Source organism: Pinus tabuliformis, chromosome 6 (assembly GCF_031772625.1).
Source record: "Pinus tabuliformis cultivar Carrire ecotype Pingquan chromosome 6, CPIR1, whole genome shotgun sequence".
Taxonomy (NCBI): domain Eukaryota; kingdom Viridiplantae; phylum Streptophyta; class Pinopsida; order Pinales; family Pinaceae; genus Pinus; species Pinus tabuliformis.
In genome coordinates, this window is record NC_142292.1 from 428,221,190 (window position 1) to 428,293,278 (window position 72,089).

The window sequence follows — 72,089 nt, forward strand, 5'->3', positions numbered from 1 at the left end:
TAGGTTAGATGTAAGATTTAAAATTTGGTCTTTTGAATTGTTTGGTTGAAATTACAGAGAAAGACCATTGGGCAAATGGAGTCAAAGGCCTTAGGGTGATTAGATGAAGAAATATCAAAACGTATGTAACAGGGAAAGGTAGGCAGGCTATTGGATCTTTGTAGCTTGATGGAGTGATAGAGAGGAAAAGCTTAAAGTTCAATTATAGAGCAGTTAAGAATCCTATATTTAATTTTTCTTTGAAAACATAAATGTTTCTTATAAGCAAAGACATAGTGTAATTAAACAAATTAAATCTTTCATTGTATTTAAATAATATAGATCAGAATAACATATGGAAAACAAAGATACAACATGTTTACAAAATGAAACACATCACCAGTTCACATGACACAAGAATCCTGGAACATATTTTTGTATTAAAGAAATGATCACTTTCAGCTAAGTGAACAACTTTACATTAATAAAATTCATTCTTCATCCGAGTTCCAACATTTGTACTTTAATTTGTCAAGTACTTATACAAAATTACCAAAACAATATCTTGAGTGAAAACCTCAAGATCTTTTACAAAATATCTTGAACTTCTTATAAAAATATAACAAAAATATAGATAACTTTAAATTGTTGAATCTGTTGGTCCTATATTCGAGGGTTTCTATTGATGAATGGGTCTAGAAAAGTATTTCTCTATTACTGAGGATAAAAATTATTTTTACTCTAAGAGTTGACACAGCTGGTCCCATATTTCTTCATCTAGAATGGGCATTTTAACCATCTTTCTACAAGTTTCATCTATCTCAATATATTTCTCGAAAGTTGGTTTGACCAAAAATAAATGCTTGATTTCAACTATGATAAGTAGATCGAATTCTAAAGCTTCCAAGAAAGCTTTTCCCATGATTGTGCCTTTGATAGTAGAAAACTTTGATTTGTCCCGAGTTATTAAGTACAATTTCTGCTGGTAATCTTTTAGTGGCACTAACTTGTGTCCAATCCCCTTTAGTACTAGTAGTCATTTTAAATGTAATACATTGAATTTCTTATGGAACTTCTGGACGTTGGTCTCCAAATGCTTGCACTTGTTTTCCAACTGTACTAGTAAATTCCTTTTAGTAAGGACTCTCCTGATTTCCAAAATAGTCTATGTTCTATCTACAATTTCAAATTCTGCTAACTCATCCTTGGTCTTTGAATTCAAAATTTTAATTAAAGTATTAGCTTCCCCTAGCCTCTGTCCCAAGTTGTTTCTAAATTCTTCAATCATCTCCTTCAATCTCTGTATTAAGTCCTCCTATCCAAAGATTATTTCGATTAAATGCCAGATTTCTGTGATGACCTCATTGATTTCAATCCATATACTTTCTTTGGCCCATGCCAGTGTTTGAGCCATTAAAAACTCATTTTCTAACTACTGAATCTTTTGTGGTAGCCTGTGATATTTTCGTAGCTCTGCTATATATGAATTATCTGTGTTCATTTTTTTCTCCTGTAAGGTTTTAAGTTGGGCCTTTAATTTTTCAATTTCCTGCCCTATGATGGACATGTATTCCAAATCTTTAGCCAACTCATTTTAGGAATTTGTGGTTTGTGCTTTTGTTGTTATCGATGTAGATTCTCTTGCTATCGCTACAACCAAAATAGGGGATACTGTCAGCAGAACTATTGCTATTTGTGAATTCTACTCCTTTTCCTTCAACAATCTTTCCATTTCAACCTCCATGTCCTTAATCTGACCATTTTGTTCAATTATAATTTTGAACATGTCGTCTTTTTCTTTCCCAAGATCCCCAATTTCCTTATTCTATGGGTCTTCTATAGAGGAAGCTTGAGCTGCTTCTTGAGTGCTACAATATCATCATTCTTCCTTTTGACAATCTCTTCTGCTACTTTCACATCACTGGGATCATACCCTAGTTTGATTACAAGGTCTTCTAATGATTTAATTTGTGTATATTTAGCGAGAGATGAAATATTTTCAAGTTTTAACTGAGATTGTATGTTTTTTACTAAGTCCTACAATTTGGATGTTGTCATACTAGTATTGGTCAGAGTAGAGTATAGTATTTCACCAATTTGTTTATGCATGTCTATTTGGTCAATGGGGTGAATTTCTAGGCATTAAAGGAAAATATAGACTTCTTGCAATTAGCTAGAGTTTTTTGAAATCAGACCTGCGCTTGAAGGAATGCAATTTGCATTTTCCCCTTTTCTTTGTTAAAGGCTAAAAGAAGCCTATGCTATGAAGAAGTTTTCTGCTTCCAGAATTGGGAGTATGTGGTGGCATTGAGTAGTTCATTTTTCTTCTTGATTTAGTTGAATTTGGAAAAAATGTTTGGTTCACCCTAATCCTGAACCAACTCTGTTGTTTGAGCTGTATCTGGGGGATCTTGGGAAGCTGAGGAAGATGGAGATCTTGTGAGTATATCTTATTTCCTTGTAGAATAATGAGGGCTTGTTAGGACTATGGTGGACTTCTCATCATCCTCATGCAGAAAAAATGGTGTAGGATTAGTCTTTTGTTTCTTCTTGTATATTTGAAACTCTTTGACTCCAATCTCTGTCACTGAAGGGGAAACATCTGCCCTTGGCCTCTTGTCTCGTTTCTCTTGAGGTATTGGAGTCTCTAAGGTATGTGTGGCTATCACCTTCTCTTCTGCCTCTTGTAGAGTATTCTCCTCCCACTGACTTTGATTCATAAATTTCTCTATCTCTGGTCTAGGAGTGTGAGTATAGGGAGTGGTTTTTCGTATAAGTATAAATACAATGATGAAAATTAATAATCAATAGTGGAATGAATTATTGAGAAATCATTTCCATTCATTATTGATTAGAAATCTGAATGTTCCACTCTCAGTTGGAAATGATTCCAAAGGGGTCATATGACCAGGTTAAACTCAAATTTAAATTCATTTGCTTAAGAAGAAAATATGCCTCCTTACCTGCTACGTTGGCATTACATATAAATGGTCCAACCTGCATCTTGATATTAAACTAAAAATTCTTCTTTGCTACAACTATTGAGGCTCAGTTTTTTCCAATTATGACACCCTTTCTAGACTTTGCCTCTCCCATTTTTGAACTATCCTTGACCCCTATTATGCTTATTTCAGTTATAACATCTAGGTTTTGGCTGAAAGGGTGCTATATGCTTGAGGTATGAAAATTAACATAAAAAAGTGTCTTATACCTTAATATTAAGCATTACATAAGCTAGATGTCTCCTTATTGAATTATCATGCTAACTAATCTAGAGACCTTGTGTAGATTTGTTTTGATTCAGAACAGTCCCGAATTTCCTGCAGAGAACTCGTGCGATCCTATTTCCTGTGGATGCTCTGAAATTCCTGCAGATGTGGATTTCCTGCAACCGCCCAGATTTCTTGCAGCGAAATCGGTGGTTAGATATGTTCCATTTGTTTCCAGATCAAACGAGAACATGGGTTTTTTGGGGAATCCATCCTACATGGATGTTGTCCTATGTGCTATTTTGAATCCACCAACAAAACCACTCAGATTACTAGACCTCTTCTCGTTGGCTGTATGAAGGAAAACTCCAGCTATGTAACGAATTTCGTCTAATCCATGCTTTCAGTCATGGATTAGAATTAGTATAGCTAATTTTGACAGTTTGTGCCAGTACTGTTAGCCAATGGATCATATTAGTAGTTTTCCTTATTTCGAGTCACATATGGGTTTTCGCACTTGTATAAATTCGACTCTATTTTATATTGTAAGGGGATGTTGCGTTGGCTTCATTGATAGTATATATTAGATTGTACTCAATTATTACATTTTCAGATTAATATAATATTATATGTTCTATCTATCTTACTAAGAAATCTCTTCTAATTTTGAAGGGGTTGTGAGTGAGGGAGGCCCCCCTTTGCTCACAACTCTAGTAGTGTAGTATGCGTGTATTTTAGTTCTGTTATGCAGTAATAATTTGTTTACAAAACTAATGTACTCTTTCTGATATATCAAAAATAAATGATTGAATGTTTCATGTTAATCTGTTGATTCCATTTAATCAAGATTGGATTTACATTGTTGAGTGATTCCTTTAATTGTTGTAAGTTTGATTTCTTATCTTTTCTAATCAACATAAAAAATACTAAGAGATGTAGAGGGATGTTTCCATCCACTCCATAGCCTTTGCTGCTAAATATTGATGCAGAAAAGAGGCATTAGTTCTATTTATGGTTGATTGGTTAACTTAATAAGCACTTATGGTATTAAGCCCGCATATATTTTGCACAACATCTCACAAGCTTACTTGCCCTGGGTTGATGATTTATGTTGACAAATTATAAGTCTATAATTTGACTCAACATTTTGGCGCCGTTTCTGGGGAGGTGCTAAGGGATAATACCAAAAGTGTTTTAGTATTATGTACATTATTTGAAATTTTCAGGACTGGGGGAGTCGAAGTGGTAAGATGAAGGGCAAAAGCCTACGCACATGTAGAGGTTAGAAATTCGCCAAAGTCGTGTCCTGATTGTTTGGTAAGTAGTTTTCTTTGAATTTTTTTGCATAGTAGATGGTAGGGTCCAATATTTACAAATGTCTTTTGTGGTGGTGTGAGCACCACTTCACTTACTAATACACTAGCAAGGAAAAAGAAGTTTGCAAGATACAAGGCAACAAGGGAAGAAGATTTTGGGCAAGAGGTTTGTGGTCCTTAGAAGAGTCCAAAACACATTCCTACTTCCATAGTAGAAACTTCTGCAAGAAAATCTTATGTTGTTGCACATTTCGAATTTCCCCTTACAAGGAAGACAACATCTCTATTCAGTGGTCAGCCTGAAAAGGAATTCCTCATTAATCCTATTCAAGAACCAGAATTTCAAAGCATTGATTCCGCAGAATCTGTAGTTTGCAAAGGTCTTACTTCTTTTTGGTCCAGAATGGCTCATGAGTAATGAACTGGAGATATAGATCAAGGATATGATGAGAAGGCATAGGAATTGGTCACATTTGAATTCCCTATCACAGAGGATGGTGGAGCAACTCAAATGAAGAAAATTCCTCTCTTAGCATACAAATTAATATCAATACAAGTCTTCGAAATACATGGTTCTTGCTAAAGATTGTACTCAAAATTGTTTTCTAGTTCCCTTGACTCTGATCCACTAAATGTCTTAACAACAATGTCTTCCTCCTCAAAAAAAAGAGAGAGAGAAGGAGAATTTTTCTAAAGCCTATAGAACAAAGAGAAGACAAGGAATCAATGGTTTTAACTGTAAGGGACTATCTAAAAGCTCAAGAGGATTGCAAACAAAAAGGTTAGGAGGAAAGTTTCCAACATAAGGTTACAAACCCAAACAACACCTACAAAAATAAAGTAAGTCAAGGCAATTCATTTCCTAGGGTGGGTAACAAAGTAAACGATCAAATGGGAACTGTACCGAGTTCTCATTTTTTTGAGGTAGCAAAAAATAATATGGTTTTGAAAAGTGTTGATTCAAAATACACTTTAATTTTTGGAGCATATTTTTCACACTTTAAATTTTCTTATGTATCAAGTATGAATATTTTTTCTAAAATGTTAGTAAATTTCATGCTAATTTTGAAAAACGTTAATACAAGATCAACCCCTTTTTTTAGAGGACTTATTTTAAATGTTGGTGATTTCACATGGATTCTGAAAACCATCAACCTTTTTTAAAACATATTTTTGCCACTTTAAATTTTCTTATGTCTTCAGAGTGCACATAACCCCACTACCCTGCAATGCATGAGGGGCTCGATCTTTGTTTTTAATAACTTTTAATTATTTTTATGTATGTTTTTTAATACTTTTATTTCTTAATTGTGATTTTATTGTTTTTGTTTTCAATTCAATTTTTTTTTTAAATTTAATTAAAAGAAAAGTTTTAATATTTTTATTATTATTTTTTTTAATGTTTTAAATTCTGTTTTAATGTATTATTTATTTATTTTAATGTTTTTCATTTTGTCTATTTTTGTTTTTCATTATTATTATCCACTTCGGTATTATCTATTTATTTTTATTCTTCTATTTTTGTGTCAATTAAAAAAAATCTTAAATTATGTTTTTTTGGAAATATTTTGTTGTTTATTTATTTATATTTTTGTTTTTTATATTTAATTTGTTGGTTTAAAATTTTATATTTTATAAGTTAATTTTGTTTTCTTTTTACTTTTTTATGTTTGATCTCTCTCTCTCTCTCTCTCTCTCTCTCTCTATATATATATATATATATATATTATTTTTTTGGTGTGTTTTATTTTTATGTTTTAAGATATATTTTTATCTACTTGTTACTAATTTTTTTTTAACTTTTTATGATTTTGGATTTTTTTTTTGTTTTCATTTGTATTTATTTATATACTTATTTATTATTATTATTATTTATTTATTTATATATTTTTTTTCTACAGGGTCCGTGTCGATCATCAACTAGTAACTTGATCTCATTATGTGTCAATTTGTATTTGATTTTAAATTTTTTGTTATAATGGATCGAGATCACCCCCATAATGTGTTAATTTCATGGTTGGTATTTAAGTTTCCATTACAATAGGTCATGTTTACCTACACTGCGTGTCAATTTCATGGTTGATTTTTAAATTTTTGTTACAATGTGTCAAGTTGTCTTAGGCTAAAATTAAAAAATGCTATATTTTTAACATTTAAAAAATAAATTACTCTTGGTATAATGACAATTTCATTCAGCTATTTATTTTAAAAAAAAATCAGTCATAAATTTTTTCCATAATGCCATGGTTGAAATATGTTGTAAACATAAGGTTTTTTTAGTCATGACCTTTGGTTTTAAATAAATGGTTGAAAGATAGCTAAAATTTTAAGGTTTTTCTAAGTCATGATATTTTATCTTTAATGCTACGGTCGAAAACAATTATAAGTATTTAGTCTTTAACACCATGGATGAAAATTGTTGGAATTTTAATCTTTTGTGAGACATTATATTTTATCTTTAATCCCATGCCTATAAATCATTGGAATTTTAAGGTTTTTAAGAGACGTGATATTTTATCATTAATGTCATATTTGAAACTTGTGGAATTTTAATGTTTTTCAGAGTCATTATATTTTATCTTTAACGTCATTATTAAAAAATGTTGAAAATGTACCCAAAAAATGGAGGTTATTCTAGCATCAACACTTTTCATTTTCACGGTGTTTTTTGCACAAAGAAATTGGTTTTCACTTCCATTGTTAAACAATGTTGAAAATTTACTTCGAAAAAAAAATGTTGATGCAACATCAATACTTTTCGTTTTTGGGATATTTTTTCATGTTTTCTTTGGGTTTTTTGGCTTAAGTTCTCATTTTGAGCTTACAATTCCCATTTGATAATTTATTTTATTGTGTATACCCATAGTAAGATATGGAAAATCATGGCCACCAAATCAAGTACATTATAGATTCATGAAATACATATAAAAGAGTAACAAACATGGCCACAGAAAGAATACACAGTGAGTGCATGTCAAATATCATAGCAACGAACACTACATAGTGGAGCCATGTCTCATTATATTAAGTATAAATATATCTAGAGCAATGGAATGAAAAAATTGATCCTCCCTAATGTAATAAAATCATGTGAGTAGGAATGAAGAAGTATTGTCTAAAAACTTAGATAATGACATAAAAGATGCTACTAAAATAAATAGCAACATAACAAAGAGGGTGCCACTAGTATAACCTAGTGATGCTTTAAATTGATAAAGATATTATCCCAAACCCAAGGTCTTCAGGCCAACCACTAAAGGTATAAATCTTCACCATGCGAATACATGAGTCAAACACACACATTAGAGAAATAATTTATTTATTGGTTAGTCATGTATATCATTAGAAAACATGAGATAATCCACCATTGATGATAATAGGAGTTGAGGTACCAAATGTATTCTAACAAGTGAAAATAAATAAGTTGAGTTTGAACACTTGTAGAATCCATCAATCAGTGGACACTAATGTATTCTTACTGTTAATAGTAAGGGAATCTACAATTGATGGCTAAAAATTCCAAGGTACTAAATGAGACTCTATACCTTATTCCTATCTCAAATGAGTTGAAGTTGATGGGAAAATATTTTATAGAGTGATGACATTGAGGTATCGCCTGTCAATGAAAAATGTTTAACTAGAAGTCCAATTATATGGAAGGACTCAGATGAATAATTATAAGGGCCAAAATTGATTATGTGTCTTGCATGCACTAAATGAAATGGAACACTCAAGATATCCTCTAAGAAATGACCAATAATGAAAAACATTAACAGAGATGAGGAATTCCACCAATTATGAAAAATGGAATTCAAGGTACTTCATGAGTCCTAATGTGTGAATAAGGGTGTTGATGGGAAACACAAGGGAAGCCACTCAATCAATAACCATGATAAATCTCATTGTTGAACACAAGGTCACCTATCAATCATGAAAATAGGGTTAGGGTGTTACTCTAGGTCAAACTCTCTGAGCAATTTATAATAGTCAATGAGTGAAGACCCATCAATAAGGAGTTAATGGGGAGTTGCCATATTAACACAAGTATATGGCAAAGATACTTCTTCATACTAAAATTGACTTGAAAGCTAGGAAGGATGACATATTGAGTCAAGAGACAACTGTAGAGTGGCCACAAAGTGGCCAACATAGAGTTAACTTCCCTTGCACATAAGCACACCATAATAATGACTCGGGTAGTGTATGCTAAAGAATGAACAACAATATAATCCTACGACATATGAGGCATCAATAGACTATCTATATGATTGGAAGACTAACTAACCAAAAGACTAAAAACTTAAAAACAAGGTTCAACTTCTTAAATTCAAACTAGGAAACAACTTAATGAGAAAAAAACTCATAGCTTGGTTCTTTTATCAAGGTTGACATGATGTTTGAGATTATTTATAATATAAAATTGAGAATTCACTCTCTTTGAACCCTCGTTTTTGTTTATCATATGTATTTTTTTTTTACATTTTTCATATTATAAAAAGCCTAAAAATGAAAAAAATAATGCTTTAATATAATTGAGGAAAAGATTTCTGCAAATAAGAAAAGCATTTCAAGTTCTTGGAACATGCCTATGTTGAATGCAAGGTAGGCATGTAGGATATGGGCACTCGAGGAATGTTTCTTACAATAATAAATGTTGTTGAGTCACAAAGGCAATAGATGTAAGGCTAGTAATTAAAGGGAATGCATGAGAAACTGGATATAATAGAGAAAGTTGAATCCGATATTAGGTTCAGAAGCATATGCTTGGTAATGTTATAATACAAATCAACATTGGGGGACCATTGCGATATTGCCAAAAAATATTTAAGAGGAAGTATGCAGATTCACTAAGAGTCATGAGGGCTGGACTTAGGAGGGCTTTTGAGCCTAGGAATTTTTAGTAGCATAGACACAAAATGGATAGCAAGGTACTAACTAGGGCTTCCATGTAAAGGTAGGATTTACAACCAAATTATGACACATAAAATTGTGAGTGAGGTTGGAGTCACAAAATAATGGGATTGATCTAATGGTAAAGAAGAAAATGGCATCAACACAGAATGTGAAGTGAGAGAATCGTTACCCTCTATGCAAGATATCAAGATCATTAGCTACCACATTGTATATGATGTAGATAATTTTTTAGAAAGGCATTAGAAAGAAACAAGTTCTTGTGTTATAGCTAAAAAATGAAAACACCACTTAAAAATACATTTTATTGAAGAGTAAATTAATTGAAAATATGAATGAAGGTCCTCAACTACATAAAAATGGGTCAAAAAAATTCACAGTATATGTAAAAATTCATTTCTTACATTTGGTTGGACTTTTTACCCAACCATAGTGCATTTTATATAAAAACCCCTTGATATTTGGCTGATGATTTCAGTAGATTTAGCTAACAAAATCACACACCAGATTGAGCTTGTACATACTCATCATTTTCTCTTTCATTTGATCATATTCATTTAGTTTTTAATGTAAATTTGAGGGTGATAAATTGATTTCAAAAGGGGGTATATGCATATGTGACTCACCTTATCAATTGTAGCATATGGATGGTGCTATATGATATTTTTCTTAAGGATAGTTATGTATATATGAAAATATCTATAGGAAAATTGTGTATGTGTACAACCTCTTTGTTAAATAAAGAATATTACTAAAAATTATTAATTAAATGTAGAATGGAAATCCTTTAGAGAGAGAGGTGTTGGTTGTGGTTTTCTACCTATTTTTTGTGCATTCTTTCCCAGTTTTGACCTTTCTGTCCTCCAGGCCTATGACTTTACATGATCAATTTCCCTGTTTTCTCACCTTTTTAACCTATTCTATTGTCATGTTACTTTGTTGTATTTTCCCGAATAATACGAGGCTTTATTCCTTTTTGTGGCTAACTGGGAGAGTATTGAAGAAGTATTTTGGGGAGCTCTTCTTCTTTTCAGGTGATGTCCTGTGAGAAAAAAGCTATGAAGCAGACATGTAGCGTAGATTAACTACAAAGAAGGGTATAATGGTTCGCTGTTACACCTTGGATATTGTTACAGGTTACTGTTACACATTGGATGCTGTTATAGGTTGCTGTTACACATTGGATGATGTTACATGATGCTATTACAATACGCGCTAATACAAGAGTTCGTTGTCACACCAAAAGTAATGTTGCTAGTGATGTCGTTACATCCCGAACCACCATTCAGTGAATGTTGTTGCGCCAAACCTGGAAAATGTGGGTACTATTCCATATAACAGTTATTGGTAGTAGAGATTGTTTATTTTGGAAGAAGCAAGACCCAAGAAGTTGCAATCCTAACTGATGTATATTTGTATTTAGAAATAGGTTGTAACTACTTTTATTTTTTATCAGCATGAGAATTGGGAGATTCCCATGATTGATCTATTTTCTAATTTCTGGTTGTAATAACTATAAAAGAACTCAGCTTTTCATGCACAAGAAAATGGAATATAGAAAAGTATTGTTACTCTGTTTCTGTAATTCTCATTTTATTTTTAATATTAATCAGCATGGTGATGTTGTTACTTATCTTCAACTAATTCGTTAATTACTTTTGAGTTATTCCTGCACCCTGCTGAGGAGGAAGGACCCTCCTTTTTGGTGGGGATTGTAGTGATAGAGGTAGTGTACATTCTAGTTTACTTAATTGATTTATGGTTTCTCGATGTTGCTGTACAAATAGTGGATTACATTCGTTGTTGTTTCAATTTATATTATGTTGTTACACTGAGTTAATCAATAGAATGGTAGTAACCAACTAGAGTAGATATTAGTTCCTGTGTGGCGTGCCTTTACTTTGATAGCTTCAAAGTGTGATTTAATTCTGCAGAGTGTTTTTATGTCTACATGCATGGTTTGATTCAACAATTTAAATCAAGGCCATATTTTACTATTTTCTAAATTTTCTTATTCTTGGCTAGAGTGTATCGGCACAGACAGTGCGAAATCCATTGAAACAGAAAGACCTACCATGGGTTGACAATTAAATGTTGCAGTCTTAGTCAATTAATATTGATTAAAACAACACCACATTTTGGCATCGTTTCCGAGTATGGTAGTTGACGATACAGTTAGCCAAGCTGTTTTTTTGATATAGAGTGTTCTTAGTCCACAGTTGTTGGGCGGTAAGGCGAGAGGTAAGAACCTACGCATCGCTCTAACATACCTAGGCAGGCTCACCATTGTGATTACTAGGGCACTTAGGGTATTCTAGTGTTTTGTTTAGCGTGTCTTCAGCTTTTCAGTTATTGGGTGGTAAGATGAGAAGTAAGAACCTGCACATCACTCTAACATACCTGGGTGGGCTCACCACTGTCGAAGACTGAGACACTTAGGGTGTGAGTTAATACACATAGGTTCCATGTGTTCAATTGTAGGAATTACAGAGATACTAAAATCAGCCCCCACTCTAATAAGTCATAGGAAAAACTGGTCGTAAAAAGGAAAGGAAGAGTGTAGATTTGGGAAGGAAGACACTTATCTAGGAACTAATCTCTAAGGCAGAAAAAGAACAGTCCAGCTCTCAAAGTAATGCAAGGAAAACAGTGCCACAGAAAGTTGTTACTCCCATAGCAAAAGTAGCAACCTCTAATTCCTCTATCTTGGGACCATATCATCCTAAAGCTAGCACCCATACCCCCAAGATCAAGAATTCAGATCATGAGTAGGAAGGGGAAGCTAGTAGCAAGAACTTGAGGATCGAGGGGCAAGGGGAAACTGAGGGGGAATATCGAACACCTGAGATGGAAAAGAACCTTTTGGTTTATCAATATCCAGATACAGGTAGTGCGGTGAAGCAACCAGCCCCAAGGTTATCTGAGGCACTAATCAAATCTACGAGTCCATCACAAGAACAGTTTGAAGGATGTCTTCTACAACAAGGATTAGAAGAATTAGTCATGGGGGACAATGATGACAACAATGCTAAGAAAAATGCTACTATCGCCACCTTTGAGTTCCCAATTGGGGATATCAGAGGTTAAGCTCCTATGAAAAATATTCCTCTGTCATCCTTACCTTCCTTTTAGGGGATGACTATGGAAGATCCAAACACCTTTCTATTTGAGTTTGATGTCTTATGCAGAAGTTATGATTATACTATAGATGCTCAGAAATTAAAACTATTTCCTGCCACATTAAAAGGGGTAGCCTTGAGATGGTTCATGGGATTGGGCTCCACTTCTATTCAAACATGGAATGCTATGAAGGAGACGTTCTTATCAAAGTACCAGGACTATTGCAGAACAAGGGACTTAAGGGAAGAAATATTTATAATGACACAGAAGGAGGATGAAAGCCTGGAAGATTATGTGGAACGGTTCCATTATAATCTGCAGCGGTCTAAACACAACGATTTAGACTAGGAAATCTTGGAGGCTATATTTATCAAAGGAATGAAGGATGACTTCCTTGACACCTTGAACCTATTAGGAAAAGGGGATATATCGCAAGATCCATTCACTAAAATTGTAAAGCTCTGCCTAAGATGCTCTAGAGGATCATCTAAGGGGAGGAGTACAATTCAAGATGCCTCTGCCCAAATACAAATAACTACAGGAGGGGGAGTAACCAGAGAATAAATCGTGAATTTATTTGAAAATTTCAAGACCGATATCCTCAGTACTCTCTCTACCCAAATAACGACAACGCAGATCAAGAAGACACAAGCATAAATTGACACACCTCTAGCTGTGTTCTGTTCAAATTGTTGGAAGAAACATCCTTTGAGGGAATGCAAATTGAACATCATTAGCCTATGTAATATTTGTGAGTTGTAACATTTGACAGGGTAATGTTTAGAGCTACCTAGACTAAAGGCAATACTCATAGAATCGAGTGAGGAAGTGCAATCCTCTTATTTCATCGCACCAAGGAGACCATGGCAACCGCGACTTCCAAGTATGTCTCAAGACTTTTCCTCTTTCAATTCGTGGAACAATGCATATAATACTCAGAAATATCTGTGGAAATATCCTACCCCTCCTTCATCATAATTTCCTTCATCATGGAACCAATGGTCTCCATCTCCTCCTGTTCAATACCCTCAATCTCAACCATATCCTTGGAACCAGAATTGGAGAGGAAATGCCCAAAATTCAGCTCTGCTTGGAATACCCATGCAACAACAGCTGCGGTTACTTCCTTTCCAAGCTCCTTCTCCTCCACCACTTGTGCAACCCCAACTACCTATGCAACCTAACCCAAACCCAAACAGTAAAGTAGCTCAGGGCATATAGGCTCCGACTATGTTCCAGACCTACCTTATTACCCCCGTGGGAGTTGATGAAATAGAATTGAGATCAGGCAAGGTAATTAAACCAAGTCACTCCCTTATCATTATAGAGGAGGAATGTGATCCATCCAGAGGAGATGTTAGAGGCTCTGAGGTAGCTACTGAGCTTATAGCAACTGATATAGAGGAAGTTGTTACATCTGCAACAGTTGACCCGCGAAGAATTGTTACTGCTGTAACAGCCAAGTCGAGGAAGGCTAATACACCCGTAACAACAGATTTGATTGTTGTAACGCATGACCCCCTGTATCCTCAGAGATTGGCCGAATTTGATTTTCTTAAGGAGTTGCAAAATTTTCATGTACGAATTCCTCTGCTACACGGCCTTAAAGAAGTACCTATTTATGCTAAGACAATGAGAGATTTGTGCATCAAGAAACCTGGGAGGAAGCCCAAAGACCCTGCCACCACACACGTGATGGGGAAATTATCCAAATTAATGTATGCTCAGCCTCTCCTAACTAAGTACAATGATCCAGGAAATCCTACGGTTATTGTATACATTAATGATCAACCCATAGCAAAAACATTGATCGATTTGAGGGTTGCCATTAATGTAATGACAAAGGACCTCTTTATTGCTCTCGGGCTACAGGGACTTAGACATGTACTCCTACTATACTTGAATTGATAGACAGGTCCCGTGTTAAACCTGAGGGGATGTTAGAGGATATAGTGATTACAATAGCTTCCTGGAGGTATCCGGCTAATTTTATTATCTTATAGCCCAAATCCAATTTGGGGGGGCATCCTTTGATCCTAGGGAGACCTTGGCTAGCCATTATGGATGCATCTATTGTTAGGTCCCTTTACTACTAGTGTAACCCCTTATTGTTATTATTACAACCCCCTTATTATATTGTTGTGCCCATGTAGTCCCCATATTTTTATTATTGTGCCCCATAAAAGCCCACTATTGTTATTATTGCGCCCTTACATTATTATTGTTATGTTAGATCTGATTATAATATGACCCCCTAGACTCCTATATATAGAAAGGAAGTCTTTTCATTTGTATCATCCAAGAATTGTTCATTTGTGTAATGTAAAGGAGGTTGCCCCCTCGAAGAGGCTTATTTCTAAGGCGTTCATCTATCTTTTCTATCTTTTTGTGAGCTAGTTTCATAACATTTGGTATCAGAGCTATAGATTCTAGGGTTTCACTGCTCCAAACAGGTCAGCGTGGTATTTTCACTATAACCTTTTTTTTACAATGTTTCAGAATCTTAAATAAAAACCCATTTGTGAAGAAATATTGTTGAACCGTGTGTCCAAATTTTAGATCTTGTCTCCCTATATTTTCGGAGATATGATATGAGGCAGTTAGGGGTTTTGCAAGCTCCAAAATTTCATCTAAAAAAGGTCATCGTGGTATTTTCGCTATAACCTTTTCGCTACAAAGTTTCAGAAACTAAAGAAAAAATCCATTTGAGAAGAAATCGTTTTGAATCTTGGGTCCGAATTTCAGATCTTTTCTCACTATATTTTCGGATATATGATCTAAGGAAGGTAGGGCTTTTGCAGACTCCTGAATTACATCTTAAACAGGTGACCATGGGAAAATCGTCATAACTTTCTCTTTAAGCAACAAATTGAAATTTTGTCAGAAGTTGCAGAAAGAGTATAGACTATAGTTCTTTGTGCATAGTTTTCAGATTTGAAGGTCGAAACAGTGACACGTGGCATGTCGTAGAAGTTCGCTCTACTCAAACATTATATAATCAGGTCATCTTAGGAGATTGGGCATAACTGTTTCTTGGAGAATCCAATTTTGATCAGACTTTCGGGGTTAGAAAGAGGACTTAGAGGGCTACTGCAAGAGACAATTTCAGAACTTTGAGATTTGAAAGTACAGAGTTATAGTCATTTCAAGATCTAGCTCCTAAAATCAATAAAAGGTGATATGAGGAAGTTTGATGGAAAGGATCCAGTAAATTGGATACTACAGATGGAGCAATATTTTGACCTACATGGTGGACCACTGTTACAAAAGGTATGTATTGCATTTTCATATTTAGAACTGGATCAATTTTTATGGTATAAAAGGCCTTTTTCTCATAAACAACTTGTTACATGGTCAATTTTCACGGAAGAAATGATAGCACATTATGAGGATACAAAGAGCAACACCTTCTTTAGAGCGACACCACAACAATTGGAAGAAAAAAGAGAAAAAGGGCTTTGTTACAAAGTGGAAAGAAAAATTATGGAAACAAGGAAGTCTACCCCTCACAACTATAAACATGGAAGTGTTGTTTCTCCTAGCCTTCCACAACCTACAAGGGTTACACCACAAAAATTGGAAGAAAAAAGAGAAAAAGGGCTTTGTTACAATTGTGATAACAAATACAGTAAAGGTCATAAGTGTGCTGAGAAAAAATGATTTTACATTGATTGTGGAGAGGAGGAAGAAAAGGATCAAGAAATGTCAAAAGAAGAGTATATACACCAGGAACCAACCCCAGAGAAAGAAGAAATGAATCCGACCATATCTTGTAAATCATTGGAAAAAATTACCACTCCTAAAACTCTCAAGATAGAAGGACATATCAAGAAGAAAAAGGTTCAAGAAGTGAAATAACACATCGAGAAAGAAGAAATGAATCCTACCATATCTTGTAATGCATTGGATGGAATTACCACTCAAACTATCAATATAGAAAGACATATCAAGAAGAAAAATGTTCAAGAATTGAAAGATCACTTTGAGTCTCAAGAAATCAATCCAACCATATCTTGTAATGCATTGGAAGAAATTACCACTCCTCAAACTATCAAGATAGAAGGACATATCGAGAAGAAAAAGGTAAGAGTGTTGATTGATTTGGGTAGTACCCATAATTTTATTGATTGTAAGATAGCCAAGGAATTGAATTGCTTCCTATATCCAGCACCGGAGTGTCAAGTGATGGTTGCAAGTGCAGGAACCATAAATTGCTCTAGAAAATTCCATAATATCAAGCTCTCCATGGGAGAATATCTATTGAATAGTCCAATGCTTTCCATTCCAATGGGTGGTGTTGATGTTTTACTAGGAGTGCAATGGCTACAATCTCTGGGTACGATAGCTTTTAATTTTCAAGAAATTTTCTTGAAATTTTTTTGGAAACGAAAGGAAGTTGAATTGAGGGGCATCGAAGGAAAACCTGGAAAGATAATCAACTCTAACAGCATGACAAAGCTTCTAAATAAAGAACAATGGGGTGTAATTGCACAATTATGTTCACTAGGGGATCCCACATCGAGCTCATGTATTTCTCCACATCTCCAAAACGTTTTGGACAATCATTCCAAGGTATTTGAGACTCCCAAGGCCTCCCACCTATTCGTGAACATGCTCATGCTATTCATTTGATTCCACAAAGTGTTCCTCCAAACATCAGGCCTTACATATATCCATATGCCCAAAGGAGTGGGAACTCATTCAAAAATTGCAGAAGATCCTAGTTCAAACAGTATTGCGAGAACTTGACAAGGAAGGAAAAATCATATTGGAACCTGAAGCAGTCACAGAACCGAGAAATCGAAAGCTACGAAATAGATCGATTTCAGAGTATCTCATCAAGTGGAAGAACTTATCCATTGAAGATTCCACATGGGAGGACAAGAATTTACACAGGAGCATCAAGAACTACTCAAGCGTTGAGGACAACACTTTTTGAAGGAGAGGGGCATGTTAGGTTCCATACTACGAGTTTCACCCTTATTGTTATTAGTACAACCCCCTTATTATATTGTTGTGCCCATGTAGTCTCCATATTGTTATTATTGTGCCCCATAGAAGCCCACTATTGTTATTATTGTGCCCTTACATTATTATTGTTATGTCAACTCTAATTATATTATGACCCCTTAGACTCCTATATATAGAAAGGAAGTCTTTTAATTTGTATCATCCAAGAATTGTTCATTTGTGTAATGTAAAGGAGGTTGTCCCCTCGAAGAGGCTTATTTCTAAGGCATTCATCTATCTTTTCTATCTTTTTGTGAGCTGGTTTCATAGCATTTATAGGCTACAAGTCGGGATCTATGGTGATCTCGGATGGCCAGGCAACAAAGAACCTTAATATTGACCCACCAAAACCAAATGTGGATGTGTACAACTCTTGGTGGGATGAGTTGGAGCCTGAGTCAAATCTTTCCCTGCCACTCCTTACTCTAGGGAAAGACCAGTATTTCAAAAATGAGACAGAAGATGATGTCATGAACGATTTTATTAGTAACTCACTTTCTGTCACTTCTGTTAAGAATGCCAATGAGGAAGAAGAGGTGGAAGATATATATTTTGAACAAATGAGAACCGATCCGAATATTGACACCAATCCAATTGAGATAGAATCTGGAAAGTTTTTGAATTTTAACCCCAACCTGACTGCTAGGAAAAACCAATTGTTGTTACGGCTGTTATAGAAATATAAAAAGGCATTTGCATGGGATTATATGGAATCTAAGAAAGGGATCCACCCTAACCTATGCACTCACCGTATTTATTTGAAGGAAGGCTACATACCAGTCAGATAACCACAACATCACATGAACCCTACGCTAAAGGAGGTAGTGAAGGAAGAATTACAAAAACTCCTGAGTGCTAATTTTATTTATCCAATATCTGATAGTCAGTGGGTGTCACTGCTTGTCATCATTCCTAAAACGAATGGCGACTGGAGAGTTTGTGTTGATTATATAGAACTCAATAAGGCCACTCAGAAGGACCATTTTCCCTTACCATTTATAGATCAGTTCCTTGATACCCTCTCCGAAAAGAAATTCTTTTCATTTTTGGACTGATTTAGTGGCTACAAACAGATAAAATTTCCCTAGAAGATCAGGATAAAATGACCTTTACTTGTCCTTGGGGAACCCACGGATACAAAGTACTTCCTTTTGGGCTCTATAATGCACTAACAACTTTTCAGAGGGCAATACTGGGAATTTTTTCTAACTTGTTGAATGACTGCCTGGAAATCTTCATGGAGGATTTTAAACCTTATGGAGATGCTTTTGAAACAACATTAGTCAATCTGGAAAAATTGTTGGAACTGTGTGTATAGACAAATGTTTCTCTGAGCAGTAAAAAATGTCACATGATGATGACTGAAGGGATCGTCCTGAGACACTACAATTTTATGGATGAAATCAAGGTATACCCTACAAAAATAGAGGTAATTCTAAAAATTTCAACCCCCAAAATGCAAAAAGAGGTACGTAGTTTTTTGGGGCATGTAGGGTATTACAGGAGATTTATAGAAACATTTTCAAAAATTGCATCGTCATTATTTTCCTTTCTCATGAAGGATGTTGATTTCTTGTGGACACGGAATTGTGTCAAGCCTTTTTAAAGCTGAAATGCTATGTATCAGTAGCTCTGGTCTTGGTGGACCTAATTGGGAACTTTCATTTCACATAGCTACGAATGCATCGAATATTTCTATAGGTATTGTTTTGGGCCAACTGGAGGATAAGAAACCTTATGATATTTACTACATAAGAAAAAATCTAACCTTGGCTGAGCTCAATTACACAGTGACTGAGAAGTAGTTCTTAGCAATCATGCATGCCATCAATAAATTCCGACATTATATCATTGGGTATCAAGTATTTGTACACATTGACCATTGTGCCATTCGTTTTTTAATGAATAAGCCAATTACCAATGGTAGTATTACACACTGGTTATTGCTATTACAAGAATTTGATATCACTATTGTAGATAAGCTTGGAAAAGATAATGTAGTAGCTGACTTTCTTTCTAGGCTAACTATTGATGATAGTTGCATTCCCACTGAGGATTATTTCCCTGATGAATATCTTTTTTCTATTTCTACTTACTCACCTTGGTATGCAGATATAACCAATTATCTTGTTGCAAGGAAGTTTCCACAGTATTTGTCCTCCAAGGAGAAAAGAAATATCATACAGAAAAGTGCTACATATACCTGGATAGATGGGAACCTCTATCACATTGGACCAGATTTCCATATCAGACATTGTGTTAGAGAAGATGAGGTCTTTGATATCCTTAAAGCCTATCATGAGGAACCTTTTGGAGGGCACTTCACAAACAAATAGACAGGATAAAAATTCCTTTCAACAGGGTACTATTGGCCAACAATATTTCAGGATGCCAAGAAGTTTGTGGAAGGATGTGATAGTTGTCAAAGGATGGGACAACCACTGCAATCCAATGAGATGTCGTTATAGCCCCAAATCATCTTAGAATCATTTGAGAAATGGGCTCTAGATTTTGTGGGACCAATTAATCCTTCATCTAGACAGAGATCTTACATCTTGGTCTACACTGACTATGTGACAAAATGGGTTGAGGTGAAGGCACTAACCAAAGCCATGGAGCAGGCTGTCTCAAACTTTTTGTCTAAAGACATCTTTGTCTGGTTTGGCATACCCAGGGAGATAGTCAAAGACGGAGGGCACCAGTTCACATCTCATAATATCCAGGAGTTAGTTGAAAAATATAAAATCCATCATAGAATCACAACACCTTATCATCCACAAGCAAATGTCCAAGTGGAAAGCACTAACAAATTCATTGAGGGGATCCTTACTAAGACTATGGTCAGTCACCGAAGAAATTGTGCTGATAAACTTCTAGAAGTGTTGTGGGCATACAGGACTACATGGAGGAATACCACTCGATTCTCACCATATGAACTTGTGTATGGTAAGAACCCTTTATTCCCCATTGGACTTGAAATCAATATACTAAGAACAACATTGCAGGCCAATTTGGATTTGGCTACAACATAAAAGTAGAGATTGAACTAGCTCAATGAATTGGAGGAGAAATAGTTAGCTTCTATCCAGAAAATAGAGATTATCTAGCAGAAGAGAGCTAGGTGGCATGAAAAATTCACAAAGAAGAAAATGTTCCAGAAAGGAGATTGGTCTCTCTTATATGACTCAATATTTAAAGACTTCAAGGGTATGCTCTGCACCAGATGGCTAGGTCCCTATGAGGTAGATGTAGTCTTCGACAATGGGACTGTAAATTTGGTGACCATTGGCAGCGCAAGGAGACCATTGCTTGTTATATCAAAAACCTACTTCAAGGGATTCATTTGTCAACATTGTAAAAAATTTGGATCTACAGATTACAGGAATAGGGGAAAGTTGTCACACCTTCAAACAAAAAAAAAAATAAAATAAAAAAATAAAAGTAATAATAATAATAATCTGGTTGTGAAAACCTTTTCCAGGTGCAGACAAACACTTTTTGTAGTAGTTGAAAACCACCTAGTGGTGGATTTTACACACTCTGTAACAACATCTATTATTTCAAAATCATATCTTACGATAAGTGTTGTTACATGATCTTTCTTCTTTATTTTTTTGTAGAAATTAAAATAATATATATTAGTCATCTTGGTTGTTACACCTATAACAGCCGACGATTTTTAGGAATAAACGAGATATTTTATTGAAATAAGCAGAAAACATCACCATGATCCTCGTCATCAGAATTAAGTTCACGCGTCTCGCTGCCAGATCTTGGTTCGTGCATCGCGCTACCCATGACTTCACCCCACGTCACCCAGTTATGTCATCAAAAGGTAATATTGAATTCTCTTTATTTGGTATTTATGGAACCTTAACATGAATTTTGACCACCAAGGACAATTGTCATATTTAAGCCGAGGTGGGGGATTATTGATTATTGAAAAAATCCTACAATTAAGGCATGATGACCTAGTATTTATTGTTGCTTAATGCCGATCATACCAAAAAAGGTAAGTGTACCATCGATGAGACCTCCCATGACCCACCATCAAGGCATATTTACTGTGTAATACGAACCATGAGTTCCAAATCCCAATTTGAAATCCTCACTTATGCCACCCTTCCACCCTACCATTTACGCTTGTTGGAAGCACTGAATCTCGATTCACAATGCTAAGAGAAGTGGAAGATAATAGTTGGTGAGCCCCAGTATTGTAGCAATAATGCTACAACTCCTGGAACTCCCTTCTTTAATTTTATCAACCCGGTAGTTCGTAACAAACTTGGAAGCGACGGTGCTGTATGCACAAGTACTAGCTCTTGCCGCAGCTGTCACTTGGTCAGCTGGCACAAGTCCGCTAGGAGCTTAAGCCAACTTCTATGAGCTCTTAGAAGAAGCTTTTTAATTGATGGATGAAAGCTAACTCGAAAGAAGCTAATCTAATTGCGAAAAGAAACTGAAAGCCAAAAAGAAACACAAACCCTAACAAACCCTAATTCTACCAGCTAGTCCTACTGATGCAAAGGAGAGCATGCAAACTACCGAAAGAGATGCCATTACTTCTAAGAAGGTAAAATGCATGTGTCTAAGTTATCACTATCTGAAGAAAACATCTTTTTGTATTTTTGTTTAAGTTATTAGAATTATCATGCATGTGCTTTTAACTGGATTTTCACTGTGCAGGGGTGGATCAAGGAGGAGAAATGCTTGGAAAAGGTTGGGAAGACTCGGAGAGGGTCTAAGGGATCCCTATCATCCTTTCAGAGAGTTTCACAAAGTCAGGATGCCATGCAACCGTGTTTATGAACTTCTACAGGAAGTCTGCAGGGGTTTCTACAGGAAGTTCTGTAATTCTTCTACAGGATGTTTCGTGATTGGGTTTTTGACTGATAGGTGAGTGGGAGAGAATGCATGAATGGGTAGCGAGGTAGGGTAGGGGCCTGGAATGACCCAATGAATGAGGGATGAGGTTATGAGAGGGTGTGGAAGTCTAGCTTGCATCAAAGAAGGTTTAGGCAATGGAAAGGCAAGAAGGTAGGGTTACGTGGCAAAAGAGCAGATGGGAGATGAGGAAACAGACTTGGTGATGGAGGAGCTGATCTGGACGAGGCTCAGATGAACGAGGAGGTGATGAAGGTTCCCTGCATAGTGTTTACCTGATCAAACCAACTACGTCTTGCATACAATCAAAATATTAGATGATCTATCTAACAGTTTAATGAGATCAGTGAACAACAACCTTATTCATGACAAGAATCACGTACAGCATGTGAATAAAACATTATCAAAGAGATATAAATGCATGACTAACTCCTACCAATCCATCCTAAACATAAAAAGCTACTTCAACCATCAAAAGCAAACTAAGTAACAAAGCACGAATTAAATCTAAAGAGCAGACTTTATTTTAAGAATGCAGCGAACACACATAAAGATAAACAAGGGAGGTACTGGGCGCTTGAGATGGGCCCAACCCCAAGAGCTACAGCCTCCCAAGAGAGATTTAGAGCTGGTGCAAAGCTGGATTCATCTTTATTAATCAAGAATGAAGAGTTACATCAAAACTGTCCACAAGGAGAGCTTGAGAATGAGCTGAAAGCCAAGCTAATCTATTGCCTACAAATCGAATTACAAAATGACTACAACAAGGCTATGAAATGACTAACTACTAGCTACTATCTACTGGCTAACTAGCTAACATCCACTGGCTAACCCCAATGAGGCCCTAAGCCTTCTTATTTATACAAATTGAGGACCCAACCGTCCTCCTAGACTTTAGGGACTCGGCTGCCCAAAACATGGAGTTAACAGCAGTCCTACTTGACTTGCTTGGCTGCCCTTGTGCTGATTGATTCGGTGGCCCTTGAACTCCGAGCTGATGGTGGAGAATTCGAGGTAAGGGCCCATAAATGAAGGGGACACCTTCCTACAAATCCTCTCCCTTGTCTTCCCACGAATTTGGCTGCCAAGTGCTCATTAAGACCTTCAATTTTGTCTCCAAATTGACCAAAAAGGCTACACAAAGCACCCATTAGACTTGTTGGCATAATGACTAACCAAATTCACTCTATTAACATAAATATAATCAAAAACATGAAATAAACTAATGAGAATGGTGGATTAAGTCAAATTAGGAGGTTGAATGAGCCCAAATAATTGTCCATTTTTGGGGCTCATCATCACCCCCCTACTGAAAGTGTTGCTCATCCTCTGAGCAACCAATCTCTCTCCTCATCTTTGATGGCCCTGGTGGCTTCTTTGGCTAACATCTCGGCCGATTCCTCCTTTGGCTTTCCTCTTTTCAAACTTCCTGTAGAAACAGTTCACTGGCTTCCTGTAGGAACAGTCTGCTAACTTCCTGTAGAACCAATTTTCTCTAACTTTGCTTGCTTGGATGGGGGTGCCTTCTCCTTGAACTGTGCTGCTGCCTGAAAGCTGACGAATCCAACACAAATGGCAAGTCTAATGTATTATAAAAGCACACAAGTACAATGAACTTCCCGAGAAGAGATATTGCATGCCAAGGCTGGATGGGAAAAAGTGTTTCCAGGCCTTTAACTGAATCAAATGGCATTCTTAATCTTGGTTTTGAACTCTGCTAAGAATTGATAACAGAAGCAGAACAGAACATAAGATAGATCAAGGGCAGAGAAAATATGACTTGCTCACATATCACTGCTATGAATCAGCATTTCCCTTCAATCTGAAATTGCTTCAAAACAGGCCAAAAATGAGAATTCCCAAGTTTTGTTTCAAGCTGCTGTATAACCAGGAGTAGAGAAAAACTTCATACCGAATCACACTTTTAAGAATTCTTTCACATGGAATAATCTGGCTATTGAAAAATACCTTGTGAACCCCTTGGAAAGTATTGAAATAAACAAATCTAACCAGAACAACACCAGAACTTTCCAGTTTGTTTCATGGTAGATTCACTTCATGCAAAATCACTATTTTTCCATTAGTTAACTTTAATTCAAATTTCTGTTCCTAACATGACGATACTTTCCGACTGCGGTAGCTTTCTCTTCTTCATTTGAAGATGTTGAAATAAGTTTTGCTAAACATTTCATATATTTTTCTCCAAGATGTTCTGCTAATTTTCTTTTATCTCCATCTTGAGACAAGATAAACAACAGTTTCACAGCATAAGCTCGCATTTCAGAGTATGTAGCTTCACAAAAAGGGAAGCAATACTTGAATTGCTCCTTCCTCTCTTAAATTTGTCCTTGCCTCAACAGCCGCTGGTACACAACAAATGGCATGGAATGCTCGAACAATGCTTCCATGTACTGAAGGTGGTTTCAAATTTATTAAAGATAATAGCTGGTATATGATCTCATCAGATTCCAATAATGCAGCTGTTGTGTCATTTGTTCCTTGGGGCAATGCTGTAGACATAGCAAGGTTTGCATAGGTATTAGCAGCTTTTTCTCTCAAAGCCAATACAGTTGACAGTGGTGTGCATAGAAGGTCCAAGATGGGTCGGACCACCCCATCTTTGATCATTTGTAAAGCATTCTCAGGTAAACTTGAAAGATTCTAAAGTGCCCCAATGGCTGCTAATTTTGACTTCAAATTAGCATTTGAAATCATTTCAAGAAGTGGAAATACAACTCCCTCTTTGAGAAATGCAACGTTGTTTTGATCTGTTAAACCTATCTCTGACAACTTACTTGCCATAACAATTTTCATTGTGTCAGACCCTTCTCTCAGGTTCTGTATCAAAGGCTTGAAATAGTTCGCCTGTGCCATTTGCACTACATTATGCTCACTGTATGGGAGATTCTCCAGAACTTCGTTTGCATCCTTAGCAGCTTTAGGATTGTCACTATTTGACATTGTTACAAGGAGGAGGATACAACCTTGTACCTTGCCAATCTGTTCACACACAACCATATCCTTTGAAAGCTCTAAAAGCAATTCCATGGCTTTCATACCCTCTGCAATATCACGTGCAAGTGAACGAACAATAAAATCAATAGCATGATCCACCTCAGCTATTTTCACCTTTCTTCAAGCTCCAAACTTGATGAAGAAAAACTCAGGCTTCTCTGCTCTGGAAGACTCTGTTGTATTTTCCTGTAAAACGTCTTCCTGTAGAATGCTAGCCAGATGCCATATGATGTCTCTGCGCCTTTGCACGATCTTGGTATGCGGAAGAATTTTGAACAGGCCAAAAAAAATCAGCGAAGGATGATAGGTTAAGCTGATTGTGGAAGCAGAGGATGTATACTTCAGTTTAACATGATGCAAGTGCAAGTTGACTAACAGTTTATGAATTTCAGCTGAGCGCTCATTAATTTCTGCGTGATTGTTTTGGAGTGAGGTGGCAAAGACGTGTGCTTGCCCATGCAACTGTTGTGCTATCATGAACTGCAGTGGTTAACTGTGTGTTCTCTGCCTGTAATCTCATCCATCAGTTGCACTGGAGTTTAGACTACCCACACTATCCGTGTTTTTTAAATTTCACGTGCATGACTGATCCATGCATGCTGCGTGACTTTCTCGTGAGTGCTAGAGAACTGGGTGTCTTGCTACATTCATGGCTTAATTTCACCATTCCATTCGTTCATGCACTGCTTAGACTAGATTCATGCAATAGATGAACAAGGTTTAGTCACGTACCTGAAGTCAAACGGCTGCTTGTGAAGCTTTTTGCTGCTGCATGCTCATGTTTTGCTACTGCATGCTTGGATCCTTTGGTTGCATGAGGGCTTGGCTGATGATTTTTGATTACTTTTCCTTGTGCAGGTGTCCTCTGACTAGATCTAAGCTGCATGCATTTGTTTCCACGTTCAAATCTGCACCTTCAAGCTGCTGCTGCTGCAATGTCACAGAACCAGAACTTGTTTTCGCCATTTCTCCCAAACGGTAAAGCGGATTGATCTGAAACTTGCTGAGCATGTTTCTATCATCATGATGCATCTCCCATAGGAAAATCGTGATCAATGGACGCACGGATTTCGAGAAAAATGGAAAATGGCTGAAGATTTCAGAGATCGATTTCTCGGAAACTGTGCATCGGAATCGACTGAAACTACTTGGGTAGGTTACCATCACTCATATGCATATCTCCATGAAATAGGTTTTGAAACGGATGCACGGTTATGGAGAAAATGAAAAAATGTCTGATGGTGATGGAGGCTGATTTCTTGGAAACCGTGCATCGGAATTGGCTGAAACTGCTCAAGCATGTTGCCATCACCCTTGTACAATTCTCCATAAAACGGTTTGTCAAATGGATGCATGGTTTTCAAGTTATGGCAAAAACAAATTTTGTCCTATGGATTTTTGCCTCAAGGCTTTTTGCAAATGTTTGCATGGAAGGAAAAACTGAGCTTGGGCTGTGATGCAGGTATGGAGATGATGGAGGAGGAGTTGGAAGATTGCATGAGGACTTCTGAACCCTTGAGGAAGCTACCATGTTCGCCAAACCACTTTTTGAAATCCATGTCTAGTTTCCCACAATTTCTACAGGAAGTTCCTGTAGAAGCACAATGAGAAGCACAAGGAGGTGGAAAAAATGATGGATAAAGGCAAGGGATGGACACACAAGTGCTTGTAGGCCTAATCAACAGATTCCCACCATCAGATTCCATTTTAGACTTGAATTTAGTTCGTCCAAAGGTTCTACAGGATGTTTCCTGTAGAAATACAAAGCTTCCTGTAGAAGGCACAAGAAAAATTCCTTTAACCTTGATTTGAGTGCTCCTCCTGTCATGAAACGTCCTTCTTGCAACCTGCAATTAGCCAATGGAATTAGTTTTCTTTTTCTTTTTCTTTTTCTCTTTTTTTTTTTTTTTTGAAAAACAACTAGGGCGCCTCATGGAGGTTTTCACCCTAATTGCCTGCCCTGGGCGCCTCCAGGGGAGGTTTTCACCCAGAGATCTTATTCTCTTTTTTTTTCCAACCCATTGACCGCCTCATGGAGGTTTTCAATCAATGAGCCAATCTAAGGCGCCTCCGAGGAGGTTTTCACCTTAGATTTCTATTTTCCTCTTTTTTCATTTTTTTTCTTTTTCTACCCTACCCTACTTGAAAAGCAAAATCGTTCTCAAGTATAAGAATACTTCCAATGGAGCCATGTGCACATCGAGATTAGAGACAAAATGATGTGGAGGCTCGAAATGCATGCTTGGATAGGTATCCAGATCTCAGAGACCAAATGATCTGACCTTGAAGGGATCAAACATAACTGAGGAAGAGAGTACTGTTGCAACTTAGTGACTGTCTGGAACCATGTCCCAATATAGCTTTGATATCCTTGGTCCTTTTGCTGATCTAGATCATTCTTCATGTCACCTTCTATCATGACCTTCTCATCTTCCTCTTTTTGCTGATCTTTCTCTTGAGTACATGGAGGATTTGATGGTAACCATGAAGGAACTCTCTCGATCTCTGATTCTGATCTCTTCTCTTCATCAAGTGCAGCCCATGGTTCTTTGATCTCCTCTTTGGAATCTTCTTTTTCCTTTGGTCCTTCAATGTTGTCAATATAATCTCTGTTTTGCAACACTCTTCCTGAGCTTTGGTGAACATCATTGAGCTCAAAAGGAGTCATTTGCACGTGTTGTGCCTCAGCTTTGCAATTGGGTTGAGCTGCTCCATTGTATGGTTTTGAAAATGGTGGTACGGGTAGTTGAGTGGAGGTGTGCATTTGAGATGGATGTGGATGGGGTTGTGGTTGAGCAGGCATTTGGGGTTGCCTTGGTGGAGGAGAAAGCGATGGTTGTGGATGAGCAGGTGGTGGAGGAAAATGAGTGGGATGAGAGTTGTACTGGGGCCTCCACCCCTGATGAGGTGCATTCCACTGAGGCTGTGGCTGAGCATAAGAGTGAAATGAATGAGCAACTGGTTGGGCATAATATGGATCTGTGAAGGAACAAGGAGGAGGTGTGAACCAGGAAGGATGAGCAGGGGGACCCCAAGAAGGCATGAAAGTGGCTTGATAAGGGTCATAATAGGTCTCGGATGTCCCTTGCAGTTTCTGCTGGTAAGATCTAGGTCCAGGCGGCTTCCTTTGGTTCATATGATAGAGTGGTTCAGTGGCTCCTTTAACTCTTTGATATGCAACTTTAAGTCCAGGCAAGGAAGGGCACTGATTCGTAGGATGGTATTCTTCACAGACAAAACACACTTCTAGGGAGTGCATTGGACATTCGTTCCTAGGATGCTTTCTAGTGCACCTAGGACAAAAGATGACCAAAGCCCTCTTGGCTTCCTCTTGCTTATTTTGGATCCACAGGATATCCAATTGCATGGCAAGAAACTGCCTCATATCACTCTTGAAATCTTCTATCTGATCTTCAAATTCGTCTTTGGACAAGGGACTGATCCCAACATTTCTGCTTGTAGCCATTTGCTCCAAAGGAATGGTTTCTTCTTCTTCTTCCCTTGAGGTTCTTCAAATATGTCTTGCTGTCCACCTAAGGGTTCTTTAATCACAACCATCGAAGAAGAGAGAATGTTGGCTATGTGAAGCAGTGGGGGTGTTGTGTAATCATTTTTCTAACTTATCTCTACTCCTACAAGGCATGAAATGAAATCTTTTTGGTTGATTTTTGTTTTTTTTCTACTTCTACCCGCAAAAATGAAATAGATTGAACTGCAACTAACTATCTTGCTAAAATGAAAATGCGGAATTGAAATGAAAGCAGGAAAGGACTAATCTATTTTGCTCAAATTAAATTGCAGGAATCAAATGCTAGTCTACGTTTGCGGAATTGAAATTGCAGAATTGAAATGCTAATCTATGAAAGCAGGAAATGTCTATGCTACTTTTGCAGAATAGAAATGAAATAAACTACTTCGCAGAAGGCAAGAGTAAGAAAATAGAAGAAAAGCAACAATTACTAATACTCTGACGCTTCCCCGGCAATGACGCCAAAAAGATGGTGAGCCCCCAGTATTGTAGCAATAATGCTACAACTCCTGGAACTCCCTTCTTTAATTTTATCAACCCGGTAGTTCGTAACAAACTTGGAAGCGACGGTGCTGTATGCACAAGTACTAGCTCTTGCCGCAGGTGTCACTTGGTCAGCTGGCAAAAGTCCGCTAGGAGCTTAAGCCAACTTCTATGAGCTCTTAGAAGAAGCTTTTTAATTGATGGATGAAAGCTAACTTGAAAGAAGCTAATCTAATTGCGAAAAGAAACTGAAAGCCAAAAAGAAACACAAACCCTAGCAAACCCTAATTCTACCAGCTAGTCCTACCGATGCAAAGGAGAGCATGCAAACTACCGAAAGAGATGCCATTACTTCTAAGAAGGTAAAATGCATGTGTCTAAGTTATCACTATTTGAAGAAAACATCTTTTTGTATTTTTGTTTAAGTTATTAGAATTATCATGCATGTGCTTTTAACTGGTTTTTCACTGTGCAGGGGTGGATCAAGGAGGAGAAATGCTTGGAAAAGGTTGGGAAGACTCGGAGAGGGTCTAAGGGATCCCTATCATCCTTTCAGAGAGTTTCACAAAGTCAGGATGCCATGCAACTGTGTTTATGAACTTCTACAGGAAGTCTGCAGGGGTTTCTACAGGAAGTTCTGTAATTCTTCTACAGGATGTTTTGTGATTGGGTTTTTGACTGATAGGTGAGTGAGAGAGAATGCATGAATGGGTAGGGAGGTAGGGTAGGGGCCTGGAATGACCCAATGACTGAGGGATGAGGTGATGAGAGGGTGTGGAAGTCTAGCTTGCATCAAAGAAGGTTTAGGCAATGGAAAGGCAAGAAGGTAGGGTTACGTGGCAAAAGAGCAGATGGGAGATGAGGAAACAGAATTGGTGATGGAGGAGCTGATCTGGACGAGGCTCAGATGAACGAGGAGGTGATGAAGGTTCCCTGCATAGTGTTTACCTGATCAAACCAACTACGTCTTGCATACAATCAAAATATTAGATGATCTATCTAACAGTTTAATGAGATCAGTGAACAACAACCTTATTCATGACAAGAATCACGTACAGCATGTGAAAAAAACATTATCAAAGAGATATAAACGCATGACTAACTCCTACCAATCCATCCTAAACATAAAAATCTACTTCAACCATCAAAAGCAACCTAAGTAACAAAGCATGAATTAAATCTAAAGAGCAGACTTTATTTTAAGAATGCAGCGAACACACATAAAGATAAACAAGGGAGGTACTGGGCGCTTGAGATGGGCCCAATCCCAAGAGCTACAGCCTCCCAAGAGAGATTTAGAGCTGGTGCAAAGCTGGATTCATCTTTATTAATCAAGAATGAAGAGTTACATCAAAACTGTCCACAAGGAGAGCTTGAGAATGAGTTGAAAGCCAAGCTAATATATTGCTTACAAATCGAATTACAAAATGACTACAACAAGGCTATGAAATGACTAACTACTAGCTACTATCTACTGGATAACTAGCTAACATCCACTGGCTAACCCCAATGAGGCCCTAAGCCTTCTTATTTATACAAATTGAGGACCCAACAGTCCTCCTAGACTTTAGGGACTCGGCTGCCCAAAACTTGGAGTTAACAGCAGTCCTACTTGACTTGCTTGGCTGCCCTTGTGCTGATTGATTCGGTGGCCCTTGAACTCCGAGTTGATGGTGGAGAATTCGAGGTAAGGGCCCATAAATGAAGGGGGCACCTTCCTACAAATCCTCTCCCTTTTCTTCCCACGAATTTGGCTGCCAAGTGCTCATTAAGACCTTCAATTTTGTCTCCAAATTGACCAAAAAGGCTACACAAAGCACCCATTAGACTTGTTGGCATAATGACTAACCAAATTCACTCTATTAACATAAATATAATCAAAAACATGCAATAAACTAATGAGAATGGTGGATTAAGTCAAATTAGGAGGTTGAATGAGCCCAAATAATTGTCCATTTTTGGGGCTCATCATCACCCCCCTACTGAAAGTGTTGCTCATCCTCTGAGCAACCAATCTCTCTCCTCATCTTTGATGGCCCTGGTGGCTTCTTTGGCTAACATCTCGACCGATTCCTCCTTTGGCTTCCCTCTTTTCAAACTTCCTGTAGAAACAGTTCGCTGGCTTCCTGTAGGAACAGTCTGCTAACTTCCTGTAGAACCAATTTTCTCTAACTTTGCTTGCTTGGCTGGGGGTGCCTTCTCCTTGAACTGTGCTGCTGCCTGAAAGCTGATGAATCCAACACAAATGGCAAGTCTAATGTATTATAAAAGCACACAAGTACAATGAACTGCCCGAGAATAGATATTGCATGCCAAAGCTGGATGGGAAAAAGTGTTTCCAGGCCTTTAACTGAATCAAATGGCATTCTTAATCTTGGATTTGAACTCTGCTAAGAATTGATAACAGAAGCAGAACAGAACATAAGATAGATCAAGGGCAGAGAAAATATGACTTGCTCACATATCACTGCTATGAATCAACCTTTCCCTTCAATCTGAAATTGCTTCAAAACAGGCCAAAAATGAGAATTCCCAAGTTTTGTTTCAAGCTGCTGTATAACCAGGAGTAGAGCAAAACTTCATACCGAATCACACTTTTAAGAATTCTTTCACATGGAATAATCTGGCTATTGCAAAAGACCTTGTGAACCCCTTGGAAAGTATTGAAATAAACAAATCTAACCAAAACAACACCAGAACTTTCCAGTTTGTTTCATGGTAGATTCACTTCATGCAAAATCACTGTTTTTCCATTAGTTAAGTTTAATTCAAATTTTTGTTCCTAACATGACAATACTTTCCGACTGCGGCAGCTTTCTCTTCTTCATTTGAAGATGTTGAAATAAGTTTTGCTAAACATTTCATATATTTTTCTCCAAGATTCTCTGCTAATTTTCTTTTATCTCCATCTTGAGACAAGATAAACAACAGTTTCACAGCATAAGCTCGCATTTCAGAGTATGTAGCTTCACAAAAAGGGAAGCAATACTTGAATTGCTCCTCCCTCTCTTAAATTTGTCCTTACCTCAATAGCCGCTGGTACACAACAAATGGCATGGAATGCTCGAACAATGCTTCCATGTATTGAAGGTGGTGTCAAATTTTTTAAAGATAATAGCTGGTATATGATCTCATCGGATTCCAATAATGCAGCTGTTGTGTCATTTGTTCTTTGGGGCAATGCTGTAGACATAGCAAGGTTTGCATAGGTATTAGCAGCTTTTTCTCTCAAAGCCAATACAGTTGACAGTGGTGTGGATAGAAGGTCCAAGATGGGTCGGACCACCCCATCTTTGATCATTTGTAAAGCATTCTCAGGTAAACTTGAAAGATTCTGAAGTGCCCCAATGGATGCTAATTTTGACTTCAAATTAGCATTTGAAATCATTTCAAGAAGTGGAAATACAACTCCCTCTTTCAGCAATGCAGCGTTGTTTTGATCTGTTAAACCTATCTCTGACAACTTACTTGCCATAACAATTTTCATTGTGTCAGACCCTTCTCTCAGGTTCTGTATCAAAGGCTTGAAATAGTTCGCCTGTGCCATTTGCACTACATTATGCTCACTGTATGGGAGATTCTCCAGAACTTCGTTTGCATCCTTAGCAGCTTTAGGATTGTCACTATTTGACATTGTTACAAGGAGGAGGATACAACCTTGTACCTTGCCAATCTGTTCACACACAGCCATATCCTTTGAAATCTCTAAAAGCAATTCCACGGCTTTCATACCCTCTGCAATATCACGTGCAAGTGAACAAACAATAAAATCAATAGCATGATCCACCTCAGCTATTTTCACCTTTCTTCAAGCTCCAAACTTGATGAAGAAAAACTCAGGCTTCTCTACTCTAGAAGACTCTGCTGTATTTTCCTGTAAAACGTCTTCCTGTAGAATGCTAGCCGGATGCCATAGGATGTCTCTGCGCCTCTGCACGATCTTGGTATGCGGAAGAATTTTGAACAGGCCAAAAAAAATCAGCGAAGGATGATAGGTTAAGCTGATTGTGGAAGCAGAGTATGTATACTTCAGTTTAACATGATGCAAGTGCAAGTTGACTAACAGTTTATGAATTTCAGCTGAGCGCTCATTAATTTCTGCGTGATTGTTTTGGAGTGAGGTGGCAAAGACGTGTGCTGGCCCATGCAACTGTTGTGCTATCATGAACTGCAGTGGTTAACTGTGTGTTCTCTGCCTGTAATCTCATCCATCAGTTGCAATGGAGTTTAGACTACCCACACTATCCGTGTTTTTTAAATTTCACGTGCATGACTGACCCATGCATGCTGCGTGACTTTCTCGTGAGTGCTAGAGAACTAGGTGTCTTGCTACATTCATGGCTTAATTTCACCATTCCATTCGTTCATGCAATGCTTAGACTAGATTCATGCAATAGATGAACAAGGTTTAGTCACGTACCTGAAGTCAAACGGCTGCTTGTGAAGCTTTTTGCTGCTGCATGCTCATGTTCTGCTGCTGCATGCTTGGATCCTTTGGTTGCATGAGGGCTTGGCTGATGATTTTTGATTGCTTTTCCTTGTGCAGGTGTCCTCTGACCAGATCTAAGCTGCATGCATTTGTTTCCACATTCAAATCTGCACCTTCAAGTTGCTGCTGCTGCAATGTCACAGAACCAGAACTTGTTTTCGCCATTTCTCCCAAACGGTAAAGAGGATTGATCTGAAACTTGCTGAGCATGTTTTTATCATCATGATGCATCTCCCATAGAAAAATCGTGATCAATGGATTCACGGATTTCGAGAAAAATGGAAAATGGCTGAAGATTTCAGAGATCGATTTCTCGGAAACCGTGCATCGGAATCGGCTGAAACTGCTTGGGTAGGTTACCATCACTCATATGCATATCCCCATGAAACAGGTTTTGAAACAGATGCACGGAGGTGGCAAAGGAGCAACCCCAACCCTTGACAGTAAGGGTTAGCAAGAGGCCGACTGAAAATCCAATTTGTGACAGGTGGCCGAAGTAGAGGATTAGGGTTAGTGGGCACCCAGAGTCCCCATCCATGTCAAGGAAGAACAAAGAAGTAGTAGAGCAGAAAGACGAGGAGCAAGCTTAGCCAGAGGAAACTTCTTCACCTGGTAAGAGCGAAACCCAATCCTTGCTCTCGAAAATTGAAATTCTAGAAGAATAAAATAAAGAGCTAAGGGAACAGCTAGCAGAAGGAAAGGAAGAGCGAAGAGCCCTAGGGCTAGGTACTTTGGCAGAGGCCGTGGATAGGGCTAGAAGAGGACATGTCCCGGGCACTGTTTGCATAGCCTATGCTGCGAAGTTGGTGGCAGCGGGATTTTGAATTCTATGCAGCAGACACCACCTCGAGGGAAATACAAACTGAAATCTGGGAATATATTACAAAAGAACCCGTTGAGGATGTTTTTGTTACACAAGAACCAACATCTGAGATAGCACAATCCACAGAAAATCATCGAGTAATGGATACACAAGAGCCCTTGGCTAACAGTGTGGTTTCATCAGAACCAACAGTGGAGCAGGAAGTCAGCCAAGGGAAGGAAGGGGAAGCTAATATCAATGAGCCTATAGTCAACACTGCTATTACACAACAACCAATAGTGATGACAAAAGTTGATCTGGAGAAAAACAATGTACAAAAGTCTGTGGATAACACTGTTGTTACACAAGAAACAGTAGTGAAAATGGAAGCTGACTAGGAAGATAAAGAAAATGTGACAAAATCCACTGGCGAAGATGCTATTACACAAGAGCCAACAAACGAGGTGGAACAGTTTCACCCTCAGGAGGCTATTACACCCTCAATTGATAGTGCATGTGGAAAAACATTAGGTCCTGATGAAGGATGGTGTTCTAAGAAGATGTTGTTGTTGCCAGAGCTGCAAAAATGGAAGCAGTTGGTGCTCTCTATAAAATAAGGAATTATATCACTCAAAGTACATAAAATAAAGATGGATTCTCTGAGAGAAAAATGGCTAAAAGAAGAATGGGAAAGAGGAGGAAGCACAGAGGCATAAGGAAGTTATAAAGAAGAAGGATGAACAACTGTATCAGCTAAATCGACAGGTCTTGGACCTGATGAATGACAAGACCAAACTCCTTGACCTTACCCTAAACTTGCTAGCATGTAGGTGGCCACCCCTGTCATACCTTGTGTTCATTTGGGAACATTATTATTTATTTCGATTAAAGGAAATTTTGACAATAGGTCCTATTTGGGTTCTTCAAACCGTGCTTTTTTGGAAATTTTTCACTCCCGCGACTTTGATGACTAGAGCTTGTTGTGCGAGCTGTTCTTGCGCAATATCATGTGCAAATGTGTGAATGTGTCATGTGTGAATGTGAATGTGTGGCGAGTGTTTTCTCCTACATTTAGGATTTGTAGTTGCGTGCCTTTCTTTCATTCATGAGGAATCAGATTGAGTTGCACCTGAACAAGAAATCAATAGAAGCCAACGAGGAGAGAACAACATTGTGGGTGAGAGCTGAACCAGGGATGGTTTACGAACTCAGGCATGAGTTTAAACTATTCCTAAGAACTCCAAAAATTAGAGAATGGTCGACCATCTATAGGAAAGGGATCATGAGGATCTGCCTCAAGCTGTATGAAAATATGAAAAGTCGAGTGCTAGTAGGATGTCTCAAGCGCACTGAGGCCTCTAGCATGGAGTTATAAGAAGGGGATCCTTTTGAATACATGAAATTCTTGAGTGTTTTTACATGAGTGTCAGAATATGCTTGGATTGTGCAGACACTGGGGGCTTTTTGGGTTGGCCTCAGATTCAAATTTCCTTTGATATGGTTGCCAGTGGGGGAGTACTAGCCCGATTACCACCTATGTGACTGTGAAGAGGAATCGTGGCCACGTCAGTTGATGGGCATTCAAGGGTTCAGAGCTCTGGGCGATGATACTGCTGGTGCCTACAATTTCATAGACTTGCATCGGGGGTATAGTAGAAGGAGCTGAGATTCTGCATGGGGACATGTAGTTGCTTCAGTCGGGGGGAGATTTGGGTCTGGTTTTCTACCTATTTTCTGCACATTCTTTCCCTAGTTTTGACCTTTATGTCCTCCATGCCTATGGCTTTACATGATCAATTTCCATTTTTCTCACCTTTTTAACCTATTCTACTGTCATGTTACTTTGTTGTATTTTACCGAATAATATGAGGCTTTATTCCTTTTTGTGGCTAACTGGGAGAGTATTGAAGAAGTATTTTGGGGAGCTCTTCTTCTTTTCAGGTGATGGCTTGTGAAAACAAAGCTATGAAGTAGACAAGAACCGTGGATTAACTACTTAGAAGGATAGAACGGTTCGCTATTACACCTTGGATGCTGTTACAGGTTGCTGTTACACATTGGATGCTGTTATATGTTGTTGTTACACATTGGATGTCGTTACACTACACGCTGATGCAAGAGTCCGCTGTCACACGAAAAGTGTTGTTGCCAGTGATGCCATAACATCTCGAACCACCATTCACTCGATGTTGTTGCGCCGAAGCTGGCGAATGTGGGTACTATTCCATATAACAGTTGTCAGAAGTAGAGATTGTTTATTTTGGAAGCAACAAGACCCAAGCGGTTGCAATCCTAATTGATGTATATTTGTATTTAGAAATAGGTTGTAACTACCTTTAATTTTTATCAGCATGAGAATTGGGAGATTCTCATGACTGATCTATTTTCTAATTTCAGGTTGTAATAACTATAAAAGAACTTGATTTTTCATGCACAAGAACACAACATATAGATAAGTATTGTTACTCTGCTTTTGTAATTCTGAATTTATTTTTAATATTAATCAACACAGTGATGTTGTTACTACTCTTCAACTGATTCGTTAATTACTTTTGAGTTATTCTTGCACCCTTCTGAGGAGGGAGGGTCCTCCTCTTTGGCAGGGACTGTAGTGATAAAGGTAGTGTACATTCTAGTTTAGTTAATTGATTTATGGTTTCTCACTGTTGCTGTACAAATTGTGGATTACATTTGTTGTTGTTTCCATTTATATTATGTTGTTACACTTAGTTAATCAATAGAATGGTAGTAACCAGCTAGAGTAGATATTAGTTCATGTGTGGCGTGCCTTTACTTTGATAGTTGCGAAGTTTGATTTAATTATGTAGAGTGTTTTTATGTCTACATGCATGGTTTGATTCAGTAATTTAGATCGGTTACACCTTTTACTTTTTTCTACATTTTCTTATTCTTGGTTGGAGTGTATCGGCATAGAGAGTGCAAACTCCATTGAAACAACAAGACCTACCCTGGGTTGACAATTAAATGTTGCAGTCTTAGTCAATTAATATTGATTAAAACAACACTACAAGAGGGAACATGAGGAAGTGGGAAATGATGTATTAGATGATTTCGAGACCATGGATGTCATCTAGAATTTTGGCCTTCTCAAGCTTCTATTAATTCCTATTATGCACATGCAAAGGCACTTTATACAAGTATCAATTAATCACTGGATCTTGGACCATGATGCTTTATGATAAATGATGAGTCATTGGGAATTGAAGTGAAAATTATTTATTTTATCATTGAACTCTCTTAGTGAAAAGAAAGAATGAATTTGAAGATTCAAAGTCATTCAAATTAACCATGAAAGATTATATCAATGTATATTGCACTAACGATACCCACAAAGTAAGAACCCAAATCCCCATTATGAGCATAGAAATCCTGGGTCTCAATATTTTACTCTTCACTATAGCTCGTTTGGCATGATCAACCTCACTGCATTAGGCATTGCAACCACATATTTTTTATGTAGTAGAGTGCCCACACCCTATAATATTCAATTGGTGCATATCTTTGCTAACTAGTGTGAAGACCCAAGTTATATATTTTAAGTTGCAAAAAATGAATAACATCAGATATGGGAGTATCTTATACCCTTTCAAGTGATACCTAACATTATGTCCACAATTGGACATTCGTATCTCACATCATATGAGCCCTATATGGCATGAAAGAAAGGCTTTATGACCAATCTAGGAGGAGGATGAGTGACCACTACTACATTCAATGACAAGCTCTTTCAGATGGTGGGCATGGCAAATTATTACGATTTATGGCTATCCATATGCAAGCCTAAACTTTAGAGGAAACCAAGAGCATGCACTTCCTTCTAAATTTTCTTAGGGAAAAATAAGTAGGATATTTTGATTTTATAATTATTTAGATTTAATGTATTTCTTCTTTAAAAAAAATCAATTTAGGAAGCATGGGAATTGTTTTGGTGTGAAAAAAATTACAACAAAATGATTGGACGATGTGTATGTGGGACCAATAAAACTAGTGTGGTACCCATGTCATAGGTGTCGTGGAAGAGGTAAGGACTAGCATCTCAAAGAAGAAAAAAAAATCTTCAATCTCTATGTGGGACCTAGAATGATTGACCAATCAAGTGCCAATAGCAAGATAGAGAACCTACATCAGGGAGTTCAATGTCGTGTTGTAGGAGTACCATGGGTGTGGTTACGCCTATTGTGTTGGGTGGAAAATACCATTGTTTTCTACCATGACAGACATCAGGACCCAAAGCCTTACGTATATTTATACTAATCAAAGATGTTGTTATATGATTATTGGAAAAAAATCTATTTTATAGGACATTCTCCCTATATGGTCATGCTTTCAATATTATGAATGATAAATATAAAATCCAATAAATAATTAGATAATGCATCGGTAATGTTATTTTTTCTTATAGGAACATGAACATTAATAATATTAAAATTTCATTCAAGTAACTTGATACACAAAAATAAATGAAAAGTAGTTGGGTCATGGACTTGTACGAATTATTTAATTTTGACAATATCAATTGAGAACCAAGGTTAAGTATTATTTTCACTCCATAATTTCTCAGGCTATAAAGGAATTGTCGAGGTAACCACAAAACCACTTTTAAGTTTAGAATCTAGCCCTTCTAAACTCAGAGAGGGATCTCTCTGTTAGATTTAGCTTTGTTGTTTTAGGATTTTAGGCTAGATGTAAGGTTTAAAATTTGATCTTTTGAATTGTTTGGTTGAAATTGTAGAGAAAGGCCATTGGGGAAATGGAGTCAAAGGCCTTAGGGTGATTAGATGGAGAAATATGAGAACAAATGTAATAGGGAAGAGTAGGCAGGCTATTGGATCTTTGTAGCTTGATGGAGTGATAGAGAGGAAAAGGTTAAAGTTCAATTATAGAGAAGTTAAGAATTCTATATTTAATTTTAGTTTGGAAACATAGATATTGCTTATAATCCAAGACATAGTGTAATTAAAAAAATTCAGTCTTTCATTTTCTTTAAATAATATAGATTGGAATAAGATATGGAAAACAAATATGCAACAGGATTACAAAAAGAAACACTTCACTAGCTCACATGAAACAACAATCCTGGAACATATTTATGTATTAAAGGAATGATCACATTCAACTTAGTGAACAACTTTACATCAATAACACGCTTTCTTCATCTAAGTTCCAACATTTGTACTTTGATTTATCAAGTACTTATACAAATAGAACAATAATATAGATAAATTTAAACTGCTGAATTTGTTGGCACTATCTTCGAGGGATTTTATTGATGATTGGGTCTAGAAAAGTGTTGCTCTATTACTCAATATAAAAATTCTTTTTGCCTAAGAGTTGACACAACTAGTCCCATCTTTCTTCATCTGGAATGGGCATTTTAACCAGCTTTCTATAAGTTTCATCTACCTTATTATATTTCTGGAAAGTTGGTTTGACCAAAAATAAATGCTTGATTTCAACTCTAAGAAGTAGATCTAATTCTAAAGCCTCCATGAAAGCTTTTCCTGTGATTGTGCCTTTGATAGTAGAAAACTTTGATTTGTCCCGAGCTATTAAGTACAATTTCTTCTGGTAATTTGTCAGTGGCGCTAACTTGTCTCCAATCCCCTTTAGTATGGGTAGTCCTTTTAAATGTAATACATTGAATTTATTATGGAACTTTTGGATGCTGGTCTCCAAATGCTTGCACTTGTTTTCCAATAGTACTAGTAAATTCCTTTTAGTAAGGACTCTCCTAATTTCTAAAATAATCTCTATTCTACCCATAATTTCAAATTCTGCTAACTCATCCTTGGTCTTTGAATTCAAAATTTTAATTAAAGTATTAGCTTCCCTTGGCCTCTATCTGAAGTTGCTTCCAAATTCTTCAAGTAGCTCCTTAGATCTATGTATTAAGTCCTCCTATTCAAAGATTATTTCAATTTAAGGCCAAATTTCTATGATGGCCTCATTGATTTCAATCCATATACTTTCTTTGGCCTATGCCAGTGTTTGAGCCATTACAGACTCATTTTCCAGTTGTTGAATCTTTTGGGTTAGCCTCTGAGAATTGTGTAGCTTTGCTATTTATGAATTATTTATGTTCAATTTTTGCTCCTGTAAGGTTTCAAGTTGGGCCTTTAATTTTTCAATTTCCTGCCCTTTGATGGACATGTCTTCCAAAGCTTTAACCAACTCAGTTGAGGAATCTGTGGTTTGTGCTTCTATTGTTGTCGATGTAGATGTTCCTATTATGGTTGCAACTAAAATTGGGACTGTTGTCAACAAAATTATTGCTAGTTGTGAAGTCTGCTCCTTTTCCTTCAACAATCTTTCCATTTCAACCTCCATGTCCTTAATCTAACCATTTTGTTCAATTATAATTTTGAACATGTCCTCTTTTTCTTTCCCAAGCTCCGCAATTTCTTTAGTTTGTGGGTATTCTGTAGAGGGAAGCTTGAGATTCTTCTTGAGTGTTGCAATATCAACATTCTTTCTTTTGACAATCTCTTTTGCTACTTTCACATTGTTGGCATCATACCCTAGTTTGATTACAAGGTTTTCTAATTATTTAATATTTGTATCTTTAGCCATAGATGAAATATTTTCAAGTTTTAACTGAGATTGTACATTGCTGGCTAAGGCTTGCAATTTGGATGTTGTCATAGCAATATTGGTCAGAGTAGAGTATAACATTTCACCAATTTATTTATTCATGTCTATTTGGTCAATGGGGTGAATTTGTTGAGCATCAAAGGAAAATATAGAATTCCTGTAATTAGTAGGAGCTTTTGAGAATGAGACCTGCACTTGAAGGAATGCAATTTTACTTTGCCTCTTTTCTATGTCAAAGGATGAAAGAACCCTCTCCTATGAAGAGTTTTTCTACTTCCAGAATTGGGAGTATGTGGTGGCTTTGAGAACTTCATTTTTGTTCTCGATTTCTTCGAATTTGGAAAAAATGTTTGGTTCAGCCTGGTCCCTAACCAAATATATTGTTTGAGATATATTTTGGGGATATTGGGAAGATGAGGAAGATGGAGATCCTGTGAGGATATATTGTTTCCTTGTAGAAGCATGAGGACCTGTTAGGACTATGGTGGAATGCTTATCATCCTCATGTAGAAAAACTGGTGTAGGATTAGTCTTTTTTTTCTTCTTGTATATCTGAAAATCTTTGACTCCAATCTATATCACTGAAGGGGAAACTTCCTCCCTTGGCCTCTCATTGTATTTCTCTTGAGGTACTAGAGTCTATGAGGTATTTTTGGATATCACATACTCTTCTGCCTCCTATAGAGTATTTTCCTCCCACTCACTTTGTTTCATAAATTTCTCTATCTCTGGTTTAGAAGTGTGAGTATAGGGAGTGGTTTTCTGCTCCACTCTTAGTTTGGAAATGATTCTAAAGGAACCATATGAATAGGTGAAACTCAACTTGAAATTCTTTTGCTCAAGAAGCAAATCTGCCTCCTTACCTGTTCCGTTGGTGTTACATATAAATGGTGCAACCTGCATCTTGATCTTAAACTGAGAATTCTTCTTTGCTGCAAAAAAATGGAGATCATCCATATTCATCATTTGTCTTATGTATTCTAATGATAATATCCTCATGGGAACAAATTTTGGCAGCCTATATGGTGGAAATTCACACCCATAAACTTTGATCTTGGTATAGTTTTGGTACAAGTACCAATCTCCTGTCTTAATATTCTCACTAAGATGAATAATTCTTTGTATATATGGTCCTATCATAGGTTCCACATCACTGTTCAGCAAGTAGGAAAATCTATATAGAAACTGATCTACAAAGTCACTGAAGGTAAACTCATTGGAATGCTTCCTCATCAAGGAAGTCCAATGAATTACTAATTGAGCATTTCCTTGCTCATCCAATTTTTGCAATGAAATTTGGAATCTCTCATCCTGGTGAAATAAAAACAGACAAACTAATACATAAGCATATTTAGATGCTCCCTTTATTGAGAATTTCAGAAATTTCTCATGAATTGTATCTGTTAGAAACTGACTATAGTTGAAAATGACAGAAGGTTTCTCTCTTGTGGAAAAAACTGACAGAAAACCTAGGATGGGCTCATCAACCCACTGATCGAATTGATAGCCTAAAAGACATGATACTAATGAAATAATCTGCTTGGTCATGTCTGGAAACATAGAAGATGGGTAAGGTGGATTATTTTTTGGTAACTGAACATCTTCTGGTAGGAAAATTTCAAAAATTCTAGCTCTCTATGGGAAGGTAAGTTTCTTGTAGAGTTCCATGAGGGAATCTATTGAAAATGGGCTTAGAGAGTCATTATTTGGGATTTGCAGCATTTGGTTGATTGAATCAAGTGTTATGGTGAACATAATTTCTCCATTCTAAGCCACAAATTCCCTCTCATTAGGAATATATCTAAACTGACACCAGGAGACAAATTCAAGGAAGTGATCTGTCTCAGGGAAGACAACTGGGGTAGAAAAGAATCCCAAAGACTTAGGTCATCACTCTGGTCTAAGAAGTTTTTCTTTAACCAGATGTGAAGTTAATATAAGTCTAATTCACAATTGGTTTCAGGAATTCCGTATTCCTAGTCCACCAGAGGTTGATGGTCCAAGTCTATGATTAGGGGTAACATGGAGTTTTCCTAGATTTTTTTAGACTTTCCTTTGGGGTCCATAATGAAGAGAAAAAGAAATAAAGGATATTGTGATTACTTGGGAAAAGGAACTGGAGGTTGGTGACTTATTTCCTGTGGTTGTGACAGGTAGGTTTTGAGGACTAAAGGTTGTATAAGATCTGCTTCTGCTGTCTCGACACAAAGGTAGGTAGATTTTGTTCATTGGTCAATACACATAATTAATTTCTTTTTAATTTCTAGGAATAGAATGTAGAAGGGGGGAACTAAACAGGGTTGTGCTTTTTTATAGCGATATTGGGCCGTTAGGGAGAAGATCCGTTGTCAAAGGGGAAACATTAACATGGTGAACAGGTAGTTAACGGATAGGCATAATGGGCGGGACAGATGGTAGGATGGGGTTCGATTAAGAGAGGGGGAGGAGTAATGGTAGGTGGGAGCAGGGAAGGTATGTGGTAGAAGGTTAGCGGATGGGATGGGAGACGTGGTAGGGTAACAGTTTTGTTTTTTACGGGAGGCATATGACTGTTTTCAAAGGGGGCTAAGGGTAGTAAAGGGTTTTAGGAAGGGGGGATGCGAAGCACCTAGGAGGCTGCCACATTGCTTAAAGCGGGAAAGAGGTTTCCGCCTTTTCGGAATCCCCCTGTGATTAAACATTGGAGGGGCTCAGGGGGGATCAAATGTGGTCACCTGTCGTTGATCTGGGTGGGGTGAATCATGGCCACTTGTTTTTGCACACTATTTATTATAAACAACAAAATGTGATATTCACCACATAACTTTATTACAACTATATTAATCGCACTTATACAATGCGATTAATTAATTTTAAACACACTTAATAATCCTTAATGCGGAATTTTGACTTTCAGGTGAATGTTGATTTTTTTCTAAGGTTTCTCATCATTTTTTTTTTTTTTGAAAAATACATTTATTTTTATTTTTAAGTGGAATTTAGACTAGCTAATTGATTGGGTCCATTTTGATTCCTTTTTCATTTTTCTCATACTTATTGTTTTTTCTTTTATTCCTTCTCATATATATTTTTCTTTTTATATCCCCTTTCTTTTCTTTTCTTTTATTCTATTTTTTCATTTTCTTTTCTTTTGGAAATAATTTGCAGAAAGGAAAATTATTTACAATAATCATATACATGAAAATTCATAGATAATCAACTTATGATCCTATATATTATAAGACCCTAACAGTGGCTCCAATGGGGATGGAATGCTCCTTGTGAGATGTCAAGTACGATGTAGATCAGTATCTTTTAACCATTGGGCATGGAGTCCTTATTCTATAAACAAAATGATTACTTGTTGTTATTCTTAAATATCAGTAACCAATCACCAGAAGTTTAGGGCCTTCTCTTCGAGCTCCAATTTATGATGTTAGCCACTTTCACTCTTGCAGTAAAATAGTAAAATGATCTATACAATGATTCTAAATGAAAAATGATTTAATTTTGTGGAATGTAGTGTTTGAGAAGTCTGTCATTGATAGGTCCATTAGGTAGTGATTCTTCAGCCAAGTCCTTCAAGAAAAATAAATTATTTCCTCGAAAGGTTGTAACTTTGTAGGGTCCTTTCCACAAATGATAAAATTTCCCATGTCTGCCTTTATCCTCATTCCTTGAATCCCATTTCAATATTAGATCCTCTAGTTGGAAATCATCTATCTTAGTCCTTCTATCAAGGAAATTTTTAATCTTATCCTAAATGATTTGAGTTTTATTGTAGAATTCCTCCCTAGACTGTTGCAACTATATGGACTGATTAATTCTTCTCTGTAAATCATTAGTTTCTACTTGAGATTCTTGAAACAATTTTAACACAAGAACTAATCAGGTGCTCAAAATTATGTTCAAAAATCAAAATTGTCAGAATGTTGTGGAATCTGAATGACCGTGTAGTGATTGTCATCATGAATCCAGCACAACTCATTTCTTGTGAAACATACATCGTATGCTCCCATAAACACGGTCTATTCACTTTGTCAAATAGGTAAAAAAATGGTAGAGGAAATGACATGGCAAAGTCTTCAGCCAATGGGGAAGCGTCAAATGGTAGGCTGCCATTGGCCCCGCATTTCATAGATGACAGAAGGAAGAGGCTCGGGGTTAAGGAAATCGGTCCCCAGCACTATGGGTTGCAATTTGTGATATCGAAATCGCAAATCAGAGGTAGGTTGACGGTAAAGAATCAGCCCCAAAGAAAATCTGGAGAGCAATGCGATAAATCACAATTGCACATCACATGGATCAAGTGCATTTACAGAATCAGCCCCGAAAAAGTTAGGTTGCAATTGTAATATCACAATCACATATCACACATCACAATGACCCGTTATGGAGAATCACCCCTTCTCCAGCCAATCACAATTTGTGATTGTTTATGGCCGCCATGTGTCCTCTTAATGGTCAGCTAAAAAATTGGTTGGCAAGACAGGTCGAAGGCTAGGATTGAACCTGTGACCTCCCATACAAGAGTGCCAAGGTTTACCATTGAGCTCATAGCATGTGACATAACAAAGTATGGTCGTGGATTATATTTTAAATTATGTTGACCATCGGGTTGGGGGGAGACCACCAACATAACTGTCAGTGGCTCTTCCATGTAAACACCTTGTCTGCAACCCACAACAATTATGTTGTCGCCATGGTAACCACACCGCCAACTGCCAGTCCAAACACCCATGTGACCACCTTATCTGCAGGCCATGATATTTTTTTATAACCGCCAGTGGGGTTATGGGAGGAATTAGCCATCCTACAATTTTTCCCGCCATGCGGTGAAATATTCACCCAGTTAGCGCTTTTTGGGGTGAAATTAGAGGATCATGTTGGGTTTGGAGCAATTTGTGGAGCAAATAGCGGGCTAACTAGGAGAGGTCATAACTTCTTCAGTTTTCGACCAAATTGGATGAAAAAATAGGCTAGATAGACATTTTTGGACATTTTGGACTCATTGGAGTAGTTTCAGAGGCATTTGAACATAATAGAGAGGCCTAAGCCATTGGAAGTTGGACCGAGGAGACGTAACCCAAGAGGGGTGAGCTCCTTTTTCATGTTCCTATTGTGATGTGTTTTTGATGATGTTATATACATGTTTATGTTGTTGTCCAGTCTCTTATTTATGTTAAATTGCTCATAAAATTAACATAAAAACTCATTTTTCGCTTGCAAAAATTCATGAATCCTTAAGAAAAATGAAAGAATTTTGTTTCTAATCTAAGGAGGATCTTAGAACATCAATCTAATATTCTAAAACATATCATTTTTGTATCAGAGCTCTAGGTTTGATTTGTGAAAGAAGGATTTAACTATTTGCAAGTTTATACCATGCTCACAAGGTTAAAACTCAAAAGAGGAGAAGGGAAGTTGGTTGGAGGCCCTGAAGTTGGGTCAAGGGGAAGGAGAGCAAGGTTTCCATAATCTGCAAGACCAGTTCAGCCTCAAGTTGCATTTGACACTCTAGAGATCATGTCTCATGAAGGAGAACGTACAATCACGACAAAAGATGAAAATGTATAATTTTCTCTACAAATCAGCTAGCTCACTGATATCATGTAGGAATTTCACCTGCAGATCAAAATGATACATGCAATGTACTAAATCATAATACTAGATCTACATCTACCATAAACTTTGCAAAAGCTTAGTTGAACATGAGCAACATCAAGCATGAACATATATAACTGAGAATGAGAAGTAATCAACCATAACATAGAAGATATAAACTGGGGAAAGCACCAGCCTAAAACCCCATCTCTGTATTATCAATCAAGTGGAAATCCTCAACATACAAAAAGAATCAACTCAAAAGCTATCCTGCTCTCTTTGTACTCTAATGATGTAGCTCATGGACTACCTAGGCATGTATATATAGGCTCCAAAAGTCCTCCAAGCTCCTATTTCCTTGCGCAGTTTTGATTAGGGTCTAATGTCATAACATGTGTGAATTGGCCACATCATACCTGTTGTAACCTCAGGTCCAACTACGCAATCCATAAGGAATAATATTCCTTTTGCATGCAAGGAATATTCACCAAGTAATATCCTAGCAACTGATAGTACATTGTCCCTCCATTTGATCTCAACTGGGTCTTTGTCTGAACTGACATGCATGAGTTATCCATGAGTGAATATTCAGTTATCTGAAAATACCAGTTGTTACATGCATGCAAGCATTAACAATCTGACTCTCATTAATTTAACAACTTGTTAAATTAATCTAACTTGACTTGACTCAGCTAGCTGAGCCAACTAATTACAACTCAATATTACAACTCATCCTTATCTCTTTAACTCATGGATAAATTCCTCAATTAATAGATAAACTATTGCATGTCCTCACATAGAATTCAAGTTTGATTTTCCTTAACTAATTAACTCAAGATGAATTAATTAATTAATTTACAAACTGCTATTAATATCAAATTCGAGTTTTACTTCCTATTTCTAGTCCAGGCACTAACTAAAATAGGAATCCACACTGAACTGCTAAAAATAGAACTTCTATTTTTAGCACTTCCATTTTTCATTCCCTGTTTCCCAATCTAGCACTTGTACCCAAACTGCTATGTTTAGCAATTTCTTGTTGCCATTTTCAACACTCCCTCTCAGCAAGAAAGACTTGCTCTCAAACCTGATCCTATAGCTTTAGAATGTTATGCATGCAACACTTCTACCAAGTGTGGTTGCTCCAGCAACTCTCGAAATAAAAAACCCTCCCAACTGACCTCTCCGTTGGGCTAGAAACATATTCTGATGTTGAAGCTCTACCTACTGCTAACAAGTGCTCCCTCTCTAACCTCTACGCTACTGAAACATCTCCATGCATCTTGCACCATTGCACACCTCTCTGTGCTACCCTGCACTAGTGCAACACACTTGTGCCTCTCGCTTTGTTGCAACCTGCTAGCTCTACGTTGTCCTGGGATTCCCTACACTGTAGCTCTCTTTGTCGCTCCATCGACATTTGTATCTACCCAATCAGTCAGTTCTGCTACTCCTAATCAGGGATCCTATAGAAAAGTCGAATCAAAGAGGTTAGGTACCTCAAGGATCCTGCCTCTCCTCCTTGGGACGATCACTCCACATCACCCCACCTCCTACCTAGAGGTATGGCTGCATGTGATCCCTTTGCCCACCTGGCTCAAATTTCCCCCCTACTGGAGGTCTTTGCATGAGTGGATGTATCTGCTTGATCTTCGCTCAGCTTCCCTTGTTGTGGCTACTCCACAACCTCCTGAAGTTGCTGCACCAATCATGGCTCCTCCACAATTGTCTGAGACTTCTTCTGGCGCTGCATTTTGGGAGGTAATATACTCTCCCTCTCAACCACCAAATCTCCATCAGTTGCCTTGCTGCCTAAGGCATTGCTTTCATCTTGAACCTCAAGAGCGTATAGGTTCTTGACCCGTGAATCGATCTGCTTCACCTGTCTAGTGATGATGTGTCTAAGGAAAACCTTTCCCTTACTGAAGACTACATCATAGCCTCTATCTTCCAACATCACGATCGACACCAAGTTTCTCTTCAGTCCTGGTACATACTTGATATCAGTCAAGGTAAGGTGAGCTCCATGCTCCCTCTAAAAAATAACTGTACCTAGACCTGATACACTATACTTTTCATCATTACCCATCGCTATGAGTATTTGGAGATCTTTCTCCTCCAAAGTACTGAACAAACTCTTATCATCGGTCATGTGGAAAGAAGCTCCATTGTTCCCACCATGGATGAAACCATGCATGCAAAGAGTGTGAAATCCAACTCTAACTATGAAGCAAGTGCCTCACCTTCAGATCCTTCCCCAGATCCCTTCTTGGATTTCCTCAGTAGACAATTTGTAACAAAATCGCCCACCCATGACAACAAAAGCATCACACTTTTGATTTGTCAGACTTCTTCCCTCCATGGGAAGAACTGGACTCGGAAAGAGAAACCTTCTCCTTCCCCTTCTTCACCTTACTCGCTAAGGCGTATTTTTTTTCATTTTCCATGGATGAAGAACCATCTTTGGTGCTTCTTCTTATCTCCTCCTGCATCATATCCAACCAAATTCGTTCCCAATCTGGTAGTTTCTCTCTTCAATAACCGAGTCCTGGTAGCTATGCTAGCTCTTAGCAAGACCATGGAGTGCAAGACTCACCATGTCATCATCAGCTGTCATGATCCCTACACTTCCAAGCTCATCCCTACATGAGGTGAGCTTGTTCAGATACATAGAGATCATGTCATCCTTTTCACACTTGATCTTTCAAAGTTTGTCCTTCAGTGCCAGCTTCCTCTAATCACTGATATTCTAATAAATATCTTTCAATGTTTTCCATATCGAAAATGGAGTCTCCTTCCCATGGAGGCTCGAGACAATGTGATCTCGAACTTCTTCCAGAAGGATTCTCCTTGCTCTAGCCACACACTTTTTCCATTCTGCCAGTTGAGTAGCATCAGTCGACTTCTGGACTTCTTGATCAATGAACTCCTTTAAACCATTATCTTCTAATACTTCCTCCATGTGATCCTTCCAAGCTATATAATTCAAATCGCCATCAAGGGCATATTCGAGTCTCAAACCATATAACACCATCGGTGAAATAGATTTGATAAGAACTCAATTCAATATTTAGAAACCACAAACTTCAACTTCTCCCTTCTGGTATATTATTCTTCCTTGATCACCTGTGCTCCGATACCATGTAGAATTTTCTCTACAAATCAGCTAGCTCACTGATATCATGTAGAAATTTCACCTGTAGATCAAACTGATACATGCAATGTACTAAAGCATAATACTAGATCTACATCTACCATAAACTTTGTGGAAGCTTAATTGAACATGAGAAAAATCAAGCATGAATAGATATAACTAAGAATGAGAAATAATCAACCATAACACAGAAGATATAACCTGGGGAAAGCACCAACCTAAGGCCCCATCTCTGTATTATTAATCAATTGGAAATCGTCAAAAACATACAAAAGGAATCAACTCAAAAGATATCCCGCTCTCTTTGTACTCTGATGATGTAGCTCATGGACTACCTAGGCCTATATATATAGGCTCCACAAGTCCTCCAAGCTCCTATTTCCTTACGCAGTTTTGATTGGGGTCCAATACCATAACATGTGTGAATTGGCCATATCATACCTACTGTAACCTCAGGTCCAACTACACAATCCATAAGGAATAATATTCCTTTTGCATGCAAGGAATATTCACCAAGGAATATCCTAGAAACTGATAGTACATTTTCCCTCCGTCTGATCTCAACTGGGTCTTTGTCTGAACTGACATGCATGAGTTATCCATGAGTGAATCTTCAGTTATATGAACATACCAATTGTTACATGAATGCAAGCATTAACAAACCAAATCTCATTAATTTAACAACTTTTTAAATTAATCTAACTGGACTTGACTGAGTTAACTGAGCCAACTAATTACAACTCAATATTACAACTCATCCTTATCTCTTTAACTGATGGATAAATTCCTCAATTAATAGATAAACTGTTGCATGTCCTCACATACACTTCAAGTTTGTTTTTCCTTAACTAATTAACTCAAGATGAATTAATTAATTAATTTACAAACTATTGTTAATAACAAATTCGAATTTTACTTCCTATTTCTAGTATATGGTTTGGCTAAAATAGGAATCCGCACTGAAGTGCTAAAAATAGAACTTCTATATTTATCACTTCCATTTTTCATTCCCTATTTCCCAATCCAACACTGGTACCCAAACTTCTATTTTTAGCAATTTCTTGTTGTTGTTTTCAACAGAGAAGACCTTTAGAAAGGCTTTCTTTGATATGACAGAGATGGTGAAGGTCCTCTATAAAGAGAGGAATACCAGGTTATAAGGGGAAAGTTCCAAACCTCCCAAAGGAGAAGGCTCTTCAGGAGGAGGTAATGCAAAATGAGGTAATGGAAATGGAGACAAACCTTTACTCTCTCCACCATCTTCTTCATATTCTTCTTCACAAGCATCTTCACCCTCTTCCACTAACACAACCCTTACTCATACTCATCATCATACTTCAAAAGGAATTGGTAAATAACCTTTTTTAAAACCTGATGTTAAATTTGAGTTTCCCATGTATACTGGTGAGGTGAATGCAGAGAAGCTTGACAATTAGATTCGTTAGTTGGAGGTCTATTGCAGGATTCAAAGCCTTCAAGAGGATGACATAAAGATTCAGTTAGCTTTGTTGAGAATGGAGGGTGAAACACTAGTATGGTGGGAATCAAAGATGCAAGAGGAGATTAAAAAACATGGTAATATCTAAATTTCTTGGATTGATTCCATTGTTGCAATCAAAATACAATTCTACCCTATATATTATATGCAGAAAGCCATCATGAATTGGCAAAACTTTAGACAGCTTAAAGGTGAAAATGTGCAAGATTACACCCAAGAATTCAAAAAAAGGTCTTTGATGTTAGGTGTATATTTGCAGTCATGGGACGCATTGTTGGCTTGTATGGGCTTTACCCAGGTTCAGAGGTGATTTAGCCAAGAAAATCCCAGTGATAGTGGCCCTTTCGGGAATAGTCCATGGTGCATGGACTGAGGTCTCACCCAAAGTAGTATGGGAGGGTGCTAGAACCAGGATTCCACACTCTGGGGATGTCTGATTAGCTTATGGAGGTCCACGTTTTGACCCTGCGTGCACATTGCTACGCGCACTTGTTATTCCTTTGCAAGATGTGATGCTGCTTCCACGCAGCCCTACTTGGGGCACAACCTGTATAATACCCAAGTTCCTTGCTATTTAATATGCTATTACCCATTTACTTAACTTGTGCGTATAATATTAATGATTATTACAACATATTCAACAATCATATTAGTGCGCACGATAAATGAACCACTATATATATAAAGAAGACAATGCACACCAAATACACATAAATAGGAATCAATGTCTCTTTATTATTCTTCAATCCAGATTATAGACTTGACACCATCCTGTGCACTCAGCTATAGGGGTCCACTCACTCAACTGTAGACTCTACTAGGCCTCTACGCACTCAGCTGTAGACCCTCTTCCTACCACTACGACCCAATACACTTCGATAATTCTTCTATTCTTGCACCATTCCTATTCTTCTCTCTAAAAATCACTATCTTTACACTGAGAGCCTCGCTCTATTTATACACTCCCATTGTCCGCAGACCATGGGTAGGCCGACATGACTTTAAATTACATTACAATATTTTAGGGCGGAAAACCCTATGACTCATCCTATACTTCGCACTCCGCGCCCGAAATTTGTGGAGTCTTACAAAACCTTTGAACAAAACTTGGGCTATGAGCCCCAAAACATGTTGTGGGGGGATTCCATGCCTAATAGGCCCCCAACACAATCATCATGACTCGTCTCGAGTCACTCTGTTGGTGCGGTGATCTTGGAATGGAGCCCCTCCAACTGGTCCCATACTGCTCGGAGGTTCGCAACGCACTGCTTTGCGGTTTGTTGGACCTGCTGCATGCACTCTTCTGATGCTTCTTTGTGAGGCTTTGTTATCTACCTTAGTGCATATAGCCCCTGCATCTGTGCGAGCTTGCCCTCAATCTCAGTCGTAATGGTGAAGGCCTCATCAATCCAAGGCTGGACGCGCGCTTTGAGAAGTGCCTCTTTCTGTCTTGCAACATCCACCTGCTCCTTCAGTGCCCTTAATTGCTGAATCTTTGCCATTCATTGGGTGAGGATGACTGTCTACATAATTCCCCAGACACTGTCATACTGCTACTGCAGTTCGTGTGCCTCTGTTTCCAGGTGCTGTGTGTTGGGGTCCTCCTACAAGGATGTGAGGACGTCAAAATCCTGGTCCAACATACCGGTACAGTCTTGTACTACCCATCCAATTTCTTCCAGTCCTATTTGAATCATGCTAATGCGTTGTTCTTTAACTTCTGGAGGAGTGGAAGGTTGCGCCTTCAGCTGCAGCTCAGGAATCTAGAGGTTCAGCTCCAGCTGCACTCAAGTTGTTTACTTGTGCGAGCTTCAGACTCCACTTGCCAGATAGTGGATCCACATCTCTGTGGGTAGGTCTACGGCAATGGACAATTCTGGAATGCGCTGGCATGCTTCATCAATTGTTTGCATGATTTACTGATTCTATGCCACTAGCTCATCACACTGCAGGCTGAGTTGTTTGATGTTGATCTTCTACTCACTCAACACCTAGATTACGCGGCCCTCCCTCACATGGAGTTTTGTTGTGATGCCATCCTGGAGTAGATACAGTGTGTCACGTGGAAGGGAAGCCAAATTAAGGCCCATTCCCTTGATCCTGCTTACTGCGGCTCTGTCATCCTTGGTCTCCGCTGTTAGCACTCCTTTCGGAAGCACTATGGTGTTGACGATATTTGCACGTAGCAGCTGCTCCACTGATGATGTACCTACAGCGCCGTAGGCAACTACTACTCCTTCATGTGGGGGCCACACCTAAAGTTCCTGCAGCTACTCCCTTAGGGCCCCCAACACAATCTGTTGCTCCATCATTGCTTCCTGGAGTGCTTCCCTAGTGACCTCACGAACCGTGTTGCCAATGTTGTAAAGGTCACCTTATGTTAGTGTAATTAGTTCGATGTCCAGTTTGGATGCCTTAACCTTTTTTGTGGACCTGATTTCTCTGTGACGTGTGGCCATTTTAGCTGTGTGGATGTTCTTCTTGGGTCCCACCTTCTTTTGTATCCTCTGCTCCTTGTCCTACAGACAAGTTTTTCCCCCCTTCCTCCTAAGTTATGGTGGCCCCTGTTTCCTGTGTTGTTGCTGCTTTTTCCGCAGCCTTTGCCTGCTCTGTGACTGCCTTTGCTATCTCGCAGGTAGCCCTTACCTCCGCAACCAACTGTTTGTTGCACTTTTGCTGGGCCAACTGGGTGATACACAACTTGGTTACATCCATCTGCTTTTGTGTTGTTGTTCTATCCTACTTTTCCAGATCCGGGGTGCGCCACTTGGGAGGCCATGATTCTAGCACTAAGAAGATCACATCATCAATGGCAATGAAGGGGATCTTGGTCCAATTATGCGTTGGATCCTTACATGCCTTGATATACACATTGTGCCTGTTCGCCATGAAGGCTGCAAAGCTCCGCAAACTATTGTACACTATGGGGGATAGTCACATCCAGATGCTCACCTCCATGAGCACCTAGAAAATCTCAGTTTCACAGATCCACGTGGCATCCTGAGTAGCCCAGAGCGATGCATACTTTGCGGCCTCTGGTAAGTCTTGTTCAATATTAGGGAACTGACTGTCCTCAGGCAGTTCCCATGTTACCAGTAAAATAGACAAGAGCAACCACATGTAGTGGATGGTCCTGCCCTACTCTTGAGCTTCCTTGCAGTTAGTTAGGAACTCCTCATAGAGGAACTCGGCCCAGTTGAATTGGACCCCCTCTATGCATTGTTCTGCTAGTGCAAGTACCAACGTTGGTACCTCATCTCCGCGGAATTTTCTCATCACCTTCTCGGCCAGGAGTTAGGTGGATATGTGCACCCCTTTATCTTTAATTCTACTGATTGCTTAACCATTCTTCTTCTTTTCCAGTTTGTATTTCTTCTTCATGGCCTCTGCGAACGCCAAATCTCTGATTTTGTCGGCTATCTCTGCGGGGTCCTTTCCCTTATAGGGGAGTCAGGAAATCCCATGGATAAGATCCGTCGTGATGGGAATAGGCTCCTCCAACCATAAGTACCCATCATGCACCAGGAAAAGCAGCTGCCTGATGACGAAAATTGTGATAGGTGCGTAGTGAAAGTGTGGAATCCATAGTAGACAAAGCAGTCCAGCGTTATCTACACTGCGCAACCATTTCCGCAGCTCTTGTTTTGTAACTAACCCCTCGTGCTCTGATTCATGAGGTTCTCAGTTTCAAAATGTGGGAAATTCTCACTGTCCGCAAGGTCCCAATCTTCAAACTTCATTGTGGGCACACGACCCAAGGGCGAGCCCTCAAACACTATTCCATCGGGGAGGAGTAAGATTTGGAGTGCGTTCTTAGTGACATCCAAATCCTTGGGTACCTTAGCTTTCCATTTCTGCAGAGGGACGTACTCGGGAAATTTCATTGCAGTGCGCACCAGCTAGATATCTTCTTCCATTTCTTCATCTACCTCTATCTCATTAACGAGGGCCTGTAGATCCTCCTCCTCATAATCTGTCTCAATGGTGACAGCCTAGCCCTTTTCTTCCATGGAGAGTTTACCAAACTATGGATTCCATGAAGACATGCGAATTGGTCCCTCTACTTGCTTATCCTTCTTAGGCCTCGACGTTCTAGGCAATTTTGGAATTTTCGGTGCATCCCCAACATCTATGGGGACATCTTGCACCATAAGGTTCTATGTGGCTTCTTCAGCGATACTCTCTACAAAACCCACACCTCTCTTGGTAGTCGTCATCCTATTTGAACTATCTGTGGTTGTTCGCGAACTTGGGGGCTCAAATATCGCTTGGCGCTCAACACTCTGTGCTCTACGTGATTGCTCAAATCTCAAATGAACAAGTGTTGTCTTGTGGCTAGCCCTTGGAGTTTTATAGTGCCTTTTGAATTTGAATTCGACTGCTGCCCCCAATTCTAAGTCATTAATGCTTTCTTGGTGGTAGATTGTCCCAAATCTTGCCCTTAATTCGTGTCTTAGATGCCCACTGCTTGCTCCTTTTTTTCCTTCAATCGGACATCCTGTCATGAACAGTGACACCAACGGTCACTTCCTAGCCTACCTGCAGGGTGCAAACCTTTGGACATGCTGGTCCTTCACGCACCTCCCTTATCTCGCAATTCCCACATAGACTCTTTTAGAGTCCCACGCTCTCTTTCAACTGCCTGGAGCACTGAGATTGTTCCCCTTACGGCTAGTCAGGTGGTCATGCCACTTGTGCGAGACTTCAACTCACCTTTCGGTGTAGTCCGTGGGAACTCCTCATTTGCCTTCGTAACAGCTAGCGCCATGCATTCTATTGTATGTAGTGCACTCCTGTGGTTACTGCGTTTGGTGAGGTACAATCGTAACCATGGCAGTAGAGTCATAAATTCTCGGTGACACTCATCCAATGTAGTGGTATCATCATCAGTATCTGGCCCTGTCATCCTTGGTTTCTCGACGAGACATGCTTGCATGATCTTGTTTTCCAGCCTCGTGATCTCAACATCCATCTCAATGCTTTTATTCCTCAATCGTACCCGGTCCTTTTTGAGTTCCAGAGTCTCAGGTTCCCTCGCTAGATGGCTTCCTAAATCCTTCGATGTTCGTCCTCACGTAGATCTGTGATTTCCTCCTCTTTCCCATTGCGCACTGTTACCACTGCGGGAGCCAGTATGTGCAGATTCCTTTTTGGATCTTCTTCTATGAGTATGGTTAGCACTCCATTCTACACCTTTGGGATTGTCTCCGCATTCAGGGTTTTGCACATGGTCCGATAGGGCCATCGAACCACTGGCACGCAGGTCGCAATCAATTCGTTTAACCTGGTCAACCTTGTTTAGTACTCTACACACCCTATCAAATGCTTCAACATGGGTAATTGGTAGCGTATGTTGCCTTTCCTGCCACTGTGATTTGTTCTGATTCTCTATTCAGGGGTTGGTGTGCCCTTGTGCGAGCTGTACAACATATGTTTGTACCCATCGATAAAGGTGGGTGTGCAAGTTGTTCCACCCTTGCTAACTGACTTTCACTCGAGGCCGGGGTTTTCCAAAACGTAGGCGTATCATCCTTCTGCATCTGCGCCAGTCCTTGAAATTTCCTTGATGCGTACCCCACCATCGTGCGGGTGATGCGCAGAGTGCCCACTTTAGCACATCAAACTATTGCTATTCTGGTACTGCGCTTTCAAATTTGCTCAAAAATTCATCCACCGCTAACAATCCATCATGTGTCGGCAGCTCCCTTGCCTCTATTTTCACGTAACGCAATGATCTAACCATCATGTTGTAATTAAGTGTTGTTACTTCATGCAGCCGATTCTGGCATCGCTCTAATTCTTCGTCTGAACCCGAAGTGCAGGAGCTTTTGCGCTCCCATGAAATTCTCCCATCTGCAGTCAGATTCACCCAATCGTAGTCTTGTTGAGTTATCTTGTAAATATAATCCAAATCATCATCACTATCATAGTCGCGTACTGGTTCAGTGTATCGCGCTCCTTCGGCTAGATCCAATGGTACCACTACGCATAGTGACTTTTTCTCAAAGATAGTTTTGTGCTTCTTCAGATTTATGACTCCGTTCATGTCGGTGGCCTAGTCTATTCCTAGTAGCACGGGATAGGGATTATTGTCATCGAAAATCTCTATCACTTTAAAATCCACCTGTGTGCTCGCACCTTCAATATCTACTGTCACCCCTTGCAAGCTTCCCATGGGAAAAATATTCTGTTGGTTCGCCATTCGTAACTGAATAGGGGACCATTGTAATGCCGGTCTACCCATGTGTTCCCATGTTTTCTTTGGTAGTACATTCTCGTCTGAACCCCGATCTAGGATTATCTTATCCATTTCATACTCGCTAATCTGTGCAATCAACCTCATTGTTAGGGTCCCAACCTAACCCCCTTATTTATGTAATAGGATTGAGTCATAGTTATAGTTATGTAAAGAGTCAATAAAGCCCATATTAATAATTGTAAGTGGTTAACCCGCATTTAATGACAAGACCACAGTTAGTTGCAAATGGGCCATGGTATTAGATAGATGGTATTAATAAGAACCATGGTATTGCCCCATGGTATTGCATGTATGAATCCTATATAAAGGATAGAGACTCCCTGCGAGGGGCATCGTGTCTTATTTTGTAATCAAGCTCTGCCCTATTGGAGGTTTCCCGCTCGAAGAGGAAAGTGAACATTGCTTTCTGAATAATAAAATACTTGTTGTTATTTCTCACTGTTCTATGTTCTGGGTATATTTCTTCGCATATTTGGTATTCTGGTATCATCTTGCAGGTTAAGAGCATAACAAGTGGTATCAGAGCGCTTTCCAGGGCCGGTGGGATCTCCATTGTTTTAGCAATTTTTTTTTTGCTAGAGACGTGTTCCGGCGTCTTTAAACCAAGGGATCTGTCGTTGAGCGCATAAACCTGCGGATTTGGGGAGGCATGCACGCAAGAAATACAAGAGGTGGTCACACTTGTTGGACTCCCTTGTAACCCCTGTGGGTACCCCTTCGAGTAGTAGCGCAATAGACAGAACCGCAGATGGATTGTCTTCCAAGTACGCTTTGGGTATATCGGAAGCCCCCTAGCTCCCTTGAAACCTTGCCATAGATAAACCGTCGGCCATCTTGCTACTACAGTACACCGAGAACAACACTTGGAGAGATTACTCGCCCATATGGTAGGGTAGTCGGGTTGTACAGCTAAGGGTATGGTTGATCCTCCTTGGTTAGTGCACTGAAAAATTGGGTCGAGTACTACTGTCAAACTCTTATGTATATTGCGATCTGTAGCACCTGACACTCCTCAAGACCATAGTTCCCTTCTCTATCTCTGGATCACGCATAATCTCTGCCAGATCAAATCTCACAAGTGGGGTTTTGCAACAGTAGCAACAATCAGTCCCACAATTTAGATTTATCAGAACAACCATTCAGATATATTAGATCCATCAGATCTGTAGCAGTAATCTGTTCTACCGTTCAGATCTATCCGATCAGACATTCAGATCTCTCAGATCCATCCAACCCTCCATCCAGATCTGAGTAGTTGTGTGGGTTCCTATACCTGGGCGTGATTTTTGCAGGACTTTTGGCAGCATTGACATTTCAGGGATTCAACTACTGCAGTATTCCTAAGCAAGGAGTAAAACTCCATTTGGATTTTTCATAAAAAAAAGAGTCTGAGACCCCCTGAGGCACGTATTGGTGACTTAGCCCATAAGAATCAGGACGACGAGCTGAGCAAGGTGGTACCATTCAATTTTTAGTGCCAAAAAAATTCGGGTGGTCCCAAATTTCAAGTAAATCGGCTTGGTGCATGGTACAAACTAAAAATCAAGCTATGGCGAATGAAAGGATGGACACCCTTGAAGCATCCTTAAAAGACATCGAAGACCAGTTGACGAAATCAACTACAACACTCTCTATGGGCAAGGCAGAAGCCCGCAAGGAGGCATATATTGGCAATGAACATAGTGAGGGTGAGTCTAGCCACTCTCTTCACCTCTGGGGCACCCACCAACAATCCCTTCCGCAACCACCCAAGCTGGACATGCATAAATTTGATGGCTTTCACCCCGCAACATGGATAGCACAAATGGAGCAATATTTCAATATGAATTACATCCTGGATAATCCCACTCAGCTTAGTGTGGGGAGCATGTACATGGACAATGAAAGATGGCAATGGTGGCAATGTCATCAATGTTTCTATGGAAGGCCCTTGACTTGGGACACATTCAAAATAGCTCTTATGGATCGCTTTGACCATGAATCTACTTTTTTGGGTCATCTCACTAAGCTCCAATAGACTGGAATAGTGGATGAATATATTACAGCCTTTGAAGCCTTAGCTTTCCGCACTTTAGGTCTACAACATGAGTTCTACACGGAATGTTTTATCAGTGGTCTTAAAGAGGCCATACAAGCTCACGTCCGACTGCACCACCCTCCCTCATGGCTGGAGGCTTGCAGGATAGCTCGTGAAGTAGAACGTGCATTAGTGGCCCAGTCCAATCACCCAAATTTCACCGCCAAGGGTCACCCCCCATAGGTTCATAGCACTACCCAAACACTTAAGGTTCAAAAGGTGTCACCTGTAGAAATGGCGGAAAGAAGAAAGCAGGGATTATGTTACTACTGTGATGAAAAATACTCCCCCGGGCATAAATGCAAGGAGCCCAATTTTTTTCAAATTAATGCTAGTGATCACAACTCATCGGAGGAAGCCCCACCACTTGAGGAACTAGGGGAGGAAGAAGAGGACAACCAAAAGGACAATGTACTTGAAGAACTAGTTATTTCGCTGCATGCTTTGGCAGGGATTTCTTTGCCTCAAACTCTCAAAAGCAGAGGTTTTATTAAGCATCGCCCAGTAGTAGTCTTGATTGATAGTGGAAGTACACATAATTTAATCCATCAAAGAGTTGCAGAAGCAATGCATTGTTTTGTACGAGTTCTAACTTCCAAGTCCAAATTGCTGATGGGGGAACAATGAAATGTGAAGGCCACTGTGAAAATGTCAAACTTCAAATGGGGGATTATCAGTTAAAGACCCACATGTTTGCCATACACATGGGAGGGTGTGACATTGTCCTAGGTGCTAAATGGCTTCACACACTTGGACTAATCACAATGGATTTCCAGGAGTTATATATGAGCTTTAAGCAGAACAACCACACACATACCCTCCGCGGACTCCAGGCAGGAGCTCCCTCTATCATCAGCTCACATCGGATGGAAAAATTATTAAAAAAGGGCCATCAAGGGGTTATAGCTCAATTTATTGCCATCCAGGCCTTTGAACCCAATTCTCTTCTGATTCATCCTGAGATGCAATAGATCTTAAATAACCATATGCCAGTCTTTGACAAGCCTCATGAGCTTCCACCCTCGAGAGGGAAACATGATCATAGCATCACTTTGGTCCCAGGGGGCCAACCACCAAATGTGTGCCCATATAGATATCCATTCACCCAAAAGAATAAAATAGAAAAAATAATCAAGGAAGTTTTGGAAGCATGTGTCATTCATCCCAACATTACTCCTTATTCATCACCGGTGGTCATGGTGCTCAGAAAGATGAGGAATGGCATATGTGTCTAGACTTCAGGGCCCTCAATAAGTTGACAGTCAAAGATAAATTTCCCATCCCGGTTGTTGATGATTTTTTGGATGAACTAAATGGGGCTCAATTCTTCACTAAGCTTGATCTTCACTCAGGCTACCACCAAATTCGCATGAAAGAAGTCGACATTCCAAAGACTGCTTTCAGAACTCATGAAGGCCATTATGAGTTCTTGGTCATGCCATTCAGTCTTTGCAATGCCCCATCTACTTTTCAGAGCCTTATGAACCACCTGATGAAACCATATATTAGAAAATTTGTCCTTGTTTTCTTCGATGACATCCTCATCTACAGTCGCACTTGGGTTGCACATCTTTAGCATGTAGATCTGTTATTGCAACTGCTCTGCGAGCATAAATTATTTGTTAAGATGTCAAAGTGTTCTTTCGGCATGGAATAAGTTGAGTATTTGGGCCACATTGTGCGGCATGAAGGTGTCAGGGTGGACCCCAAAAAGATCCAGGCAATGCAGGATTGGCCTCAACCTAAGACCTTGAAGAGCCTGAGAGGATTTTTGGGTCTCACGGGCTACTATTGCAAATTTGTCTACAATTATGGTTGCATTGCGAGGCCCCTCACTCAAATCCTCAAGAAAAATTCATTCCTCTGGAATGATTAAGAACAACAGGCCTTTATAGCTCTTAAAAATGCCATGTGTTCCACTCCAGTCTTAGCACTACCCGACTTCACCAAATCTTTTGTCATTGAATGTGATGCTTCAGGTACGAGTATTGGGGCGGTCTTAATGCAGGAAGGTCGACCCTTGGCCTTCAAAAACCAACAACTAAGTGGGAATAATCTGGGACAATCTACCTATGAGAAGGAGATGATGGCCATCTTACATGCAGTAGATACTTAGCGACCTTACTTATTGGGGCGACGCTTCCAAATCCGCACAGACCATCAAAGTCTTAAATATTTTTTGGAGCAACGCCTATCCTCACCACAAAAAAATAAATGGATTGCCAAAATGCTGGGATATGATTATGAGATAATTTACAAGAAAGGGTGCGAAAATATTGTAGCAGATACATTATCTCGCCAATTTGAGGAGGAAAGTACCCTCCTCGCAATTTCCCTTCCCATTCCAAAATGGATTGAAGAGGCTTGCAGGGAATGGTTTTCAGATCCCTGACACTCCCAATTCATTACGCAATTGCAGGCGGATCCAAATTCCACCAAGGGCTACTCGTGGCAGGATGAGATTCTTCGCTACAAGGACAAAGCTGTAATATCACCAACATCCACCCTCAAAAGCTGCATTTTGGAAGAGTTGCACTCATCCCCCACTGCAGGACATTCAGGCTTTCAGAAAACATATGCTCGCACTCGAAGATCATTTCTTTGGATAGGCATGAAAAAGAACATTCTTACTTTTGTAGCGGAATGTGACATCTGTTAGCACCACCAAGGAGAGACAGTCAAAGCACCAGACACATTACAACCATTACCCATCTTGGCATCAATATGGACGGAGGTTTCTATGGATTTCATTACAGGTCTTCCAAAGTCAGGAAACAAGTTAGTCATCATGGTGGTTGTGGACAAATTTTCTAAGTATGCTCATTTTTGTGCCCTACCCCACCCTTTTACACTGACTTTAGTTGCTCAATCATTCATGGATCAAATCTTCAAATTGCATGGCATGCCCACTTCCATTGTGTCTGATCGTGACCCGGTCTTCACCAGTAATTTTTCGTAGGAACTCTTTAGGCTACAAGGTACCCAACGAAAACTCAGTACTTCTTATCATCCACAAACTGATGGTCAAATTGAAGCAGTCAACAAATGTCTGGAAACCTACCTTAGGTGCTTCACTTCAGAAAAGAAACATATTTGGGTATAGTGGTTACCTCTAGCTGAATGGTGGTATAACACCAACTATCATGCCACCACCAAAATGACTCCATATGAAGCAGTTTATGGTCAACTCCCTCCTTCCCCTACTTCTTATCTCAACAGGTGCTCAAAGGTACAAGTAGTGGATCAACTCCTATAGAACCGCACTACCATGCTCGCCCATCTTAGAGAGAATATTCATCAAGCTCAAAACCGCATGAAGCAATAGGTAGATCAACATCACTCAGAATGCCAATTTCAAGAAGGGGATCAGGTATTTTTGAGGCTGCAACCATATAAGAAAACATCACGCAAAGACAAGGGTTGTTATAAACTATCTCCAAAATTCTAGGGACCATATCAAGTACTTCAGCACATTGGAGGAGTGGCCTACAAGCTAGCTTTGCCACCCACTGCAAAAATCCATCCAGTTTTCCATGTCTCATGCCTCAAGAAAGTGATTGGGAACAAGTGCAGAATTCAAACCAGTCTACCTGAATTGGATGAAGAAGGGTCAATCTAGCTCCAACCTGAATAGGTCCTAGACACACGAGAATGGCACCTACATGGCCGCATGATCAAGGAAGTCCTCATCAAGTGGAAAGACACCTCTTCGGAAGATGCAACCTAGGAACCAACCACTATTCTTCAACAGTTTCTGCAGCTTTAGCCTTGAGGACAAGGCTATTCTTATGGGGGGGCATGTTAGGGTCCCACCCTAACCCCCTTATTTATGTAATAGGATCGAGTCTTAGTTATAGTTAATTAAAGAGTCAATAAAGCCCATAATACTAATTATAAGTGGTTAACCCGCATATTATGACGGGACAACAGTGAGTTGAAAATGGGCCATGGTATTAGATACATGGTATTAATAAGAACCATGGTATTTCCCCATGGTATTGCGTGTATGAATCCTATATAAAGGATAAAGACTCCCTGTGAGGGGCGTCGTGTCTTATTTTGTAATCGAGCTTTGCTCTATTGGAGGTTTCCCCCTCGAAGAGTCAAGTGAACATTGATTTCTGAATAATAAAATAATTGTAGTTATTTCTCACTATTCTATGTTCTAGGTATATTTCTTCGCATATTTGGTATTCTGGTATCATCTTGCAGGTTAAGAGCATAACACTCATTTCCCTTCTGGTGTGCAATGCATGCTACCCCAGTTTCTGGACCACGTGAGGTTCTCCTGACCCTGTGCATCTAGTGATGAGTTCCTGTAGTCCCTTGACTACCTTGCTGTCGCGCAGCAGTTTCATGCATGTCTCCAGAAAGGTAGTGAGTATTGAAGGGTCCATTCTTGGTTCTAGTTGATCCTTACTACCTAAAGTGGATGCCTCCGTGAAGCTCTTCTTAGCTTCCATGAATGTCTCCTTCGCGTGTTATAAATCAAACTCGGGTTCCTTTGTAGGAGCCTTTCACACCCATGAACTTTCTTATGGCTGCTTCCCCTTATCATCTCCCATGGCCATACTGCTTTTGACCATCATGTTTACGTTTTGGTCTTCCTCATGTGGCTCAGACCTCATCATCTATACATTCTAAGTCAGAGGGGGATGGAATACCCCTTTTTCGCGCATCCTTGTGATAAAAAAGGTGTAGTCTTCTCTCTCATGATCAAAATGAGTACAATATAAACATGATATGCTTGTCGGGTTGGTACAATCGTGGGCATAGTGCCCTGGCCCTTCGCAATTATAACAAATTAGTTTTCCGAGACCCCTTCTTCGTCCCATTCCACCTCATCCTCGATTGTGCCCCTGAAATCCAATGCGCACCATCCCTGTATTTGGGTTGAGGGCTCATGTTTTGGTCTGCACTGTCACACGGAATAAGTCGATCTTGCGGACAAGATAGACCTTCCTAGAATCTAAAGAAGACCTAATGACAAGCAAACCAATCAAACACTATCTTTCTCTAAATATTATTTTATAAACAAAGGCAAACAAGTGTTTTTAGGCCTACCTTAGCTCCAACGCAAGTTTGTGGAAGCCTCGCTCCTTCGATCCAAATGAGCTCCTTTGTCGCAAATCTGCAAACACAAACAAACAAACAAATTAAATAGCACTGTGAAAAGCCAATATCATAAAACATATTTAACATGAAAGTCAAGGAATTCATGAAACAAATAACATGAGACACTTGTTGAGAAAAATGAGTTTGATTGTATTAATTCAAAAGAAGAAGAACTTTACAACCTGTGCCTTGACGCTGTACAAGCTCCTCCTAGGGTCCAGCAAGAAGTCTCCTCTACTTTGACAAGTTTCACTCTCTTCCCAATGAAGCCAAAAAGGTATGTGATCTCTCCTCTTAAGCTCAACTAGGAAGTCTTAATTTCACCAGCATTTACCTTCAAAAATATTCAGCTTCCAACCTCCCTAGCAACCAGCCCAATGCCTAAATTTATAGTGCACTGGAGGGAAGTTACTAGGTCCTCTTTCAAAGGGATAAAGCCCTCCTTCAAAGGGATATCTCTTCTCATCAAGGGATTAGCTCCTTCTCTTTTGGGATGCATGAACCACATAAGGGCAGCCAATCCACGTCAAAATTCCTTCTAGAATCATCTAGAATTAACCCAAAGTGAGTTTTTTTAGAATAAACTTGCGCATTTTTGACTTTCACAGTGGTCCGCACCCACACCTTTAGGGACAGAGCGGGAAGGTCCGCAGTTTTTGTAAACAGAAGGTGCAGGACCACAGGCAATAGTGAGAGAAAGTGCGGAACCAAAGTTTTATTGATTTTCAATGTCTTTCCCTCAATTTCAAAGCTTGACTTGAAGAGCTGAGGCCTGAGACTTGCTTAGGAGGACAGTACAAGTGATGATAGACCCATATTGATTGCAAATAATCATGGTGACGATATTTTTGTGTAACAGATTGCCCCCTAAAGTGCGAAGTCTGTAGTAGATGAGGATTTCATTTATCATTTAGGAAAAGTGAAGTACTTTATCATTTCAAGGATCATCTTGTGGAGAGCCCGGTTGGAACCTGTAAAAACATTCAATGCAAGATACATATATGAGATCATATCATCGCTGAGGTAGGCATTCCCATACTCAGACCAAAACTGACTTAGAAAACTAACTACTACTCTGATACAGGAATGATCTTGTAATACATCACAAGTATAGACTCATGTGGACACAGTATGGATGCAGCCATCTGTTTATGAATAGTCCATTATATAGTGAATACAAAATTCCTCGCAGCCTGGATTGTGGAAACTAGATCCAGGGTCTTCATTTCTACTTCCCGAAACAGTACGATTCTATCCATGCGAATTAATGTGTTGATGTTGAACATGGTAGAAACCACTTGATTACCAGTCAATGATGTAAACTGTTAACAAGTGTGAGAGAAACCACCAGTGATGTGAATGGCTCTCAAAGTACCCAGTACAATCCATGAGATGTGAATAAATGTGTTGATGTCGAACATGTCACAGAATCCTTTGATCGAAGGTCTATGATGCAACCTGTCGTCAAAGGCGAGAAACCTGCCATTGAGGCATGCAGATCCCAAGGTACTGACGATTTCTAGATCATCTTTCTAGATAATGAGCTGAAGTCAATAGAAAGCGATCCGTCGCAGGCAAGCCCACAACACGAAATCATAGATCAAGTTGAAGAAATTTAGTTGCAAGGACTGACTCAGGGATGGTCAAGATGGATGATAGATATTTTGCAGATGAATGGCTTATTGGCAGTGACCTCTTGAACACATAACGACACAACAGATGGCTTGGTGACAATTGACCCAAAGTTAATACCCAGAAACCGGCTGAAGACTTTCAATGTGGTTTGATAAACTGTTAGGTAAAGGATTTCCAAACCCAGGTGAATAAAAGTGTCGTCTTCAAGAGTGGTTACAAAGTATGACAAGCAGGCTCATTTTTCTCTCTTTTCCCCCACCATTTCTGGCAAGTACCTCTTTATTTTTGACAAGCTTGAGGAGGATAACATTTGCTTGATTATAAGCTCATCCTTCAAATGAGTCCAACTTAGCTTAAATTCGAACCCTAAGAAGGAGTGGTTTGTTCCTGTTTGTAATTGAATAGGTCCTTTACTGTGAAACTTTAACGAGTCCAGTATAGGACAAACTCGGCGTTTTTCAATTTTAGAGAGTCTGAAAAAACTTAAGAAGACTCCAGGGTTCACCTTTTTCGTAAATTTGTCTCTCCCAAGCCCGAAAAAGTATAAAATAATACTTGAGAGAACCACTTGATCTTTTACGACCAAGGAGTAATTTTCATGATTAGTGCCCTTGATCCAAAAAAGTAAAAAAGCGATCAACGACACATCGTTTTATAACCAATATCAAATTTGAAACGACCGGCAATCTTTTCATGTTTTTATGGTAAAAAAAGAGTTGTAAGTGGACCGTATTTTAATTCCATTTTAATGAGTTTAAAAGAAAAACTCGGTGATCTTTTCATGTTTTAGGAGTCAGAAAAGAGCTTAAAGGTGACGCTAAATGTTTTTTCGTCGAAAATGATAGATTTCGCCTGAATAATCCATTATCCTGAACAAAAACACAAACATTACTCATACCTATTTGAAATGGAAAAAAATGTTGCAAAAATACCTTTCCAAAGTGAAACATAAACAAATTTGCAATTTATTTACTCAAAAAAATTATAAAAATGGCCTTCGTCAATTCATTTTTACCGTTTGAGTTTTGGGTGAGAAAATAGTGCTTTTGTTCAAAAAAATTCCCGTGAAGATTGTGGAAAATCCAACCGTCGGAATCGAACGCCGTCTTCTCCATGTAATCCACATCATCCTACTCTTCATTTTTAACCATTTCATTTCTTGTTTTAGGCTTTCATTTCATTTTTTGGAGGGTTTTTAGGCTTCAAACCCGCGCGCGGGGGCCCGCAGGTGTAGCACTGCTGGCCCGTGGACCCCGACTTTTTCTCCATTGGGAAAAAGTTAGGGGTCCGCACCTTCCATGTAGACAAAGTGCGGACCCACATACTGTGTCTAACCCAGAGGGTGCGGTCCCCGCCGCAAGGGTTTTTAACCCAAAATTTCTCAAAATTAGCCCAAACAAAATAATTTCTAGCATCCTAATTTATCTTTTTACTTGATGCAGAGTGTACATCATGCTAGATTGGCGTGAACAAGAGCATGAGGATGTGGATGCTTCCGCATGGAATCATCAACCTTCGCTTGATGCTTTGAAGGCGTGCGACTTGTACAAATTCTGGGCCATTCCTGGCATGAGGGCTTAGGTGGATTTCTTACAGTGGCTCGTTGACAGATGGAGCATACAGGACCAGTGCTTCTTCATTGGTGGCCACCAGCTTGAAATCGAGCCGGCAGACATATATTTCTTGACTGGTTTGCCTAAGAGAGGCGAAGACTTGACTCTATTCGGGGCTAGGGCAGGTGGCCAGTCTGTCGATAGCCTCCGGCAAGAGTTCTGCAATAGCCAGGCTAGAGACAAAGGGATAGACATAAAAACCATATCCCTTCCTGAACTCATGGTGATCGCATTTACTGTCGCCAGACTTTGCAGGAGTGCCGCATTACATATTTCCACCGGATCCCAGATGTGTATGGCAGTTGATTGCTTTCGAGGCACCATCTTCAACTGGTGCGATGCTGTGTTGGCTAATGTGAAAGGCCAACTGACCAGAGCCAAGAACGGACAACTAAAGACCTTTGGTTATGGGGCTTTGGTTGTTAGTTCTGGTCTGGAGAGGGTTCCCATGTTGATCCCACAGCACCTTACTATTGGAGCTGGGCTTCCTCGAGAGCCCAAACTGATGCGATGGGTTGCAGTTATGGCCCGTCGTCCGGATGAGAGGATAGAGGTTGCTCGATTCAAACCTGAGTATTTCCAATGGTTGGAAAACCAGGTTTTTTCTATTCAGGACTTCCTTTATGCTAGAGTAGTTTTTTGTGGTGACCCAGACATGGCTCTTCCACTAGGAGAGCAGTGGGATGACTCAGGTAAAATTATTTTCAACATTTTTCTTATTTAAATTTTTTTATTATTTTTCCATCGTCCCAAAACTGATAGCAAAAGTTTCAAATGCAGATGTGGGTCCACAGCGACCAGCCGCTCTCCGGCCTTACGAGAGGAAACAACCAGTTGCAGCCGCGCCAGCCCCACAGGACGAATCAGCAGAGGTTTTGTCCGAGTTGGAGGGTCATCTCGAGCGCTTGACAGGAGATATTCCAGAGATCACTATAGATGACATTCCTCGTCGACTTCAGCGCTATGTGATTGGGGTCCCAGGACCTTTTAGGAGGTTCCTTTGCAAGGTGGCCCGTGCAGTGGTTTCTTATCGAGATCATCACCAGTGATAGGATGGTCGCTTATTGTGGGCACATATGACATTTTTGTTTTTTGTACTTATCATTTTTGCCGATCATAAGGTGTTTTTCAACCTATGATCGAGGACGATGTATTTTTTGACACACTCCTATATATATATATATATATATATATATATATATATATCACTATTATCAGCTTATCTTGTAAATCATGTTATGGAATGGTTTTAAATTTACATGTATGATTATTGCAAATGTCTACTTAGCATTCGAGAAGCAATTTCATTTGCTAATGTATTTAAAGATCTTGGAATATGCTAATATTCAATATAATCAAATTCACGTGCCAAGGGACACACTCTCAAAAATAATCTTAATAATACTGGATTTCTAATGGAATACACTCTATTAAGCTGTAATACAACGAGTTCAGAATCTAACCTCACTATCAAACTCCGAATCCCAAATGAAATAGATTCAGATAATAACTCAATCACTGCACTATACTCGCAATGTTGTTCGTTGTTTGACCGAGGCTTACCCCATGCATAGATACTAACTCATAAGAGGGCGAATAGATAACCCAAGATGCGGAAGAAATGTTCCATGTATTACGACAAGCACCATCAGCGAAACCAATGTATGTTTGGAGAGGCATCGAAATCTGCAATATCAAGAGTAAAACCAAGATAAGCAGGAATAATGACGAAAACACTCTCTAAGCTAAGCACATTGTTTAAACTAAAACACACCAGCTAGAAAGAAAATCTATCCTAACTAAAAATCTCCACACCCATCCTTTACGCATAATACCTCTTCAGGTAAAGACCATTTCTGGGTTTACCCAAAGAGTCCCCGTCAAAGTCTACCAATTCATAGGCCCCTTTTGCTAGCTTTCGCTTGACAACATAGGGACCATGCCACATAGGAACGAATTTTTTAGCGCCTAATTTATCATTAGCTTGATCATAAACTAAGACTAGATCTCCTTCCGAAAAATTTCGGGGGGTCACATTTCAATCATACTGAGCTTTCATACATTTTACGTCACGTTGATTCTCATCTAATTGCCAAGTATAACAAATGATTTTCCTCTTCGGAAGTGGCTGGAAGTAACTCGATGGCCATTTGCAGTGACGAGATTTCACATTCAATGGGTAACACAGCTTCCAGACCATAGACTAGTTGGAAAGGAGTGAACCCTGTTGATGTTTTTACTGAAGTTCGGTACGCCCAAAGCGTTGAAAAAAGCATGTTATGCCAATTTGACCGATGAATCCCAATGATTCGTCGGATTATGATGACTAAAACTTTGTTGATGGATTCAACCAGACCATTAGCTTGTGGATAATAAGGGGTTGAACTATCGTGACGCAAACCAAGCTGGCCTGTAAGTTCGGTCATCATAACGTTTCGAAAATGATGCCCATGATCAGTGATTATCGCTTGTGGGACACCAAACCTAGCAATTATATGATTGAACACGAAAATTGCAGCTGTCTTGCCGTCTGCCTCAAATGTAGGCATCGCCTCGACCCACTTGGTAAAATAATCTACCGCAAGGATGATATACGCATGCCCCCCGACCGAGTGAGGGTTACATGTAATAAAATCGATACCCCATTTGGCAAAATTACCAACGACAATTATAAGGTGGAGAGGAGCAGGTGGAGTGTGCATCTTTCGATCAAAAATTTTGGCAGTTGTAGCATTTTCGGACCGCGATAATACAATATTTAAACAAAGACGGCCATAAGTAGCCAGCGCGCAATATCTTTTGGGCTGTGGCATACCCAGACATATGACTGCCACACGCTCCAGAGTGACAGTCATTTAGAACCCTTTCAGCTTCTTCGTGAGTTAAGCAACATCGAAAAACAGAGTCCACCCTATGGAAGTAAAGAGTATCTCCAATAATCCTGAATTGCTGGGACTGGAATCGTATTTTCCGACGTTCCGACGTTGAAATTTCTGGCCGAAAGGATTGGGTCTGGAGATAAACAATGATATCCCCATACCATGGATCTAAAGTTCTGATTAGAAACAAGGATTCGTCCACAATGGGCTCCTCCGCCACAGTTTCCGTGTCAGCATGCGGGAAGTCACACATTAACTCCGCAAAAACTAAAGATTTCTTAGACTTAGATTTCTCAAATTCCAAGTCGAACTCTTGCAGGATAACAATCCATTTAGAGTACTTGCCCCCTAGCAATTGCTTGGTCAAAATGTAGGTCATAGGGTTGCAATCATAAATTAATGTAGTTTTACGTAGTAAAATGTAGTGACGAAAATGTTGGACAGCTTGAACAGCTGCCAATGCCAATTTCTCCACATGTGAGTATTTTAGCTCAGTTGGATTTAAAGTTCGACTAAGGTAATATATCACATGTTCATTACCAAATTCATCTTCCTGAACTAAGACCATTCCAATGGTAGAATGGGAGGCGGCGAGATACAAGAAGTAATCATGGTTGTATTTGGGAGGATGCAATAACGGTGCATGGGTCAACGCGTGTTTGAGTGCATCAAAACATTTCTGAGCTATCTCATCCCAATAGAATGGAGTATTCTGTTTCAACAACCGGGTAAAACCCTTTGTAACCTCGGCGTAGTTAGGAATGAATCGTCGTAAAAAGTTTGCTTTCCCTTGCAAACTTTGGAGTTGGCAAAGACTCGAAGGAGGAGGCAATTTGACGATAGCTTCGACCTTCAAGGGATCGATGTGAATGTCAGCTTTCGAAACTACAAACCCCAGCAATCAACCCATTTCTATA

At 39.0% G+C, this 72,089-nt stretch overlaps 3 protein-coding genes across 3 annotated transcripts; all 3 read right to left on the minus strand.

Moving 5' to 3' along the window:
- Positions 1 to 24,724: 24,724 nt before the first annotated feature.
- LOC149259137 (uncharacterized) lies at positions 24,725 to 25,057 on the minus strand. The gene has a single exon (XM_089452936.1). The coding sequence runs from the start codon at positions 25,055 to 25,057 to the stop codon at positions 24,725 to 24,727; it is 333 nt and encodes a 110-aa protein (XP_089309062.1).
- Positions 25,058 to 25,090: 33 nt separating this feature from the next.
- On the minus strand, positions 25,091 to 25,477 carry LOC149259138 (U-box domain-containing protein 44-like). Its single transcript, XM_089453027.1, has one exon. It carries the CDS (start codon positions 25,475 to 25,477, stop codon positions 25,091 to 25,093), a length of 387 nt encoding a protein of 128 aa, XP_089309153.1.
- A 6,947-nt stretch (positions 25,478 to 32,424) lies between these two features.
- LOC149259139 (uncharacterized) lies at positions 32,425 to 33,186 on the minus strand. Its single transcript, XM_089453123.1, has one exon. It carries the CDS (start codon positions 33,184 to 33,186, stop codon positions 32,425 to 32,427), a length of 762 nt encoding a protein of 253 aa, XP_089309249.1.
- Positions 33,187 to 72,089: the final 38,903 nt, after the last annotated feature.

Coding starts and splice junctions, on each gene's coding strand:
- LOC149259137 (XM_089452936.1), bottom strand. CDS start 25,057: ATGATCAAAGATGGGGTGGTCCGACCCATCTTGGACCTTCTATGCACA.
- LOC149259138 (XM_089453027.1), bottom strand. CDS start 25,477: ATGGAATTGCTTTTAGAGCTTTCAAAGGATATGGTTGTGTGTGAACAG.
- LOC149259139 (XM_089453123.1), bottom strand. CDS start 33,186: ATGAAAGCCGTGGAATTGCTTTTAGAGATTTCAAAGGATATGGCTGTG.